General features: G+C 41.1%; 1 protein-coding gene and 1 long non-coding RNA gene across 8 annotated transcripts; one reads left to right on the top strand and one right to left on the bottom strand.

The window, feature by feature from the left end:
- Positions 1-2,403: 2,403 nt before the first annotated feature.
- Positions 2,404-5,325, bottom strand: LOC135416364 (uncharacterized). The gene is made up of 2 exons (XR_010431563.1): positions 5,043-5,325; positions 2,404-4,577 (listed from the first exon to the last, which is right to left on the bottom strand). It is a non-coding gene; the product is annotated as an uncharacterized LOC135416364 (long non-coding RNA).
- C6H14orf39 (chromosome 6 C14orf39 homolog) lies at positions 4,698-36,803 on the top strand. Of its 7 annotated transcripts, XM_064659454.1 has the most exons (19): positions 4,698-5,035; positions 6,910-6,977; positions 8,083-8,139; positions 8,488-8,544; positions 11,335-11,461; positions 15,762-15,851; positions 19,624-19,868; positions 20,268-20,310; positions 20,729-20,849; positions 22,005-22,099; positions 26,961-27,100; positions 27,549-27,628; positions 29,669-29,754; positions 29,843-29,907; positions 30,950-31,017; positions 32,650-32,789; positions 33,292-33,427; positions 34,839-34,896; positions 36,122-36,803. In XM_064659454.1, the coding sequence occupies exons 3-19, from the start codon at positions 8,091-8,093 to the stop codon at positions 36,322-36,324; spliced, it is 1,803 nt and encodes a 600-aa protein (XP_064515524.1). In that variant the 5' UTR covers positions 4,698-5,035; positions 6,910-6,977; positions 8,083-8,090; the 3' UTR covers positions 36,325-36,803. The 7 variants fall into 7 exon arrangements, with proteins under 7 accessions (XP_064515524.1, XP_064515523.1, XP_064515521.1 ...); XM_064659453.1 differs by lacking the exon at positions 6,910-6,977 and having other exon boundaries at positions 4,698-5,090; XM_064659451.1 differs by lacking the exon at positions 6,910-6,977.
- Positions 36,804-72,089: the final 35,286 nt, after the last annotated feature.

Raw genomic sequence — 72,089 nt, forward strand, 5'->3', positions numbered from 1 at the left:
TGGTTTTGCACCCTCTCCAGCTGAGAACGCTGGGGTCTGTATTTGGGAAATGGCACAGTGTGATGAGACTGGCTTGTCCCTGTCTGGAGAAGGTCCTGGGTGTCCTTGCTCTGCGCCACCAGCGCAGAGAGAGAGAGTGATCAGCTCCAACGGGGCCTTTCCATTCTTTTCCCACCCCTCTGGGAATTTTATCCATGGCCGGACCCCGACAGGTTCCCCGCCGCTCCGCTGCTCCGCAGGAGCTCTACGACCGGGCCGGGCTGGGATTTCCCGCTGGAGCGCGACCCGCAGCGACCCCCAGGAGCGACCCCATTCCCGTGGGACGCGGTGCCGCGTCCGGGAAAGCCGAGTCTCCTGCGGCGCCCAAGCTCCTGGCTCAGTCCCCGTGTCTTATTAGAGCTGCCTGTGAGCCTGGGGGTGCACTCAGGCGTGTCTGCTTAGTTTCGGCCTTTTCCCCCAGTTTATTCTTCCCCCCCCGCCCCATATAATGGAGACACTACTCGTGACATTAACAGCCGGCAATGACAACTACTTTAATTTAGGTCACGGCTCTGACCCTTGCTACAGGTAGAGTTTACCCTACGTAGATGAACCCACTGGAGAACAAGGAGGAGAACTGCACATGAAAAAAAATATATCTCAAAAATACGGCCAGCCATCCATAGGCTCCCGCTGGCCTGCATGGACGCAGTGTGCTCTCTGGCCTCAGGACAGGGCATATTCTCCCCTCCTTAAAGCAAAAATATGCTAAGCAACATACCTATACGCCTTCATATCAGCAGTTATCAGCTGTCTTGGGTCCAAGAATCTAGGTCTCTGGGGATTATTTATCTAGATGGAGCTTCCAAAGGCAGCAGAGGTGCGAATACATTTTTAAAACATTTTACTGGCGTTAAGTATTGCATTAAAAATTAGCCTCGGGAAGGAGAAGCCCCACTTTAAACTCTCGGTAGGATTGTCGGAGATTTGGGAGTTCATTAAGGGATGCTTGCTGGGAGAGCCGGAGCACACGCAGTCCCTCGGAGGAGTACCTGGAAAATCTGGGATTTTATGGCCTTGGATGTGTCTGGGCAGGACCCGGCCTGGTGCCGCGGAGCGCTGCGGGACGGGCAGGGTTGGAGCGGGCACCGGGAAGCGGCGCTGATCCCTGCTCTGCCCGCGGCTGGCTCTTACCCCGCTCCCCCGGAGCAGGCGGGAGGGATTGTCAGCCCGAGGACAGTGCCCGCTGTCTCCTATAGAAAAGGTTCCTGGAAATGTCAGCCCCTCCGGGGAGCGGGGACGAGGTTCTCGGGAGCGTTTCCCACCTAGTTATCCGGAAGCTTTGGTGGAGGGAGGACCTCAAGCTCAGGATGCTGTGCTGGGGGGTGCTTGGTAGGGAAACGACCCGTGTTTCGATGTGTTTCGCACACTTACCTTATTCTTTTTAAGGGTACCATGATTGTCAAAACAACAGCCATCAATCACTCATTTTCTTCCTGCGAATAAAGCTACATTTAAAGCTGTAATCTGCTTGACATTAGCAAGAGTGAGCGGGTTGTATCCTCGCTTGAGTTACTGATACCTGTTGAAAGCACCAAAGAGACCCTAAAATGCTGCCGGACAGAGAGAGATGCTCACCCACTTTCCACTCTCACACTGTATATTCATTAAATCTTTGTCCATTAGCGTATTATTTAGGGTACTTTTACTATGAAGTATCAGACCATGGCTGGTATATCTGATGTTAGAATAAAGATGCAATGAAAACTCAAAACCCTTGAATTATTTTGACATAGGTAAGGAAAGACCTTCCTTGTACAGGGCTCTGGTCAAGACCATGGCTGCAAACGGCAAAGATCTACTACCCAAAATTTATCTTTAGTTCTCTTTAGGGTGTAGCCATGAACCTGGTTTTAAAATCTAAAATCCATCGGGATTTGTTTGGCTGCTGCTTTTACCTGCAGGTAAATACACATGGCACCAAATCTCCTTTTACACTGACGTTTTCACATAAAATCTTCAATTTGTTTCTGTCAGTTTCTGTCTGGGTTTTCACTGACAATTTTGACAAAAGCAAGAAACAAATTCCCAAGGTATTTAAATAAACCTTTCCTTTCCTTTCCTTTCCTTTCCTTTCCTTTCCTTTCCTTTCCTTTCCTTTCCTTTCCTTTCCTTTCCTTTCCTTTCCTTTCCTTTCCTTTCCTTTCCTTTCCTTTCCTTTCCTTTCCTTTCCTTTCCTTTCCTTTCCTTTCCTCTCCTTTCCTCTCCTTTCCTCTCCTTTCCTCTCCTTTCCCTCTCCTTTCCCTCTCCTTTCCTCTCCTTTCCTTTCCTTTCCTTTCCTCTCCTTTTTTCCTTTCCCTTCCCTTTTTCTTTTACATTCAAGTCCTTCAAATATTACATCTTCTTCCAGGATGGAGACGAGGGTTGTCACGAAAACTTATTTAGCAGAGAGCAGGAATGGGGACAATTCGCGTGTTTGGGGGAGGTGAAGAACCAGGGTTAGACACCCTGAGGTAGTGTCGTGTCTAAATGCTCCCGGGGCTGAGTCCAGGACAAATATTGTGTCCCGGCTGGTCTGGGCGCTGGCACTGAGCTGGACTCCAGCCCTTCCTGGAGGTGACTCGCTGTGGATGAAGGCTGCGAGGGAAACAGGGTCCCTCCTTTCTTGTGAGTGAGCTCCTTCTTAGATTTGGGTACCATGTGGGAGTCAGGCACCACCCCGGGCTCGGAAACAGGACTGGGGCCATGGGTGAAGGTTGGCATTTGCTTGGGCTCCGGCATTACAGTGCTGCTTCAGGGAGCAAGTTTATGCCCGAGCAGCTTCATGAGGACAACAACTTTCCACTCCTTATCCCGATAAATTAGGCAGTGAAGGTTCCCTGCTTTCTTCTGGGGGGATTCGGTGGGGTGTCTCCAGAGACCTTCCCAAACTCGATAATATGTGCTGCTGGGTGCACGGGGGTGCCTTGTTCTCTCTGGGGGTTTCTTTGCCCTCTCCATCAGCTGGAGGAGCGGCAATCAGGACTCGGGGGAGCCACCAGAACCACAGGAGAGGGGCATGGAGCCCACCGAGATGCGGAGTGATGGGCCTGGGGGTCTGACAGCGAGAGGGAGTGGGTTTGGGAGCCCTTTTTGATCCCCGAATTGACCATATCTCTTTTCATAGTGCAACCCATTCATCATTGATTAGAGATAATACTATGAAAGAGTCCTTCCTGCTTGCCATCGGTAATGAAAATGTTTGTTTGTGGCTTTGGTTGAGGTTTTTTTCTGTAGGGAAGAAGGAAAAACCAAACACGGTGCAACCAGCGGGACACAGGAGGTGGGTGCAGAGCGATAACGTCGGATGGGAGTCCTTGTAATAAAGAAATGGGTAAAGGAGCTCCTGGGCCCTGACAAGTCCAGGTGGGGACAGTCCTTAGGGGGAATTAACCAGGAAGTCCCTGCCGGCTTTATCCAAAGCCTGTTGAACTGACTGACCACCTTCCGGGTGAACTGGGGTCTCTGAATCTATGGGAACCTCAGCCTCCCTCGGCACCACTACTTAAATTACCGGGACACCGGGAGGTGTTAATGACCATCAGTGAAGTTACCTGCTACTATGCTGTTAGATTCCCATTTCTAGAACGTTGGGGGGTCTCTAAGAGTCTTTAAGGCAGGACAAAGCTTTGAAGCAACTTCTCCTTGCAAGAACATTCAATTATTTGGGAAGACCAGTTGCAAAACAGCAGCTGCAGAGCCCAAGAGGCATCTAGGAATTAGAGTGTCTCCGGGGAGCAGGACAAGGAGGTGGCTCTCGCCACGGGCAAGGAGATAAGGTGGGAGATGGTCCTGGAAAGGACGGAGCCTCGCCACCAGCAGTGTGCACGGAGCAGAGGCCGCAGACATCTGACTTCCAAAAGAACATGCCTCTCTTTCTATTTCCCCCTCTCTCTCCCTCTTTTTTCTTTCCCCTCCTCATCTCTGCCCTGAAGCCGGGTAGGTCAGCTATTTGTCTTTGAAGCTGCATTTCTTGTTGGTTGAATTGACTGTTCTGAAAGCAGCATCGCATCTGACCAACACCGGGACTGCGGGTGGCAGAGACTTTTCTGTTCGTCTCTTCAGCCTTGTTCAATTTTCCTGTCCTCCCTTGTTTCATCAGTTCCATTGTTTTCCCTCCGCCTTGTACCCTCCCCTCCAATTTATTTTCTCTTGCTTATTGATAATCTTAAATCCATCCTCTGCCTCAGTAATCTCAACGGGGGGTGGGGGGCGAAAAACCCCCGTGGCTACCGCAGCGTGGAAGGAAGCATCGTGTTCTAGTTTCTTCCGTGCCCGGGCTCTGCATTTTTGCCTTGTAATACTGCACATCGATAAATAAATAAACGCGCACAATTTTGCGAGCGCAGGTTGTGCTGAGGTGAGCGGCGGCATTCCGCAGCATCCTCAGTGTGAAGCTGCTCCGGGAGGACAAGGGAGATGCCTTTAGTGCTCTTTAAACTGTTTTCTAATGGTTTTTAGCGCCCTTTTAAACTGTCCGAGGGCCGGGCCCGTGAGGGAAAGAGGGAAGGAAGATTTGGGCTCATCTTCCACAGCTGGGTCAGCAGCACGCCTGGGATCTGGAGGGTGGATAAAGCAAGTTACATTCTGCACCTTCTTTTTTTTGTGCCACATCCCGGAGTGCGTACGTGTGTAATTAACCCTCCCCAGTAGGTTTCCAGGCGATGCCCCGTTCCAGCGACGCTGCCTCCTCTCCCCGCCCGGCTCCCGCCCCTCCTGCGCGCTGCTCCCGGTAGATGGAGCATCCTCATCGCTTTTCGCCCGAAGCCCTCAGAAATGTTGGTCTTTCCCTCATAACTCCCGCTGTTAAAGCAAGAGGGCGGTTTCTGGGGGACAGGCTCCCCGCCGATGTGGCCCTGAGGGAGCGCAGCGCTGCGGCCCGGGAGCCCCTCCGGGAGCCGCCCGTTCACCTGCTGCGTGAACGGCCTCGGCCCCTTCTCCCGGCGGCTGAACCTTCTCCGGGCTTGCCCCACAGCCCTGGCTCCCACCACCTCCGGTACGGCGTGGAGGTGACAAGGTGATACCTGCCACCCTCTCCGCACCCTTTGACGGGGCTGAGGTGCCCCAGAGATGTGGGAAGTCCCCCCAGTTTTCCGAGAGGGGCAGCGGGGGGTGTTCCGACCCCTTCCTCTGGAGGCCTTTGAGTGAGTCTCTGGACGGCTCCTCGCCCTTTCCCTTGTGGCGAGGGAAGGGGCCACCACGTTCTGGTCACTTCCCCAGTGCTGTTGCCCCCCGAAATGCAGAGGGGACCCCTGACCCGTCCCCGTCCTCCCCCTTCGCCGTGAGGGACTCGCTCCCCGGTTCTCGCGCCGCCATTTTGTGGCGCTGCTCCTCAGCCCCCCTGGTATCCCACGGGATAGGGGTTTTCCCCCACTTTTTTTTTTTTTTTTGACAAAAAGTAGTTTTAATTTTTAAATCCCAGGACTTTAGAGAATAATCTGCAGCAATAGCCTTTTGTTTGGTATGTGCCGGACTAAGTGAAATGTGGCAATCCAGTGGATGTTCAGGTCTCCTCACAGGGTTCCGAAAACGGTGTGGCAAAAGAGGGGCAGAGGAGCACATACATTAAAATGAAGTATATTTCAATTTTTTTTTTTTTTTCAGTTGAGATGAAAAGTTAGTCTAGAAATGTGAACTCCACAAAATTTCATGAAGAATCAAATAACCAGTCTCTTTACAGTCGTAAACAGTAATGAATAGCACGGGAGAAATACGGTTTGCTCTCAAAAGAGCCTCGCCGGAATGAAAATTACTTGTATAAAGACAACAGGAATTAATACCGTTTCACAGCCTACAATTGGTAGAACTGAGCCTTGGATTTTAAGGAAGATATTTACCTCACAGATTATGGGCATTTTCCACCTTTTAATGAAGAACCCAGAAATGGCTGTTGCCAGATGGGTTTACTGAGAAGTGACATTAATGTTAGTGCTGTAATGGCTACAGACTCCACCAGCACTTTGCTTGTGGGTTCTTCACCCAGTACAGTCTTGTAATATACGAAACTTTATTGCCGCAATTGAATTCCCTATAATTACATTAATGCGGTGCAAAAACGCGAGGTGCAAAATAATATTTTTCACCTGGCAGCGTTCTGAATAGCCCCATTAGAAAGAACAGATGCGGTTTGAAGCTGTTTTACCCAGTCCTGTGGGTTACATGTTTATCTTCTACAAAAGTATCAGCCATATATGAAAATTTCCTCTGAATTTGTCATCCTGAGTTGAATAATGGTTTGATGCTACTTTTCTGCATTAGGTCCAAGGATCAGTCTTTGCTCCAGTCAAATCCTGGAAGACATCAGTTGTCCAAAAATTGTTTCAGGCTGGTATTAACTACTGTTTTTAAAACACCGTTTGTATTACCAGTGCCATTGAATCTCTCAGCCCTTTCTACTAGTGACACCTGTATCCTCTTAATTCACAGCACAGAATAGCATTTGTCATTTGCAGTTATGTTACTTCATTTTAGCAATAACAAGTTAATAATAGAATAAGAAGTATTTTACATATCCATGCTTTCAGAAGCACTATTTTCTTCAACTTCTTACACTTTTCATAAATTGTATTATAAAATTACAGTAAAAAATTTTGAAAAATCACTGTACTTCTGTTTCTCTCTTCTATGAAAATATGCAAAAGGTAAAATTATTTGTAATTGTTTAAGCAATGATATAATAGTCTCTATCTTAATAATACACAGCTATAGAGTCTGCTCTATTGATGAACTTTGTGTTCAGCTCATAAACCAATGAATAGAATTTCCTTGCCCCAATATCTTGCAGTTTTTATGGGAAGTGTCAGAAAAACAACTAGCAAACATTGTTAAACTGTTTCTAGAGAACAGATTTTTAATACATGCTCCAAACTATTTTTTCTTTTTAATCCAAAGGAATTACTTCAGATTTTCTTTCACATCGTGTAAAAGCAAAAATATTCTGCATTGACCTGTGGCTTGAGGTAGTATTTCTTAGTATTTTTCTTAGTATTTTCAGAAGATTTTTTTATTTTTTATCTCATGTGTTTCCAGGCACTAGGAACTAGGATTTCAATCTTCTAAATACATTTGGTAAAACTATTATCTGTTTCTCGGAGTTTTTATCGCAGCCTGTGCTAATCCGGTCACTTGGATTAGGTGTTCTGATCCTCCCTTAACTCTTAGACAAATTCATTTCTGTCAAACGTCCAGCATTTTAAACGCTCCCCCCGCCCCCTCCCGCTTCCACAGTCTCAGTGCTGCAGGATGTAGCCTTAATGCCACTTTAGTTAAATTCTGCAGTTGTTTTCTATTCTACTTTATCCTGGATTAGGATCTCATCCTCATCACCGATTTGTCGTGGCTTTACTTCTTTCACTGTGCTGTGGAGGCAGTTAAGTATCAGATAACTTGGCTAATGTTAATGTACCTGAGCTAACGAGCTGCATCCAGAGCGTTCTGATAAACCGTGTTTGCATCCTGTTTAGAAAACTCATTATTCCCCATCTGTTTAAAAACCCATCGCTGAATTTCTGCGCCCAGCAGCACTATGCAAACAGAACAGTGAATTTGTAAACAATCTGCTTTCTGTTGTATGAGAGTTCTGTCTTTAATCACACTGAACATATTTACACCTTCTGATTCAAATATTCTTTGCGATTATACGGGAGGAGTGTGCAGGAGGGTTAAGGAGCTTTTCCATCACCAACACTGCAGTCCATAGGCTTAGTAACCAGCTGGACTACAGGCTACACATTTTGCACACAAACATCTTTTCCTGCATCCTTCCTGCCTCTAAGAACATTAAGCCTCTCAAACGTAGAACTGCTCCAGGAGCAGCTCTTCACCTAAATTATAAACCTCCTTTTTTCCAAGCTGTGGTTTAGACTTTCATTGAGTCCCTAACTACTATCAGTGAGAAACTTGGTTCCACTAATATGGTTTAGACAGCAATTCAAATGCAGTTAAAACTATTTTTTCTCTCTTTTATGTTAAAATGTGTGGTATTGTCTTGCAATTTTGACTTGTTTATTGTATCAATAAGGCTTTTGACTGTGTAAATCCCTGAACTGCATTTTCCTTTTGTAGTTTACATAATGAGTGACGAACTTTTGACCAGCTTGGACAAACTTCTGGTCGAGCTTGGTAGGTCGTTATATCATATATTTTTAATTATTAATTACTAATGCAGTGCATGTAATGATGTTTTCTGCTTTAAACAGTTGTATTAACTTCAAGTAAATGTATAATATTAAGATTTTGATCTTTACCTACATAACGTTTTGCTAGCTTGGAGGTTATGGACAGGGGTAGTAACAGCTATTTAATAGTAAAATTGCTATTTAGATATTTTGTTAAAATAATTGTTAATCAGAGTTTGTGCAGTTAATGCTGCACAGCATATGTTTGTTTCACAGCTCAACTCACATATATATATACGTATATATATGTATATACATGCAAATATATATATGGGTTAATTTTCTTCTTAAGCTTTCCAGGTAGAACAAGGTTCTTTTGCTAAGGAACGTGTGAATCAACAGATAAACTGTGAGTAGTGATAAATTATCATTTTATTGCATTCTGAACACTGATTTTGTTTCACTAGTCTCGGGACATGTTCTGTGTCTCGGGGACGGAAGCAAGCTGAACAATGAGAGCTGTCCCGTGTCCTGCTCTCACCCTGCCTCATCTTTTGCCATCAATACTTGCTCATTCTCCCCAGCAGACTTTGCTTTTGCTCACGACTTTTAGCTGACGCCGTTCAGCTGCCTCATGGACAGCCAGTTTCACGCTGCGCCATTTCCTGCTCCGACTCTGCAGCTCCTCACAGTCACTGGCAGCTCTTTGATTCAGCTGTGCTTGCTCAATACATCTGCCACTTGCCTCCCTTTCTTTCTGCATGTTTTTTGTTCTTTCCAGATTTGGACCTCTGCCTCACTGCCTCTTCTCTCTTTCTGTTTGCTTAAAATAGTGAAAGTTCCCTCAGTTGCTACTACCTACTCAAGCCTGGTATTTCTTTTTTTTTTCTTTTTTGCAATTAAGCAGCTGGTTATTTTATTTGAAATTCAAAACAGTAAACCCAAAGAGAAAATCTTGCTCCACATCAAATTTCCACACACCCCCAGGACTTACACACTGGCTTTTTTTAACCGTGCTGCTATGTACTAACTTATAGGAATGTCTGGAGAATGGTTTCTCTACCACAACCAATGTGAGGACATCTGTCCTCACCACTGGTACTTCATAGGTAGATATTGAAGCTCATAACCTCCAAGAAAAAGAATAAGAGAGAATTCTGGTCTAATGGGTATTCTTTTTGATTATAACATTTCTAATGATCTTCGCTGATATGTCCGAGTAAGTAGTTATTCATTAAGAAGATTGTCATTATTAAATTGAAGCATCTTAAACATAAAAACACCTGTAACACTAAATCTGGCACATCTAGAGGTCTGGTTTAACTCTTCAGTCACATAATTGAACCGCAGGCTTGAGGTTTTTCTCAACATTTATGCAGGCTTAGGGTAAATGGTCCTGTTCTTAGGGAACATCCAAAGGCTGTGTAGTAGCATGGTATAGCTGCTTGTGTTCAGTTCAGAGATGCCTAAATATCTGTAAACTCACAGCCAGCACTCAGGCTTTTAACAGTTTGGGTTAAATCTTTCAAAAACTTACCAAAAAATAGTGACACTGATGTAATTTTGTCTCTGTGTGAGTATTACTTGGCAGAAGAACAGCTGTAGCATTCAGCCTCGGACTGTTGGTGTGAGATTCATCAGGCTAATTGGATACAGTCCCTTTCTTTCCAGTGGAGGGAAAAGGCACTTTTAGGGTGTGATTTATCTTATCCTGAAGAAAGAGTTTAAAGTAGGTTAGGTAAAGTAAGCTTTAAAAATATCAGCTTGTCTCTGCTGAATGTAGCTGCAGCCATGAGTGTCTAGTTCTGAAGTAGGTGCCTGCACTGTAAAGTTGGGAGAGATGGATCTCACCCACCAGGTCCTTGTGAAAGCAAAGGGTGAGTTGAACAAATCACAGAGGTGCTCATCTCTAGAAAATACTAAATGAAATGTTAGGTGCATATTTTGTTAATATAGTTATGTCTTGGTAAATCTCAAAAAGTCATCTACAGGATACTGCCACATACATGTGTGTGATTGAATTCCATCTAGGGTCACCTACTCTGGCATTTAGTGCTTCAGGGTGGCAGTGATAGCAAGGGATGACTTGTGAAAGCTTGTATGAACAAAAAAAAAAGAAATAAGAAACACAGAGAAAAATGAAGTGCACCAAGCTGTGCTCATTGCATTGCAAGGTGAGCAGGCATGATAGCTCTCACAGCTTTTACTTGTGAAAGAGAACTGATCATGTTCAACAACATGGGTTCTCTCCTAACCACTCACTCAGAAAGTGTTATCAGCTGTCTGCTCTCAGAAAAGGCAGAATTACGTGTTTGCCTTCAGCATCTCCACAAATATCAAAGTCCTTGAGAATTTGTCATTAGAAAGCTTTTTTTATTAATTAACCTGTGTCCTGTATTAATGTATCATACACATTGAGTAAAATTCCTTTTTATTTTATCTGTTTCTGTTTTCTGCTAATTGCTTATATGCCTTTAGTGATGTTTTTATTTTTCCTTTCTTGTAGTCAGCTTTCCCATTCAAAATGTTTGTGTTTCTGGACTTCTGTAAGAGAAAACAAATGTTTGGAAGAGTGTCCTGGTTCCAGCCAGGACAGGGTTAATTTTTGTCGTAGTCAGAAGGGGCATGGCCAGGATTCCAGGTTATTTTATACCTTTCTTTAGGGAGAACGAGGTGGTTTGAAGTGTTTCAGAGGGAACACTAAATTGGGGAATACCATTCCTAAAACACAACAAAGAGACATTTATCTTTAGCAACTTTTGCATTTCAATCAGTCTCCCCAGTTGGAAACATTCATGAGGGGAAAGTGCCTTTACCTTGGTTTCCCTGTTTGCTACTTACAGTGTCTGCAGATCCTGAGGGCTGCAAGAGCTCAGCTCTAACTGTCCAGAGTGCTTTGCTTTCTGCCACTAATTGTTACTTCGGTTTTCTACAGAGTGGGATTCAGAAGCAGCACAAATAATTACTTTTTCTTCCAAAGCCAATCTCATGATATTAGATGATAACAAAGGTACTCACCATGCAGCTGAAACTCCCTAAGTTTTGACTCCCTTTGTTGTTGCTTTGCTTAACTGCAGGCTGTCCACTCACCTGGTGCTATGGAGATTAAGTATTTTGGGAGAAATTTTTAATAATTCTGAGTGTAGGCTTTATATTCCGTGGATCTGTTGAATGTTTACTTTTTCATTTTTAATTTTAGCATATGCTGCAGAATTCGCAGTAAAAAAGGATAAAATTGCTAAGTTGGAGGAAAATATAAAGAATGGCAATGAGGAAATAGCTGATTTGAAAAAGCAACATGAGAGCAGTAAGAAGAACTGTAATGTGTAAGTACAGTTTAGGCTGGGCTCTGAGTTATGCCTGGCAATAAGGAAGTCAGTGGGGAAGTAATGGAAAAATATGTGTGTGTGTGTGTTCTGACAGGAGAGATGTTAAAGAAAACTTTAGGATTCTCCTATTTTTTTCAAGCTGTAAATCTTAAGTAAAAAAAATGGCAGTATTACCCATCCCCTGAGAAAGTTAATCATAGAAAATCAGACCACATTTAATTTCAGATTAGTTTTTTATTAGAATCAGCAGTTTTCAGAGATCATAAGTACTATCTTTGCAGCATGCTAAAGTATTTATGTAGTAAGGTAATAGAAACATATTTTTTCTATATTTGGATGCATCTGAGCTCTGTCAAATTTGAACAACACTAAGAATACTCTTAAAAAAAAAGTCTTCCTGACACATCTTTGTGTGCTTCTACTAGCAGATTTTAGTATAATTTTTGCTCCATGCTGCAGAATTGTTCTCCCAGGCACACTCTTTTGGTGAATGCAATGGGCTGCTGTTCACTCTTTACATAAATTTTTGTGTCAGATTATCAGTGCAAGTTTTAGATGCAGATCACTTTTGGATCTTAGTAATTAGAAGCTTTTCAAGAAGCAGTTTGGCTGCAAGGAGTTTTTTCTTCCTGGCACATAATGTTTTGTTTTCAGAAATGGAGATCTCAGGTGTTTGTAGGGGTAGCTAAAAAGGCAAATCTGTATTTGACTCTACAGAGGGTTTGGCCCAGGTGATAAAATCCACCACAGTGTTCATCTCTCCACAATCTTTCTAGTTCCTCAGCAGCTGAACTGATGATTTCTTGGCAAATTCTGTTTCGTTTTCTTGCAATTCTGTATCTAAAGGTAAGTATTCAATAAAAATATCTATAACATGCATTTGAATTTTTTTCTGGTTTTGGATGTGAATGGAGAGTGTGGGTGTTTCTGAAATAAAGAGGGAAGTAAATATGGCATTAGGGTCCTTTCTGGTTTTATTTTGAACCCTCAGAAAACAGAAGAAAGAATGAAATCATTAGTGAATGAAGTGGTTGTAGTGGCTGGCTGTTTGAATGGATAACCATACCATACTTGTTTGTAGCTTTATCATAAAAAGGGTTAGGAAAAAATTTGACCTTGGCAAGAAAATTCCATTTTTCCATCACATTCTTCCCCCCAATGCAGGATAAAATGAACACTTACGTAAGTTTATGGAACTACTCACACCACTTCCTTTGATATCTTTTTTGCAAATCACAAACTGTTAAATGATGGAAATGAAATAAAAAAAATGGATTAAAAAATTAAGGGTAGAACTAAGGATCTGATCTAAATTTTAATCGTTGAATTCACTGGGTTTTGGCTCAAGTCCTACAAAGAATAATTAATGGCATTAGTGTAAAGAGACTGAAAATGAGAAGTGACTCATTAATGAATACATGTATTCATAGAAGGACAATGCTTGCAGAAGAGTAGAGGCTTTGTGTCTTAAATTATTGGAAATGTCATTTAACAACACACTGAAAACTGCAATAAACAAGCCCTAGTTGTAAGATCAGACAATTAGAGCACTTACACAGTAGAATCATCCTAAACTTCTAAAATTTATTCTAGTTGACACTCCATCTATACTGGACATGATTCTAATGTTGGTTTTGCAAATTCAAATATTGTTTTGGAGTCACAATCACCCTCTCAGCTGACTAATTGCCAGTGATGCTCAATAGAACTCTCAAAGAAACAGTGTTTTGTCTGGGTTACTAGACATGATCATGAGTGTATTGAAGCAGATTTGAAGACTTTGAACAAAATAAAGGATTCTTATATTTAACAAGTCTACAGAAAATATGATATATGAGACAGATATATTGGAATAATACCGTGTTTTCTAAAAGAAATCCACGTTGGTCTATGTAACAAAGAACTGGCACAAAATGAGCCAAATCAAACATATGTTTTTAGACAAGTGGTGACATTTTGCTAATATTTAGTTTCTTGAATGATTCAAACTGTAAATGTTGATCCCAGAGCAGTAAGAAGTAGTGAAATACTGCTGGTGGAACCTATTCCAATTTTATTATTTTTCTTACAGTTTTTAAATTTGGGTGCAAGGATGGTGAGGTTTCATGGAAATAGAAAAAACATAAGAAAAAAAGCTGGATGAGCTCAAAATGTTGTTGGTTTGGAAAAGAAATCGTTGTCTTGTCCCTCCAGCCAAACTACCAAATGACAGGATAATTTTATTGCTCACAGATTAGTGTGGACAAAGATTTTTCTTTATACCCTGGCTGATGAAAGGAAGGACACCTAAATGTGATGTGATCCCTGAAACAGTGATGCATTTAGCAAACTGGTAGATGAGCTACTTGAATCCTTCATACCTTGTTGTGCTCACAAACCAGTGTCCTTGTACTATGTGTTTTTTCCATGTCCACAGAGTAGATGTGAACACATGTAAACATGGTTTGTACTCTGATTCATAAAAGCTTTTTGACTTTTATATCTCTTGGATATTTTTTCCTCCAAAGAAAGGGATGGGGGCTTCTGAGTAGAAGAAGATCACAGTGTTGGTGTGCCAGCACATTTTTATATAAGTATGTTGGTTTCTGCTTTTTAAAAAATCTGACCCTTTAGAAATTCAGCTTTCTGCTGCATTTGCAGTAGATATGACGAAGTAACATTTTTGTAGTTACATTTTTAATCACCAGTGGTGTCAAACAATTAGTGCCCACAGTGCTAAATTTCCTGAGAGAGGCTGTCATTCCTCAATGAGCTGTTTTGTTGACAAACTTTACTGCTGTTATAGATGTTGGTTGTGTCTTGTGTTGTCTCATCACCTGGAGTTCAAGATTATTTGACTTCAGCAAATTAATTGCCAGATCTTTGCTCGTTATTTATTTCCTTGATGGAAATTGCAGTAAGTCAGCTGTTACTGAAACCTCTGTTTTATTCTACCTTTGGAGTGATTGTTCAAATGGATGTTCATACTTTGTGTGATTGGATGTCACAAACCCTCCAGCTTTGAACCATGGGGCACATTCATATCCAAAAATGCCCTTTACTTACCCTACTCATGGCTATGCAGAGAAAGTGAGCTGTATGTCCTCAGCTGCTCTCTGAATTATTTGCTTTTTTCAATTGCAGCCTTGTTCTGTATTGCCATTTCTCCCCTCCTCTTTGTTCCTGTAACTGTATCTCTGCTGTTCCAGACTCACGGAGTCTCGTCAGTCCTAATGGATTTTTCCTTCTATTTCTTCAACATTTAGCTTTGATACTCTCGATGTACGTGTTCCTAAAGCTGGGGGTTCTGTGTGCATCTCCTAGGACAGATAGCTGCTCTCACACTTCCCTGTAGGTGTTAGTGCTGCCCAGGACAGCTTGTATTCTGGACTAAGGCTGAATATATAGATCCCTTTCAGTCCTGGCTGGAGAGAGGGTATGCTAATTTTTTCTACAGTAGATTCCACTGGAGGGAGCATGTAATTTCTTTTCATTGGCAGTAGGATCTCTGTCCCACTCCAGCCCAGCCTGTTCACATGCTCCTTACACTATTTTTTTTTTTTTTTTAGGCAGGATTCTTTCTTTTCAAAAACCTTTTTATATGCCTCTCCTTAAGTTCACATCTGAATTTTGCCTGAATCAGAAAGTCTATCTGTCTCTCTTTCTAATATTCCCACACCCAAGGACGAGGTATCTCTAGTACCTGGGTGTTGAGAAAGTACTGTTAGTTTAGTAGTTGTAAGTATTCCATGAAGCTGCTGTGCTTTCAGTACCTTCCACAGCATCCTGCTCTAGGAAAATCACTTTGGTGTTTTCTGAGCAGCACTGGCTTAGCAAATGGAGGAAATTCTGTTTGTGGCTGCTGCTTGTAATTAGGTATGGGATGGGTGTTGCTGATACTGATGAGAATGAAGTTCTGGGCATCTCCAACACGAAGATTGTGCATATCTAAAGGATGTACTCATGGTGCTCTGCTGAGTACCAAATAAGTGGATTTTGATGCCTCATTGCTTAGCACTAGGCTCCAAAAAACTGTGTGAAGCCCATTCCATTCATTCCTTAAAACCTGCTTTGTAACCTTAATTATTTTTATATATCTATTTTAATGAATTTGCAGCTTTAAAATCTTAACAAAATAAATGTATGCATGTGAAAGACTTCTGTACTAAACCCATTTATGTTTGACTTTCAAAACATTAATGAATTATTTGTTCTAATAAGCTACTGAAGTAACTTGACGTCTTATTTTTTGAATGGCTTTTTATTAGAAAAGACCCCTAATATGCTTTCTATTTTTTTTTTTTAACTTTCTCCACAGTTGGAAGCCCACCTATAAAATTCTTAGCAAACATGAAGAATATGTGAAAAATGAACTTGAAGCTTTAGAGGAAGCTACAGAAAATGAGAGGTATCTGTGGTCACGTGAGATGAGGTTTCTTATTAAGCTGACTAAACCCAGCAGTCTGCATCACAACTTGGTGTAAACTTTACAGGACAATATGAGTGACTGAATAACTAAAAGGATTTTTTGCCTTACATTATTATGAGGTCATATCTTATTTTGTAGCTACCAATGGAATAGGATAAAATATGGATTCTTCAGTTGCTTCCCAAATGCCTATTACAATTTTTCAGAACTTTGTTCAATTGCCTACTGTTTCAAGAAAAGCTCAAGAAGTAAAGATAATTTTTTCAGCTAACAATTAGAAGCATTCAGATAGTTTCATGCTTTTCTTTATTTTGGAATACTAATTGTATATGATTATTAGAATGTACAAAACCAAGTTTTTGTGTACTGCTGTATATTTTTCAAAATAAACACAAAGCATGCAAACACAGTTCTGTTCAGTAAGTGTCATCTCAGGTGTTTCATCTTCACTAATTATATTCTGCAGTCAAAAGAAATTATGAATTGTGCAATGTAGCTGCCTACATTCAGTGAGATCAAGAGCAGTCCCTGAAGATTTTCACTGAAAGGTTCCAAATGTGCTGTGCCAAAGTAGCCCTCCAAAGTTTTGTTTAAAAGAGTAAAACAGACCTTCCTTTCAGAGAGGCTGCTCACCTTCACTGATCTGCACGTGAGGGGGAAGAGGCTCCTTAGCCCTGCAGCACAAAAGCCACGGCAGACCCCTCTAGAGATCTAAATACCAGTTTAGAGCCCCAAATTTAGGTGATTTAAAATGTTGGCTTTGGGTCTTTTGTAACTGTTCTTTCTGCCAGTTGTCCAAGACAGCAGAAATAGCATGCCTGATAGCCTTTAATTAACTTGGTTAGTAGCTTATCTGTCTTCTTCCTGTTCAGAGCTCTAAATTTGGTGAAAAATAAGGCTAAATTGGCTTTCTATGAGTATATGATTAAGCCATTTTGGCTTTCACTAATTTGAGCTGACAAGCCAAAGAAGCATTACTTTTAAATTGCTTCTTTAGATAACTAGTTTCAATTCCAACATGAAAGTGTTTGATCTGTTTTCCAAAGCTTAATTATAAGACATCATAACTATAAATCATGAAATAAATTTAATTCATATATTTTTCAAAACTTTTCCTCAGAAACAATCCCTCTGCACTGAAGCATTTGATGATATGCTCGAGTCAGCTAAATGTGCATTCAGCAAATTCTAAATATTTAAATTAGGAAGAAAAATCAGTATATTTAGAACTTTATGAGCTGAATGTGCTTTTCAGCCTGGGAGTTGTGGGCACTCAGGACATGCTTCTTTAGATGGAAAGATGTTTTTAAAAGATGGGCAGATCAGTTTGTGTTTAATTAGGCACTTATGTAGGTTTTACAAACGTTCCACATTTTTTCATTGTTGTTGGTTTCAAGAACATAGAAGAATGCTCATATGAACTGGAAGTTTATCCTGAAAAAAGTGATCTGAAGAAGGAAAGAGAAATAAATTGCCATCTACATAATGTTTAGGGGGTTTGTGAGAACTGCCCCTTTCACACTGCAATTAGATTAAAACTTTTTCTAATGACTTTAATGTGAACAGTGCTGAATTCTAAATACTTCTGTGTTATCTGCACAAACTGTAAGATATAAATTACTTAGGAAAAATATTAAAAGCAGTGACAATTTCTTAGGACTACTACACTATATATGGCTGTAAACATTAATCTGAGAAAAATAGATTCTGGGAAAAGAATATAAAGTTTTAGGATTGTATTCAGAAGCCTGAAATGTTATCTGCTACAACAAATTATTTTACTTATTTGTATTGTTTAAATTTATTTGTAATGTATTCTAAATTTTATATTAGCAAATTTTTTTTTTCCTCAGCTAGTTTTGTAGCATTTATTTAATTAAATAGAATTGAATATTTTTCATCTTTCATACCTGGGAAATTTTGTACATTAAACAGAAATATCAAGTAAATCAAGAAACTTAGATTCCTGAGACCACTTGTGTAGAAAAACAGATAGATTAGTGTAATTTTCTATGTGAATTTTGGGAAGTGTCAATTCCTAGGTTTCACAGTGTTGACCTACCACTTCTTTTCCCTGAAGTGTATTGTACTTCAATCAGTTTAACAGGAACCAGTGCCTGGAGTGTAGTTTGATCTGAAAACTAAAATCTTCCTGTTTTTTGCCCCGTGACTTTTGTTTTCCTTTTGTAAGAGCAGGATTTTCTAGCCTTGAGTTTGGACACAAGTTTTTCTCTCTCCCATTGTCTGGGATTGCCAGCGGGCAGCCAGGGCTGACAAATGCAGCCTTTCAGTCCTGCTGCAATTAAGTGATTAGTAAAAGTTTGAGGTAAAATGTGTTCCTTAGAGAGAAATACTGTCTGCTTTGCAAGCAGAGAGAGCTGTTCCTTAATGCAGCCTCTATTCATGGGGCAGGTAAAGAGATGGCTCTCTGGCTTTAGTTGCTGTTATGAGTCATAATGTTTTCCATAAAGTAATTTCTTGCTAATCTATGGGTGTACTAATAACTTAATATTTTTAAATTTGTCCCTCTGTATTGCTCACCTAACCTTTTCCTACAGGATGACATTTCCTTTACCTCCTATGATTTTATATTGGCCTATTGTAATATCAAGGAACTCTGTGTATTATTTCTTTCCCAATTAAATGACTATTTAGTGTTAACAGTGTATGCTGGATGTCTGTAGCTGTGATACCTCTTTATTAACATACCTCATTTATTAACCTCTTTATTAACTTCATATTCTTTTCCCAAAATCTGTTTTTCACAGAGCAGTATTTATGGCCATCCATAGCATAGTGGTCTTAAGAAATTGTCACTACTTTAAACATTTTTCCTAAGTAATTTACACCCAGCTGTGATACCTCTTTATTAACATCTGCCATCTGCAGAAACACTCACCATCATGCTCTTATTATGTATTTTGCACATGCCTAAATTTTCTGCTTTATGTGATGAGTTGCATCCTGTTACTTCTGGTATTTGTTAGTTTTTACAGTACAATTTTTTAAAAAGCTGATTGAGAGTTTTAAGAGTGTCATGAACATTAATTGATGTTACCTACCTTAGTAACTCATAGCTGTGTGCTCACATGATGCCAGTGAAATTATATTAGTGTAACATTAATTTACAGGGCAGCCCTACAAGAAGCTGAGCATTCTGGCTCTTTGCCATTTAAACATTTAAGTGTTTGCTTAGCCTTAAGTGTGAATAGTCCTATTGTTTTAGTGTGACTCATATGTGTGTTTAAGGCTTCCCTGAGTCAGCCAGAGATTACTCAGCATCTCCTTGGAGGCAGCTCTTAGTCCAGTGGTGCATCAGGCTGCTCTAAATATGGGGTGTTTGGCCAAATTCTCTTTAACTGTAGGTTTGATACAATTCCACTGAAACTGAGGGAGTTGTGCCAATAAACACCAGTAGAGACTTTGGCCTGAAGTGAGTTTCATGATAATGACACAGGAAAAAATATGTTTGCCATCTGCCAGGCTGACTTTGAATGTGCTATGGTCTACATTCCTTTCAGAACAGTGAGGTTTGACTGGTTTTTACATCACAACTGTGTTCTTTTTTACATACAACATAGTATTCCTTGAAAATAGCTAGAAAATAAAAAATAAAACCAAAGAGTGGCATATTAAATGTAATCCAACTTTTTTTTTCCCATCAGAGCTGATGCCATAAACTAATAGTTTTTTTCCTTATGAACAATGAGTTCATGTGAAAAAAAATTAAATTATGTGTATATTTTTATAGGAAAATGTATGAGGATTGCATAACCCAGTATAAGGAGGTTTTGGAGGAACACCACAAAAAATATGCAGGGACTGCTTTTGCCCAGAGGCATTACAAAAAAAAGGAGGAAGTTGAAGAAATCCAAAAGAGAGTTTTGAAACACTGGAAAAAATACAAGTGGAAGGAAGATGCTCGCTTGGATCTGGGTACAGCTCTTATCAATGTTTTTACACTAAAGCCTATTGGCAGTGCACTGCACATTAAAGGTGCCATACAGAAGTTCTCTCATTTGCCACAGTTTCCTTTAAGCTAATAAAATATATTCTTTGTGTTACACTATTTTTAGGAAAAAAAATCTGTAGCAAAGAAAAATTTAGAGTATATATAGTAATATTCCTTTCTTCAACTCCTAAATGTAATGGGGAGAGGTTTGTCATTGGGTTTCTTGGGGTAAAAATGTTCTAAGAATCCTTTAGATCGAGGCTCTCAGACTTTTAAATTTAATTTTAGTATCTTTTTAGTGCAAGTTAATGGCATTACTGTTACACTGCAATTTCTGTTATCTATACTAAGTAACGTGCTCCTGATCTATTAATTTATCTTATATTTGTTAAGAAAATTAGGTTTGTTAATTAATGTTCTGAAATTAAATTTTATTTCTGCAGAGGCTGTTCCTTTTAAATCTGTAAATGATTGGTCTGTGCACATGTATCCTTTATTTGTAATGTTTGTGCAGTTAGCAGGGAAAAAAGTTTAAATTTACCTTTCACAACTTTCTATTAGAAAAGACTAATTATTTACATATTTATCTTTAGAGTGGCAGCATCAGCATTTCTCTGTGAGAAAATCAAAGGTCAAATAATACACTTCAGTTTAAATTTATGGGAGCATTTTCCAGAGAGAGAATAAAAAATTTAATTTAATAACATATCCACGAAAACTCTTTGTTTAGGAGAAGGTTAACTGAAGTTAGATTTGAAGATTTGGCAAAGAAATGTAGACTTGTCAGAGCTTTCTGCACCTCTGGCATTTGCACTTATGGCACAGAGGGGTCAGTGATCTGGTGGTATCCCTTGCCAGAAAAAAAAATGCATGTTGTTCAAATATATAGTCCATAACATGAAAGTGCATCTTCGAAGCAAAAAACACAGGAAATGTTACATCTTGCCACTGTTGCTGCACAAGAACTCGTCAAACTGAAAAAAGAAGCAGATGAATTAGAAATGAAGATTGGTTCTTTAGAAAAGGTAACTGTATTTTAATTTTATTTTCTAGAAATACACGTTATGCAGTTATACATGCTGCCATCATATTTTCTGAAACATAAAAAAAAGTGGTGTATTTTCAAGCACACAGGCCAAGAGGATGATTCCAGTCATATGTTTCTGTAGCATCACATATGTTTTCTTAGAGAAGAGGGGTCCATGAATGTAAAGGCTCTCAAAGCTTGCTTTCTGCCTATGCCAGAGTTCCTGTCAAGGCACTGTGTCACGAGGACTTTGGTGTTATCTCAAGAGAAGACACTTGAAAGCAGTGCAGGGACACTCCTTGGTGAGCCCCAGGGCTTGAGTGTACAGCTTTCACAGGCCCTACTGGTTTTTAAGGGTTTGTGTTTAACTAAATATGCTTTACAACAACAATAATGGAAATCCCCACTTTCCTTCTTTTTTTTCTTTTCTTTTTTTTTTTTTCCCCCCCAAATAAATGTGTGGGTATATAACCCTCAGAGGTAAAACTGGCTGATTTTAGGCAGGGGATCAATACAGTTCCACTGACTAGAAGAAGCACTGATTTCAAAGGGATGATCTTCAAAAAATAAAAGGGATTTTGTCAGTGCAGCAGTTGGACCCAGTCCTCTGTAAAAGGTCTGTTTTAAGCCTGAGTAGCCCAGTAGGCCAATCTTGTAAAGGTTTAGTAATTTTTTATAGCATTGCATCTGGGTGCTTTTACCTCTCTGAAACAGCTGATCAAGGACTCCATTTACTGCCCCGTGCTGATAGAAGCATGTTGTGCACAAGTGGTGTCCTCTGGTTTTATATTTAATATTTAGTGATCCTGTTTGACACACACAGTCCTAGACTAAAGTTCCTAAGGTGATGTGTGCTATATAAACATACAGTAGAGAAGGGATGAGGTGAATTTGCTTATGGCTTTGAAGGAAACCATGTAGGGAGCTCCAGGTTCTGAACAGAACAGTGCCCATGTTCCAAAACTGTAAGAACTGGAACAAACATGGAAGTTCCTCTCTTTAACCTTGTTCTGTTTATTTTTTCAGAATGTCTTGGCTGCAAAAACTCTATTACTGTGCAGTGATTTGTCAGGTTTAGAAAACTTTTGTAGCACATAGCTATAATATTTAAAATTTTGTCAATTTTTATGCTATTTGTTCTTCATCTTTTAAGAGACTTGAAGCGGCTACAGAAGATCAAGATAACTCTGAAATGATTGAAGGAAAAAATCAAAAAAGTCTCGAGAAACCAAAGGAGTTTAAAGAAAGGTGCACTTCAAAATTATTTTTTTCCTTGCTTTTATTCAGAGTGGTATCTCAGCATTACACAGAGAGTGCTACAAAACACAGATTGTTGCTAAAAATGAAGTGGCAAGCTTCTCTAACCCTGATCATGTCATTTAACTATGCAATTTTAAAAGTTTTATATTTCTGGGGATTAAGATGGTGGCAAATTTTGATTTTTGGAAGCTCAATGTATCAAAAAAAATACTATTCTAAAGTATTTTGTAGAAACCTTTGCTCCTCAGCTACTCTGAGAAATCTGTATGAGTAGTGTTACAAGTTTTGAATGCAACTACAGTGACTGTGCAGTCAGAGATAAAATACATAACAGAGATAAAATACATCAACTCTATTAAATGCATATTTGGGGAAAAGAGTCAGGGTTCCACAAGTCAGTTGTCTTCACCTCTGAACTACTTCAGAAATTCAACTCTTAATTTAGTTCTTAAAAACAAGCATGAGTGAAAGTTTCATAGACAGGATTAATGGCTTAGTAAATTAGTCAGCGATCATTTACAGCTGGGACTCACTTTAATTTGAGCTCAATTACAATGACTGAAAATCACCATCAGGACTATCTTGCACTTATCTGGAGTCCTTGTGAATGTTGAAACATCTCCCATTGAGCTGACACTTCTAGATCAAAATCCACTTTAAAGCAAAAATACGTCCAAAAGATTTTGTCTGAGTGATTTTATGTCATGGTGCACTTGAAAAAGAATATTTTTGGGGCTTTAAACAGGGATTTAGTGGAATATATCTGTAGAAATATGTCATCCCTAAGATCCTTTCCACAGGGATTTTTTAGTTCTTTAATATCTCCTTACCTACAAATCATACAGATGATTTTTTTTTAAGCCTTTACACCCGTTCTACCTCCTTATGTAAGCTTTTATAATTGGCAAGAACAGAAACACGGGGAAACAAGAAACCCCATTAGTTTTAAGACAAAGTGAAATAAAAGATGGGAAGCATTCCCTTTGAATTTTCAAAGAAACTCATGTGTGTTCAGTCTGCAGAGCAAAAAAAGCCAATTAGGGACTTATTATAAGAGGCAGAGGTCTGTGCTCTGGGTATGGAGGTGTAAGAATCCCTCAGACAGGCTCCTCGTGGAAAGGAATCCATGGGGTGCACTGCCAGACCTGCCATTTCTACATTTATCTCCCTGTCATGGAGCCTTCAGGTGCTTGTACCTCCACCTGTAGCTGTGTCTGCATTGCACACCAGCAGATCTTTTTGGAGCTCTAACTGCAGCAATAATTCCATGGGCTGCATCATGGATAGAAGGTGATGTAAGCCTTTTACACTACCCTAACTCACAGTGCCTTTTAACCTCCATGTGTGCACTTCTGTGATATAGCAAGTGTTATCAGACCAGAACCTGATTATTAATTAATAAGTTTTTCCTAGAGTAAATTTTAAAGGGTTTTGAAGTTTTTTTTATGTCAAAAATATCCACAACATAAAGGCCTGTAGAAAATGGCATAAAATGGTTTTTAAAACCCCTATTTGACATCAATTTATTAAAAGAAGTCTTCACTAGAAAGCATTGAAGTAACTGTTTAAATAACTACTGATGTTAAAAATGAGCGTATTATGAAGCTGTGAGCATAAACACTGTAAGGAAAAAAAAAACAAATAGAAAATATATTGAGAAAATGAGACGTGAAATAAAACTTTTGCAGACTCAAGGCAATGTACAAAAATACAACAGCAGAATGTGGGTGCCAAAGGCTGTAGTTTCTTGAGCTGTCCTGCAGTCACTACAAAGATACTACTGAGCAAAGAAATCTTTGTGAAGAGGAGATATCTTCATCTGCCACAAAATAAGCAGAAAAAAAGGGAATTGTACTGTGAATCTCCATGAACTGATCCAGACCAGCATGAAACCAGCAGCATCAGGGGAAAGAACTAAAGAGAGCAATGAAAGCACTGAGCAGAACAATGTACAAATTAATACCCATGAAATGCTTTAGAGGGCTACAAGACAAGAAACCAACTTGCAAGTCAATGAATAGGTGCTGATTTATATGTTCTCCTTTGGGCAGGAGAATGGAAGTGGTAAATGTTCTTTTAAAAGGCCTGGAACATTTTAGTTGGAATTGTTTACTGCTGGCTGGTCAGTTATTGATAAGGCTGAGTGCCAAACACAGGTGCCTCTGCTCATACCAGCTGTTCTCTCTGATTTGTGGGCTTTCATAGTTCACCAGTTACACTGACAGTCATCATAGGTAAAATCTGCAAATCAAGAGTTCTCATCAGCCACCAAATAGGACCCAACTCTTTTGAAGCCCTAGTCTTGATTTCTCAATTAGAGATTATATTTATTACGTAGAAAGGCTGATATCTTGAACTGTGCTACAGCACATATCATGTCCATTCTCTCTGCTTTTCTAAAATGTTTGAGGGAGCTTTAATTTCATTATTCTGTAATTCTGTATTTATTCTTTTTCCAATTTGGTCATATATTAATTCCACTTCTTATGTTCCAAGAGAGAGCTTTTTGCAAAAACTTCACATAAAAGATATCCCATGGCAGATTATTGCTGCTCTTTCAGTACCTTTGCGTTGCAAGAGATTAACTTTTACTGATCAAAGAAAAAACTTGGTAATATAATTCTTGGAAAAGTACTTAAAAAGTTGTTTCAGGGCTTCCAGTGTAAACATATATGAAGAGGCAACCCTGTGCTCACCAAACCTCCTAGGCAGTTATTAGCTACTAGTGATTTAAAGTCCTGCTTCCCAAAGGAATTGCTGGCATTCTCCTCATGAGAATACTGAACATGACTTCAGGAGAGTCTTGTAAATACCACAGGAATCAGGTGTGATTCTTCATATGTCTGATCAAATACACTTGATTCCTATAGTGAAAATGAAGTAATATTAATCTTTGGGCTTTGTTATGCCACAATGAAGAAACTATTACTAAGAAAATGCCACTTTATTTTGATTTAAGAATATCTATTTTTTTCTTCACACTTTAAAAAACGTTCCCTGTTTTGCAGTATGGATCAAGATAAAGATTTTTTTATCTACTCAGATGTCTACTAACAATGAAGCAGAGAAAGAAGACAAATGCTCTTTCTTGCTACTGCAATTTGGACTGTTTTGAGCTTCAGTTTGCAGTTTGATTTTTCTTCCAGTGGTTATTAATTATGTCAGAGAAGATGCCCATGGTTTATTTTTCAACAGTGTTTTTGGGGAGGGAAGGGAACAGCTGTATTGCATATGCATGAAGTTTAACTGCGAGCTCTGTTACTCAAAAAGTGCATATTTAAGAGCTTCTGAGTCTGGTTTGTAACTGCCTTTGATACATTCTTCTGAATAGATATGTGTTGTGAAAGAATATTTTTTATGGAGAATATGGGGAATATATTTAATGGAGACTAAATCTTTAGAAAGGTAGAGTTGTCTGCTAGGCTTTACAGGAGCACATGGAAAGTGACTGCAAGAACTTTTAAAAACATAACTTAGCATCCTAAATTCTGTGAAAAAAAAATCCAAAACAAAAGAAAAAAAAAACCCAAACAACAAAAACCCCCACCCTTATTAGACTGTCTATGGCTGTCTAGCTGATGACCTTAACCACTGCAGCCTTGTTCCATTGATCTTTGAATGATGATTGTGGTAAAGTGGTCGAATAAACCACTTTGAACAAAGTGAGGCAGTTTTAGCCAGAGTTCTGTGCTTAGCTGTGTTTTGATTTCTCCTTGTCTTTATGCTCCCTGCATCTGAATTTAAAGATGCACCAGCTGTACACACATCTTATTTCCTGTAATATTCAGTCTTGACACAAGTTTATCTATAATCAGTGTAACTAAAAGATACAATTGTTTAAAAAATCTCTAATATTCGTAGGGTTCTTTTGATTGCTGTGTTAGGTGGTATATGGTTTGTATGGTTTGTTAGCTCTCAGTCCAGCACAGCACCAGGTGTATATGTAACTACATGTGAAAATGGTCCTTTTCATCAGTTACTTGTCTGAGGTGCATTCACAGTTTTATGTGAGCACAGGTATGGGTATGAATTTAATGTGTTAGGCCCATGTATCTTAACCAGTGCTTCTAGTTGGTATTTTTTATTAGTATCACTAATTTTACTCCACATTGTCTTACAAAAACATCCTACATTTTATCTTATTTTTGTTTATGGAACATTTCAGGAAGAACCAACAGACTGACTCAGTTCTTTATTTGTTCTGACCAGCATTGTTCAGTCAGTAACAGACCAGATGTTGTAGCTAGAAGCACAGAGGCACTAAGCAAGAATGCCAGAGAGAAAATAGAATAGAACTCATTATTTTAAAAAATGGTAAACGTTCCTGTGCCAAATAGCCACTTTACCCTTCATTGTTCTGCTAACCTCTGTCTTTCTCCACTGTAAAGAGCTATTTACCCTACACAGATAATTACCCCACAAGTGAAAACACTTGCTGCAGTTTTCTCTTTTGTGTATGTGTAGTGTGAGTATTCCAGACAATCTCAGAGAGAGAGAAAAAGTGTTTTTAAATGTGAAAATGTGATTTCAGAACTACAATAATGATGTACTTTATTCAAAGTGTCAAATTTCAAACTACTAATTCTTTTCTTTGATACTGACAAAATTTAAGTCATCAGTGTTCTTATGATTGGCTTGTTACTACTTGGTGGTTTCTTTTTTTCAGTGATATTCTCTGTCTGATATTATTTAAAGAAAACGTCAATTTTTATCAACTACTGGTGCTGGAAGTGGTAGAACCTCACTGACAACATCCAACTCCCTTGAAAACTACACTTATTTGAAGCAGTTATATTTTATGGTTTCTTTTCTCTTGCAACTTAATGATTTTAAATTTAATTCTGTTTAGGGTGTTTGAAGAACCTGAACACTCACCTTTGCCAAAAGAGAAACACCAGTGGTGTAAACCATTACCTGTCCTACACATTCCTCAGAAATTGGTCCAGTCTGTACAGAGTATTAGATTCTCAAATCAACAACCAGAAACAGGTGCAGTGTGTTTAATGATTTCTCAGTGAGGATTTTGGATTATTTTTGTGTAAATGAATGGATAATGCACAACAACAAATCTAGTGAACTGCTCCTACTGTGACAGTTGAAGCCAAGTTTTCAGTGGAAGTTGGGTGCTTACCCATCTTTATGTTCAGGAAATCTTCTGTCTGGCTCCTCTCATACCTATGCAATGAGTAAAGTAACATGACAGACACACCTGATGCATGCTGCCAGAAAAATCTGAAACATGCCTTTAGCACTGTTTGCATTAGTACAGCAAATATTAACTATTATTTGATTAATACTTTCATATTTTGTGATAATTTTCTTTTCGCTCTGTATTGAAAGGAAAATTTATAATCGTTGTTCCCAAGTTTAGTTTAACAATGCCATGCTTTGGATACTTAATCCTATTGATAATATTACATGATATTTATTAATTTAGGGAGAGAAGACGAAGAAAAAACAATGGAACTTTCAGTTGCCACTAGCAGTTCCTCCAATCTTGCAGAAAATTTGTCAGAGGTATGTAGCTCTCCCACTGGTAAAAACATGAGATTATATAATCTGTTTTATGTGATGGTTTAAATTTAAAACACTTCAAACATGCCTTGTGCTATAATATCTTACATGAAACCTGCCAACCCTGTAATCTTGGTAATCTGCTATTATTTGGTAATGACAACAGAAATCTTTCTTTGGTGCCTTTTCATTCTGAAAATATGTTTGCTCTTGCAAAGCATTCTCATGTCAAACTTGAGGTGCTCCACCTTTCCAACTAATTTTGTGTAATAGTTTTTAAAATTTAGAATAACCTTTGTAGATTCACTTGGTTTTGTGTAGCAAATTTTTGGAGTTTTAAAGGAGGAGCATAATCTTCTCTTCCTGATGACTTGTCAGCCATCTACTCCATAATGAAGGATTTCATAAAGGACTAAGTGTGCAGGATGCTGTACAGGTGTGCCTACAGTTAACAGCTCAGTTCTGAGGTTTAACCAGAGACAAAAATCTGGGCTGACAGGAATAAAACCATGAACAACCCTGCTTTGTACACTGCAGGAGTCCACAAGTCCATTTTCTGTCTCTCACCCGTAAGCACAGATTTCATATGGCATTTTTATGAAATGGTGAAGTGTATTTGTATCTTAAATATTCAAACACAATCAACCAACCTCGAAACAAGTTGGAGGAACAGCTTGCACAGTTGTGAAAACCACTAGTAGTCTCATAGAGAGCAAGGACACTGATAGGAACAATAGATTGTTAAGGTATTGAAGGAGTACTCAGATAAGGGAAGGCCATAGGAGACAAAGTAAATAGTTTGTGATTGTGTTTGCTGTGCAGAAGCTCAGGGAAGCTTCCATATCAAAACCTTCTTTCTAAGGGGCACCTCACTCGTTCTATTTAAACCCAAATGTTATTGAACAATAAAAATCAAGCTAAAATTAAACAGAACCAGTTGTGATTTTCTTAAGAATTTCAAAGGAACTGAAGGACTAAACGAGGGAATCACTAAATGGTGTAGAGTGGAGCTTGTGGGAGAAGACAGTGTCTTCATAATATAAGACAACATGAAGGGCAGTGGCCAGGCTGAGTGGAACGAGGCCAGAAGAAATTTCAAGCAATTCTCATTTGTGACTGGCTGAGGGAGTTGGACATGACAAGGATGATGGAAGGGGCTGTTGCCAGGGTAATCTAGAGATGAGGCTGGAAATCTAGGACTTAGAATTGCACTTAGACAATACTGAGAAGCAGTAAGTCAAGGTTAAGAGAACTTTCAGAAAGGATGATGACAACAAGGAAAAGAAGATGGAGTCTGAGGCAAAATAAGATTGGAAGAAAGGTTGCTATGCTTCAGAGAAGGTGTGCTGTAAACTTCAGGAGTTGAGTGGCAGACAGATAATGCAGAACCAGCCCTTTAGTCCCCTATCCTGAACTGAATTCAGATTGGTACATTTTGTAAATTAAAAATAAACCAGAACTAGATGCTCCCTGTGAAATAATGTGTTATCTGATGCAGAGGTATAGAACCCTGGTGCCACTCTGCCCTTAAGGCACAAAGACACCCTAGATATAAGAGTTAGGGCTTTTGATCTGATAAAAATCTGTGAGGTGGGAGTACTTCCATGTTTTCTGCAGTTTTTCAATCCACACATGAGATCTGTGCTGACTGAGACTGATGTACATGCTCACATCAGCCTTCAGTGGCAGAGGCAGGCCTGGCCCAGCCCTTTTTGTGTTGAGAAGCAGCAGCAGCAAACCTGGATAAAGTTCATAAATTACATAACATTATTTGTGTCACAGAGGAGTTAATTATTCACATCTAGTTATCAGTGTTGTGACTAAGACTTTATAAAAAATTATAGAAGTGATTTTGGGTATCATGCTGTCAAAATGTAGATAATGGAAATACAGGCAAAAAGGTAGGGGTTTTTTTTACATTGCCTGATCCTTAATTCCTGGTTAAAAGAAGGCATTTCCACAGTGTAAGAAGAAATTAAAGTGATACTGTTGAAGTGACAATTTCATTTGCTGCTTCATTTGAATTTTTCTTCTGCCTTTTAGATGGTTATTGACACCGCAGGGACCAATAACCCACGAATTGCCCAAGTTCCATCAATAGCAAGCATACAAACCCCTATGAAATTCAGGTAACTTTAATAAAGTAGTTTTCATTCTTAAGGCTGAGGTTTTTGGAAGTAATTCATATTTAGACAAACAATAATTTTTGTCTTTTAGAGTGACAAATCCTCCAAAGCAGTTGACTTCCAGTCAGCAGTTTGAGAGTAAAAAGGCAGTAATGGGTAAGGTACCACTGCAATTTTTTTTATAAGGCTGGATCATATAATTCTATGGACCAAATTTTCATTCTGGTGTTAAGAGGGCCACCATTTGTATTCCTTTCCCACTTTGATTACTTAGTTCAAACTGTGAGTATAGCAGACAGGCAGATTCATTCTGCATTGACCATTGCCAATGAATGGAAGCTTCCAACAGCTCCTGTAAGTTCTTACTCTAGTCTCAAATTAATTGTGTAAAATGAAATCCAGTCTCAAAATCTGCCCAGGAGGCAGGAGAAAATGCAAAGAAAAGGGGTATAATAAACCCAGTCATTTAGGAATCTGGAATCATCACATTAAGATTGTTAATGACAAAAATTAACTGGAGAAAAACATACAGAATGTTTACAGAAACAAAACAGGGTAGTTAGAAACACACCTACAGTTTTTGAGATTACAAGGTACTGAACTTCAGTTTAAATTTTTTTTTTCTAATTCCACTGCCAATTTACATGCATGTAAAAGGTTATAGTCTATATTTTTTTATAAATAGGACACTACTTCTGTGTCCTGAAACACAGTGTCCTTAACCCACAGTGCCTGAGATGTTGCATGACCTGAAGCTTAGAGCAGAAAGTCTGATAACATTCCCTCTCGTTTCTCATCCTCCTTTAAACACTTCATCGCTGTCACACGGATGTGCTTTTTATATTGTCCCCACCCGGTTTCTATTGACTGGTATTTAGCACTCTCAGAGGGCAATGGCTGGATTAGACAAACACAGCACTCTCAGGGAACAATGGGTAGGTTTAGAGAACACACCAAAACACGTGAAGCAGCCCGAGTAATGCTCTGACAATAGTGAGTAAGTGGCAGAACAAGAGGTAATTATTATGGATGTAGCCACAGAGTGGGTTGTTATGAAAACCACAGTCAGAACACTTCCTCAGCAATAGCAATGCCAACTTAGTAAACCCTCCTCAGGGATTCTTTCCCACAATGTAATTTTTATGTACCTGTTTAAAAGGCTGCTGTAATACAGACAGTGCTGTCTTTTTTTGTGCAGCAAACCAAGAGGCCAAACGTGGTGATAAAGAAGCAGATGAGCCAAAGGAATCTTCGCACATACCTCAAGTAAGCAAAGCATTTCTTATGTCATAAGTAATTAATTTATTTACAATAGTCAAAATATTTAGACATGTTTGAGTCGGTTGGCAAGAAGTGAGTCTCAGAAATTGGCAAAGTGACTCAATATAAGGCACACAACAGGTGAGGAGCCAACCAATACCCTCTGGTTGGTAATATAGTGATCATTGCTCTTGATCACATCAGTGTCCTGAGGGTTTTTTTGCTGCTTTAACAACAGACCATTTAGGATGACTATCCTATGCACATCATATTTTTTGTATCAATTGGTGCATAACATTTTCATCAGTGTGAGCTGATGAAACACTAAAAAAAAAAGACTGCTTCTGAAACTTCTTTCTCACAAAGAACTGTGATAAATAGGCTCAGTGCTGGCTCCATTGCCACTGCTTTTACCAGGCGTGCCTGGATGTGAGATCAAGCACACATAATATTCAAGTAATATTCAAGCCAGTTGTGTTGCACATGTAGGTGGTATCCACATGTGGTTTAACACCCACCAGCAGCTGAGCACCACACAGCCACTTGCTCCCTGCCCCCCACAGTGGAAAGGGGAACAGAGTCAGAAGGGTAAAAATGCAAAACCCTGTGGGTTGAGATAGAGACAATTTAACAGGTAAAGCAAAAGCTGTGCATGTAGTGAAACAGAATAAGGAATTCAGTCATTATGTCCTATCTATGGGCAGTTGTTTAGCCATTTCCAGGAACAGAGGGCTCCATCACTCATAACAGTTGCTTGGGAAGGCAGATGTCATGACTCCAAACATTCCCCTCTTCCTCTTTCTTCCCCACAACTTTTATTGCTGAGCATGACATTACATGGTGTGCAGTACCTCTGTGGTCAGTTGGGGTCAGCTGTCCCAGCTTGTCCCCTCACAATTCCTTGTGCACCTCCAGCCCACTCAGCAGTGGGAGAGAAACAGAAAAGACCTTGATGTTGTGTGAGCAGTAACTGAAACATCCCTGAATAATTATCACTGTATCTCCTCTGCCATCCACTGTGAAGAACACAATCTCTACCCCAACCCAAAGCAGCACACAGCTACAACGAGTAGACAAGATCAAGTCTGAGATGCTCTTCATCCTCTGGTTGATTCACTACAGAATGGTGCCTGAAACCAACTGATGGAGAAGAAATATTTAAAACAATATTGAGTCTGGTGGAAACTGCTGCACAGAATCCAAGTGTACATTCTCATTTATTATTATTCTCATCTTCTGAGGAAGATGAAATATCTCAGTCAACCAAAATATATTCTGCTGGTGGTGTTCCTTTATCTCACCAGGGAGCATCAAGAGGATTCCAGTGTGACCTTAAACATTATGCTAAGACATACTTTAGAATTACATCTTGTGTTGAAAATGTTAGTTCACAAGTTTCTTTATTTTTTGGATGAAAATTTTAACTCACAGGAAGTCCATTTTAATTGGGTAAATTAAGGTTACAGTTTTAAGGATGGTGAATATGTCACTGTGAGCATTTTATTAAAATCCTTTTATTTTTCATGAGACATAACTAAACCTAAAGCATATCATGAATGTATTTATAGGTAAATGGGCTAATGATATTTTGGGAAATTTTATACATTATAAACATTGTTGTATATTTCTTTTTAATAGGATGTACACACGTGTTTTAATCCAAATGAAGATAATCCTGACATAGTGGAAGAAAGTGCAGAACCATTTTTAAGAACACCTAAAACACCTGACTTAAAGGGGAAGAAGATGCAGTTCTCTGAAACACCTCCCTTTGACTTGTATGATTTCAGCTTTTATTTGGTCTTGAGCAAAAAGCTGTATTGATGTTTATTGTATAAGCCTTTCTGCTGTTCTTGGAAGATACTATAGAAAGAATTTTCTAGAAAACTCGTCTGAAAATATTCAGATTTTTTTTTCCAATTTATTCTAGGCATTTATTAGGTTTTCTTCTTATAATATCCTTTCCACTTGAAGCTGTTTGAAAGAACAAGACTCTGCTTAGAAATATGAGACACATTGTCTTTTCCTGCAGTGATATTTGTACCCCTGATTTCTATCTTTAAATAGGTTGTTTTTATTAGAAGGGTAGAGAATTGGTAAGAATACCACTTTTGCTTTAAAGAATTGTGTTACCTGTGCTGTGATGCAAAAAGAAATTATTGATGGAAGCTATGGGGATTTAAAAAGGTGAAAAAACAGAAAAAAGAAAAAAATAGAACAAAAAAAGCCATCATTACTTAGAAAACTATTAATATGGTTTATTCCTTTCTGTATTTACAGCATTCAAAATTTAGGTTGTGAAGAAGGAACATCAAAATCTCCTGCTTTCTTTTCTCTCATGAACTTCTCCCAGAAGTCACCTGGCTTTAACTTCTTTGGTTCTTCTGTGTTTGGGGCACAAAACTCATCTGATGAGGTAAAAATGATTACTTGTGAGTGCCACATTTCCACAAAGCAAAATAAGTGAAGAAAACAGCATTGACAGTGAATGAGATTTTTCAGACTAGTTATCTTGTAGTAAATTTTTTTTTTTAATATCTTGCTTAATTTTACTTTGTTGTCCTTTGAAAATGTTTAACTCCTTTCCTGGCAATTCCCCCTGTGATGACTTCTGACCAAGTATGAATCTGTCTCAGATGGATCTTGTGCAAATGTAGTGGTGACTTGATTTACCACAAGGTTCAGTGTTGCAGTGCAAAATTTAGGTTCTCCAGCAGAATTCCCAGCTCACATGCACATCCTCTGTGGTCTTGATGAGGTGAAGAACAGTGAGAAAGGAAGAAAGCACAACCTACTAAGGGCATTGAACAGCAAATATGGAGTAGTTATACTTAAATGGAGGAGCTATGTAGACAACTATTTGGAACAAGGAACGGAATCCAGGTCTTCCTTTTCCTTGCAGATTCCCCAACTGCAGCGCTGCCGAGTCAATTTTCCTCTCCTGGGTTAACAGGGAGATAATTGGGGCTCCAGGATGGATGTGTGTCAGTGCCTAGGACAGGAGTTAGGTACCACTTGGCAATGGAGATCCAGACCCCATTTCCAAATAAGGGATTTGAGCTCAGGTATCTCCTGTTTCAGTGGACAGAAGCTGAAACAGGGGTGAGGGAAAGCACCATTTCATTTTGTGTTTGGCAAGATACATGTTATTGGTATCTTGTAGCATGAGCTGTGTAGGAGAGAACACACTGGTGAGTGGTTTGTGAATTGTTGAGGAATGAGTTGGATAGTAAGTCGTGCAGTGCTGTCAGAACCCACATTATTTTGTGCCTGTTCAGTGACAGAAACTAAGAATTATCAGACTGTACCAGAGGTGGGATTCTCTGCCGTTAGATTGGAGTTTTGAAGGACTTCAGCATCTATTTTAAATGTAGTGTAAGAACTCTCCTCAAGAGTGACAAGTGATTACCCTGCTACTCTTTCTGGCAATGGCAGGTCCTACTCAGTAGGAACTAATTGTGTTGTTGCTTAGAGGTTTTCTAAAATGTCACAGAATGAAATAATTTTGGGTTTTTTTCAGTTTAAACAACAGCAGTTAGCCAGATCAGCTTTTGGACAGCTACCAGTCTGATGTGGGTTTTTTTCTAGGAGAACGGAGGGAGTGTGTTTGCAGATATCTGCAACTGTAATGAAATCTATCTGATCAAAGAGTTTCCTTTGCAACTTTAGGGACTGATATACACCTTTGAATACAGATTTTGTGAAGGCTGCTGACACTGAGACAGTGTCTTTCTCACCAAAAGCAAAAGAGCATATTACATACCTGCATTAGAGCTTATCTGTTGCCTTTCTCATTTGTTAAATAGAATATTTGTTTACATTTTCAGGCAGAAGAAAATTTTCCTGTGGGAAACCTGAACACTCAGTCCCCACACAAAGATATTGGTAAGTCTGAAACTCAGACGTGCTTGTGTAGACCAGCTGTCTTCTGCTTGTGTTTATATGACTGACAAGCTCATGATCCTGCTTAGCAGAGCACCTTTGTTTGTCTTGAAAGGACAGTCAGGTGTGATAATGTAGCTCAGTGGTTTATTGTGCTCATTTGTGTTTAGATGAGCTTAAATCTTTCCTTGCACGTTTGGCTTCAAATGTCTGAGACACCATGGGAAGAAAAAGAGGTATGAGAAAGAAAGAAATAGCAGTAGTGGCAGGTGTGTTTGAAGCAAATTGAGAGGACCTGCAAGGGAGAAGAAAAATTCAGCTCTCAAAGCTTTTTCACAGATAAAAAGAACAGTTATTTTAATGTAAAAAGCTGTAGTACTTGGTAAATACTACTTTAACTTAAAGGTACCAGCTTAGAGTTGGAAAGAGTACATCTGCTTGGGTTTTGTTTCCTCCCTCAACTAAAATGAAAATAAAGTTTCCATTTGATTAAAGAAATCTCAATAGTAAACTAACTTTCATCGATGTAAACTGTTGAAAGTACACAATGTAAAAATGGCACAAAAGAGCAGAATCAGACTTAATACACAGTATCTTTCCCTCAGTATGAGTGAGCCACAGACATTTGCATGATCTGTGTGAAGTCCTGGATTTTCTGAAAGGAAAAGCCAATTTTTTGTATATCAATAGGATCAAAACTTCTGATCAAGCACTTCCCTGAAGGAAACTGTAATCTAATCTTTTTCTTTTGAGGTGCTGCAAGTGCAAAGCTACTTTTTTTTAAATTGGATGAGTATAGAATATAAGGGTTTATGCATATGTAGCTGTTGTTAAGTGTGTGAATTCTGTGCTACTAAATAAAAATTCAAGTGTTTTTCTGTCAGCAGCTTTGTTTTTCCAAGTATTTCAGTGATTGATCACATTGTTCTCTAAAGAAACACTTTTGTAGATTCTGTTTACAAAGACCTCTGTTGCTCTGTTGCAAAATATATCATGCACAAGTGTTTTGTTGTTCTGAATCATTCAAGCACTTCACACTTCCTTCGATGTAGATTCTAATAATGACCTCCTGGAAATACCATTTCTAGTGCAGAAATAAACACACAACTGTACGTGGGTGCTCAGCAGGACGTTGGGCATAATGTGTTTTTAAAGGAACATATGCTGAATGCAGTATTCTCTCAGTAAGATTTAATCTAATAATAAATATAATGTGTATTCCATACAGGGAGCTTCTTTGGGAAACCTGAAAGTGAGGATGCATTTGCCTTTCCCTTCGCCTCAGAATCAACTTCTCATGCATTTGGAGATGGAAAAGATGACTTCAGTTTTCCATTTGCATTTGGACAGGATCAGAGATCATCACAATCTCCTTCTATGAAAGGTTTTCATTCTTCCTTACAAAATACAAAGCAATTTACACTCTTTTGAATGCCTTTGACTTCCTTTTAAATTCTTTTCCTACTTAGCCTTGACAAATGTTTTCAGTTTCTGAAGTTAAAGTACAAAGCATTTCATCTTCTCCTTTCATTTCTGTAAGAAATAATGTAAGAATACATTACTGTAGTTACTGCAAGAACATGTGTGTGTTGATGCAGATTTATTTTTCTTATTTATTTTTTAAAGGTGTTTTTTTCATAAAATGTTATGATATGCTCTTGCCAAATTGGCACTTAGAAGCAGCAGAAATATCATTTTACAGTAGTGAGTTAATTCAATATCTGTGTGAGAGCATCTAAACATCTAGATGACTACTTTCAGCCTCTGATATAAACTAAATTACTTGTGTTAGTAAGAGTGACTGTTTATTGTAGCAGTAAAAGCTGAATTTGAGTTAAAGACACTGTTTTAAGCATTCTGTGTGTAACAGCTGATTTATAATTTTGAAATAAACATTTTTGTTAATTTTATGTAAAGTTTTGTAGGTATTTCTTAATATCTGGAGTGAAACAATGTTGCAATTCTAATACTTAACATTTCAAATTCGGTCTTTCCACCTGACATACTGAAAGCAAATTTTTTCCTCTTTATCTAGTGTCTTTCAAAAAAAGGCAGAGACAGTTCCCAAAGTCTAACTGTGGTCAGCACAAGTGTATCCCTCAGCTCTCCACAGATGCCTTTTCTTATGGAAAGAATGGCTTTTAAGACAATATCAGGGTTACTCAGCAAGGAATTCTGACTGTTCTGAGCCAGCACAGCCCTGTGCATCCCTCAGAACCATCTTCTCTAGCACCACAACTTTCACATTTATGGCCTTTGAAGGAAACACCAGATCACTTTGGAGATATTTTTTTTTCTGTTACATATGAAGCATAGGTTACTGATTTTGGATGCTCTTTATGAATTTATGACAGAATTGGGTTTCTCGGTCATTTACTATGAAGCAAACACCCTTCCTGACAGCAGGCAAGCAAAATAGAAGATCACATCATTCAGCAGATTTCACAGAGACATTGCAAATGCACAAACTAGTTAGGGGGGCACATAGACTGAGTGGAACAAGTGGACTAAAAGCATCCTGTCCATAGAATCTGCACAGTCTGCCAAAAAATGTCAACAATGTCAGAAGGGAAGTAGAGTCCCTTTTCCTTCTGCTCACCTGCAAAGCCCTAAATGAGCAGAAGCTTGGTTATCTATGCCACTATTTCTTTTCTGCCAAACTCCTAAATGTCTCAGGACCATTTTTGTAACACCCAGATTTTCTTAAGTACTAGTGCCTAGAGATTTGTGAAAGTTGGATTTTTTTTTTTAAATGAAGATGAATCAGAAAGTTTTAGTGAAGTCCTGCTGAACTTCAGCTAATAAGAGGTGAGACTCAGCTTTTCTAATCTGCTGCATACCTGGCAATGTGAAAAACATAAGGGAGAGGCAAGTTTGAGGCTGTGTTATTTAGGGCTGAAGCTTTCTTTCCCCTCTCCTGATGGATTCTGTCATCCATGTCTCTGACATTAAAGTCCATAAGCCAAGGCTGCAGGTTGGAGTGGCAGAAACCATGGTTCTAGGTCTTGGGGGATGTTTACTGACCGAAATTGGATAGGGTGATTAATAACATAAAAGAGAAAGCTGCTGAAAAAGAGCTCTGAAAGAGGCAACCACTCAGCATCTGGGATACTTTACTGAGATCTAAGGGCATGAACTGCTAATAAACACACACTGAGTTTTTTTCATTAGTATCAGTCAAATTCTGTCTTAAAATGGTCCCTTGTTGGCCTATAGAATCATAGCAGTCATGTTGCTGGATTGCTGACACAGAACGTATCTCACTGACCAACATCATTTTAGTTTGTCCTTTACACACACACCTGACTGCATCCACCTCTGGTCTGAAAGCTGTGTAGACAGAGATTCTCTTGTCAGTGTAGTGAGAGCTGCTTGAGAGCAAAATTCCAGGTATTCCAGGTATTACACCTGTTACTCCAGCTGAGCTGGAGACCAGGAACCTCCATCAGCGCCGTGGCAGTGGCAGCTGGGAGCTGTAATCTCCTAAAAGCAGTGCAGCTGTCAGCAAGGTGGCAATGGGGTTATGCTGTGCCCTTGTGCTGGGAATCCTTGGAGTGGGGGTTGCCTTTTTGTTCTGTCCTTGTATTGCACCTCATGAAACAGAGCTCAGGTTCACAACCGAGCCCTAAGGTACTAACAGCAAAAAGCCTCTCTTAAATAAGCAGAGAAGGGGTTTGGCTTTGACTCTTATATGAGTATCCTCCTCAGAAGGCAAATGTTTGTTCAGAGCCCTGATATATCTACTGTTCCACTTAAGTTTTTAATGAAGTTTTTGACAGAAGACGACTTCACTTGAAAAATTCCTCGTAAAAGGTAGTGTACCACCCTGCATTAGGTTAAATAAATATTTATAACAAATATTTTATGTCACCAAATTGTGAGGAAATAAAATGGTGTTTGAAGAAATCAGTTTTCGAATTTCTTGAGTAAAATGTTTGAAGAGTGACTACTGACATTCACACTCCTACCTGCTGCTGTGACGAGACAGACACTGATGCCTCAGTTTTGTTTCTCCCTCAGACATAATATCTATATGGAGATGATATTTTTCTGCTCAGAAATAACACAGACAGCATGTCTCCACATATGCCTTGTTGTGCAAAGTGGTCTTCCAGTAAAAAAACCCACAACATTATAATTTGTAAAGTAACATAACACCTTGTCTGGAGCACCATCTACTATTTTACTGTTAGTTTTACTGATGCATAAATGTAAAGCATGTTTATAAGCAGTTGGGGGTATTGGGCTAACAAATAAGCAACAGCTGGATAAATTTGGTGCTCAAAAATCCATGTAGCAACTATGAGGTAAAGACTGATGTAACGACTTCCAGCAGTTTTGGGATACAAGACTTATCGTCATGGAATGCTGTTTTATGGCTTCACACACCACTTTTGGCAGGAAATTAGACTTTCAGCAAACTGTTCACACTCAAAAATCAAATTTTATGTTAAGAGCAATTTATGAATTTTCTGTAACTTCAGTCCAAGTCTATCAGTATAAAGTGCATATGCTCAGCATAACACTCTGTAGGACAAATTTTGTTGTGCTGTTATATGTAATACTTAGGTGATAAAATCACAGGAGTTATTTATATTTTATGTCAGAAACACTGCTCAGTATTTGAGTATGAGTAGGGCATCTGAGAGTGTTAAAATTGGCTTTTTGCCATATTAAATTGTCAGTGATACCTTGTCTGAATACTTTGAGAGGAAAAAAGCATATGGCATGGCACTGTAGACTCATCTAATTGCTCAATGATTTTATGTGTAATATAGCAAGAGCAACCAGAATTCTGGATTGGAAAAACTGCAGTGACAAAAGTGCTACAAAACTGGAGTTACAACCCACAGGGTTGGTTAGATAACATTAACAGTAAGTAATGGCTCTGTTTCTATGTTCATATTATTAATAGGATGCAAAAAATATCACCTGTATTCTAAACATCTAACAATTAATGAAAAGTCAATTAAAAAAAAGTGTCAGTGGTTTGCAGCCCTAGTTGCAGCCTTTCCACACAGTACAAGGTAATTAGTTCATAACCTCATTGTCCATTGTGCCTCCCCAGTCTGGGCCCTATGTGAAGAAAAAATATCTATTTAATTTTTCATTTCAAGCCTATGAACATAATTAAAACTTCACGTTGGAAGTGCAGGGGCACCTCTGGCTGTGCATGGGCAACATGCAGGCTTTGGGGGCAGGGGTAGAAGAATCCCTGCATCCCAAGAAAACAACCTTGCACTATGGCATTAGTACGTTTAAGCATTTCAAGGAAATAAGCTTTAAGTGCTACATATTGTAACAGATTGGAATGTGTAGACTTACAGTATTAGATGGTTGTAATCCCCCCAGTGCAAGGCTGATTGCAAGGGTAGCAAGAGTTGGCTAATCCTTTTCGGCCAATGGCATAAAACAAGGATTAGTTTTTCATTTACTGCAACTGAGTGGGTCATTAGGATCCAAAGACACTAATGAGCCTGAACAGGCAATTGGATTCTGGTTTCAAAGTTATGGGCTAGTTTCAAAGGGGATTGACTGTGTCTTTTAATGATTTAAAACATGATGTTTCGGTGACCTTTTGCCTGAAAAAAATGAATGAAGGATATAACCATGGAACACAAACCTGGAATGTTGACTTTTTTTTCTCCTGAAACTTGAGTTGTTGCCAGATTCATTGCCTTAGAGGCTGAATGGCTCATTTAGAAATATCTCTGTTGCCTTGCTTTTATGTTCTGCTCTTGATGTCTCCAGAGTTGACACAAGTCACATGCAATCAAGTCTGTATTCCTGGTGGACAGGCACTGTCCTAATATCCTCTGACTCACACCCAGGTTGTTTGCAGCTCAGCAGTTCTGCTTCCAGACACATCACTTTGTGTTCTGATGCCAACATCTTGCTGAGAAATTGCCTCTTGGCACGTTGTTTCTTGAATCCTGTACCTTGCTTGATTTGATGTGAAGATGATGCTCTTTTTAGCACTTGCAACACGTTACTGTTGGAAAGGTAAATATTTTCCCCCCACCTTGCTACATCCCAGATTTTCTTCTTTCCAGGAATCACTTGAATTCAGCAATAATACATAGCTTGCATTTTGTTTCATTCAAATCAAGCAATACAGCCAGAAGGGTATGAAGGAAATATCAAAGGATGGACATTCCCATGTTAATAAAATGTTTAGACACATGCAAAAGGCAAATACTTTGACTGTTATAACTCCCCAGGAGAAACAGTGTCAAATGTTTTAATAGCACAAACTTAATTTTCTGTATCACACCACAGTCCACAAAGAAGCCACCAAATTATTTCACACAGCAGAGTACTTACTCAATAATCCTTTGAGACTCGGGCTGGGGAAAATCAGGGAAAGAAGAACTAATGTGAAAAAAAAGTTCTTGCTAGTGGGGAACCAGCTGTTCCAACCGGTGGGAAGCTTGGAAGCTGACAGTCCACGCTGAAACTCAGTTTGGAGCTTGCAGTTCTTGTCTGCTCCCTTCTGCCAGAGCAGGACTGCCTCGAGCTGAGCTCTTGCTGCTCTTCTCTTTTTCTCCAGGCACATGTGTGGCACGTTTTAGCTGTTTCCACAAAATGCATGATGCTGTGGTCAGGGATAGTGCTCACTGCCACAGCTGCAAAGGGCTTATGTCCCGAAGTTACGGGTACCAGAAGTGGTTTTAAATGTTTCTTAGCAATCACAGAATTACCAAGCCTCTGAAGCACTCCAGGTGTTACCCAGGCAGGACTGATGTGCATCACAATTTTAAATCATGTCTCGTGTGTTTGCAAGTGTCACTGGACACAGTACTGCAAGGTGATTTTTTTTTCCTTGGGAATCTTTCCCTGAATACTTCACCAGTCATGTATCTCACTGTTACATACACTGAAGGAGTTATCAGAGGCAGCTGCCTGTATATTTTTCTCCCTCACAGTTAGAAGAGGCTCTTGGATAATCTGCCAGTTGTTACTGACATGATCTGAGTGGTGAGAAGTTAAACCAAAGCCCTGATCACCTCTGCTCATTGCACACCCACTGCTGCCACTGCTGCTGTTTTGTTTTCATCTTGACCTAATACTTGTGACTCATCATCAGAGACCAAAGAGCAGCAGAGTTCTGCCAAAAAAAAAAAGATGTAAATTATAAATTATGTGGAAACTAACGCTGAACTTCAGAAGTGCTTTTAAACCCAGGTTGGCCATCCAGCCAGAGCACTTAAAAGAAGCTGGTTCTTTGAAGTAGGTCATGACTTCATGTAAACTTCCACTTTACCTTGGATTGTGCTCTTCCCAGGTATCCAAAATATAGACTTTTTTTTTTTTTTTTTTCTTTTTGCTAGCACAGGAGAAGCATTCTGACAGCAAAACCAGGGAAATAAGTGTTGGGTATATTTTTCTGCTTTAGGCAAACTTCATAGACCTGAGAGCTTTGAGAGTGGTCCTCTCCTAGGGGGCCTGGATGTTGCTGAATAAGTTTGTAATTCCTGTTGGCCAAATGAGAATTGACAAATATTTGGTGCCACGTATGGTAAGGGTGTAGTGTTGTTATCATTTGTATGCAGTGGGGTATAAAAATTACCTATTGTACTGACAATTTTTAGAAGAATTGTTAAAGCAAATAATTTGATGGTCAGGAGAGGTCAATTTTCCAGATTTTTGTTTTAAACAACCCTGAGATGTTCTTTTAGCTTATCAATAGGACACTTGGATCACTTGTTGCACTGGAATTATAGACTAGCCTTGGGTGAGTGTTGCCACATTATCAGAGTCATTAAGTATCTCACAATCCTCAGTAATGTAACAAGGAACTGAGTTTGGGGTCAGATTGTTGAGGGACATAGGATTATTGTAGACTTCCCACAGGTCTACAAGCAGGAATATTAGCTCAGATCTTCTGAAGCTCTTGCTGTTGCCTGAACCATCTCTGGGTGTGTAAAGCACATTTATCTTCGAGACTGTCAATAGCAATATTTCCATCATCTATCTGTGCATTCACATAAAAGACTTAAAAGTATTAATGGTAGTCAAGAGGTTTTTTGTGGTAGCATCGAGGGACCATAAGGGTTTATTTTCTGAAGAATTGGAAATATTGCATCAGAATGATGAGGTACAGATAAAATCTCCTTGTACATGAAGCATCTGTGGGTTTGGCCTGAAGTCCATGCACTGCCAGTGTCACTGTCCTAACCAGGATTTGCTGGGTGTGCAAGACCCACACACGCTGTCTGCTCATGTCCCTGCACTGACCGGGGAAGGAGGCACAGATGATACAAAGCCGAAAAATTCCCGTGTTGCCAAAATTTCCCGGGCATTTGTGCATCTCTGTGATCCACAGCAGAAGCAGAGGGTTGAGACACAAGGCTTTTTTTGGTCTGCAAATGCCACGTTCAGAGCAGTGCAAGGCTGGCAGCAGCATATGCCACCCCGTACGTTTGTCACAGCTCACTCACATATTGCAGTGTCAATGTTTTAACAGAGAACATCACAAACCCAAACCAAAACAAACAAAAAAAGGGTGCTCCAGTGGATACTGTATGTGTTTCAGCTTCCTCTGCTGAGTTTTATCTGAGCTGACACTACTGGAACAAAGTAGATTGTCAAAGGCTGGGCAGAGTGGTTTTATCTTTTGCAAGTATTGGCATAAAGTAAAATAATGATTCGAATTTCTGCTTTCTGTCTTTTGTGGCTTACTCTGTCAGCTATGGTGATGCTTTTGACAAGGGAGTGCTGCTGGGTTAGTGATTTCTTCCAGAGCTTCAGAAATAGTTAAGTTATCTGTTATTATCATCATATCAAGGCTGACAGTTGACGATCAACGCTTATATATTGTCTTTGTAAATTACAAAACAAAGGAGCAGAAAAATGCATCTCTCCACTTTTATAAAGTTAATTCTGTGAGACTATTTTTTTATCTGCTTATGTTCAGACTTAGTAAAATTCTCAGTACTAGTTCAGTTGTGGGGAAAAACTTCAGATAAGGTTTTGTTTGGGCTTGGTGGGGTTTTTTGTTTTGCCTTGGTTTTGGGTTTTTTTGTTGTGGTCTTTTTTTTTTAAGTAGGGAAGATAAAAGTTTTATGCTGAGCGTGCCTCTTGAAGGCTTGTAGTGTTATGGGAATATTTAGATCTCTGCAAGTTCCTGAGTGGAAGTCTCTTTATTAGAACAGGTGTGTGCTTCTATTACCTGGTTTTGTCATGTGTAACAGTACAGTGGCTCTATTACTAGTGTAGTTTTATAACCTAATGATCTACACAGGTAACTTTTCCATTGAATTTTCCTCACTGAAACTCTAGTCCTTATATAGAAAGTTCTGTTATTGAAGGTTGTAATATGAATACAATTTAATTAATGCACTGGGATATTGCAAGGATATTTAATGATAGGACAAGGAGGGATGGCCTTAAGATGAAGGAGGGTAGATTTAGATTAGATATTAGAATATTAGCACTGGCACAGGCTGCCCAGAGCAGCTGTGGAATCCACATCCTTGGAGGTGTTCAAGGCCAGATGGGATAGGGCTTGGAGAAACTTGGTCCAGTGGAAGGTGTCCCTGCCTGTGCCAGGGGGTTGGAACTGGATGATCTTTAAGGTCCCTTCCAACCCAAAGCATTCCATAAATATTCCCAGTGGGGCAAACATCGCTGCTGTTATGACTTCAAAGATTGTTTGGGGAGCAATCATTCCCAATCCCCATCAGTGATAGCAAGGATGTGTCTGAATTATTTTGTAGTTACAGCTGGGAGATCTACAAGGCAATTTTCATTTATATTACAGTGCCCACAGGGTGCAGCTTCATTTATGGACTCATTGGTTATGCACAGTAAGAGAGTACAGCCCTTAAAGATTTTATACTTTAAAGACTGGGCAGACAATGATTGTCTGGATAATAAAATGTTGAGTGTTTCCCAGAGGTGTTAAGCAACTTGACTGAAAAGCAAATGAAATCAGCACCTCTCAGTACCAGTCAGTCCGAGCCATCAAGCCTGTAGGACTCATTAAAAAGAAAGTATCAACTAAAATAATGAAGAATAAACAATTCCCAATGGTTTCATAGCCACTGCAGAAGAAGCCTTAAAATAAATCCCAGGGCTTTGGAAAATGTGGTAGTTGGAAATATAATGGAATTTCTCTCCTTGGCCAGGTTTTATTAAGATATCTCAGGAAAGCATCGTGCACCAGACTCAAAGCAGGCCATTCCCAATCAATGTTCCTGACAAGCTGTGCTCTAAGCAGAATTGTCATCAGGAACTTAAGCTGGGAGAAATTTATAAAATCTGAAAAACAGCAGCTTTCAAAGTGTTGAATGTCCTTTCAAGTGCTTGTCAGTCTAGAAAGATGATGAAAGAACAAATCTGATGAGGGATAGAGAGGCAAATGGCAAGAAGGAAGAAGTCACGGGGGAAGAAGAGACAACTGACAATTAGTGCCTGAGATGTAACACTTTTACTCCTGCTTACCCCGAGACTGTAGTGAGACTATCAATACATTAACCAATGCAACTTTCAGAGGTGGATTCAAGCAGAGTAAGGTGGGCCTGCAGCACAGGTGAACATCCCCAGCCTTTGGAACGTTCTCTTATATCACAGGGAGCATCAGTAGCCCCTGTGCAGGGCAGTGACGTTCGGGGTAAAGGACTCCAGTCAGCAGCAAGATGCCAGGTCAGTGGCCTGGGAAACTGGCCTTTTTATTTCCTGTACTGAACACTGACTCTGCTGGGGCTGTTTTTGTTGTCATTGCTCCAGTCGGCATCGCAGCTTCTGGCAGCTGCTGCGGGAGGCAGAAAGGAGGCCAAACATATGGTGCTGCACATCCTACCAAAGGTGCCCCACGTTTGGGAAGATCCTTACAGATGTCAGTGGAGGGTCACTTAAGGCCTGATTTTATTTCAGCAGAGGCAGTGGGGATTTTGGCGTTTATTAGTAGGAGCAGAAACAAAACCTTAATCCCTGGTAATTCTGTTTGTATTACATTATACACGGAGTGTCACAGATGTGTGCAGTACCCTGTGGAAAACACGGGGTCATATGCTGTTGTCACCTGCTCTCCCAAAACAATGGGACTGAGGCCAGAGTGGACCTGCAGACAGGCAGGATTGGGCCACTGTTTCAGGTCACCAGTTTCAATTTTTCCATCCCCTGTGAGAGAAAACAAGTTTTGGGGAAGTAGATGTAACTCACTAAACTGACTGATGCCACCTCCAGTCTCACTGCTGGTGAGCTCTCAAGATGCTGAGAGTATCACTTGGCCAGATGCAACGTTAGTTACTGCCTGTGTTGTAAGATCTGGAGCAGAATGACAGACACAAAGTGAAAGGGAGGGCATTGAGACAGAGGTTCAAGCAGGGGAGGACAAGTGGGAAAACAGAAAAAAAGCAAAAAAGCAGGATATGAGAAAAAGAACAGGATCATGAAGCGTAAAGAAGGAACACTGTCTGGGAAAATAGATGCCCAAATGGGTCCTGTTAATTCCAGCTGAGTCACTGTTCTTTGACCCAAATGCTTTATCTCCTCAGTGTCTCCTCCCTGCTGTGTGCTGGCTCCAGAGAGCGCTGGGCTCTACTCTGAGGACGTGGCCAACTCCTGCCAGGCAGGGACCTCTGCTTTCTTCCCGCTTTTATAGCTCATTGTGAGGACCTCAATGGCTGATTACATCAACTTAGATGGGCAGTGATCTGAGGAGACGCTGAGGTAAAGGCACAGCTAGTAAAACCATTGCTGAGACGGCCAGCAGCAGAGAAGTTTGGAGATCCTGATGCAGAGATGCCCGAGTGTCCGTGTGCTCCCACTTACGTAACTGCCCCACTGCACAAAGTGCCAGCCCTGGCACCGGGCGCTGCCACACTGGCCTGGCCTGACCACGGCATGAAGCATCTGTTCACGTGGTGCTTGCTCACAACGCGCCCCGTTGTTCTGCAGTGCTGACCTGGGCACGCCAAGGCGGCCGCTCCTCGTTTGTGAAGTGGGCTGCACTTAATCCAGGCACTGCTCCAGCCCCGCAGGCTCCGGGAAAATTGATGGCTGCGGCCGAGCTGCTTGCACGCTGCTAGAGCAGGAGTTGGGTCTGGCCAGCTTCTTGCATATGCTCTCAGGAATGCAAGGACACTTGGAGCATCACAAATGGAGGATGCCAGTGTCACTGGCGTGGGATTCTTGTGATGGATGCAGCCAAACCCGTGAACTCGGAGCTCACTCCCTTCTCCATATCCTTGTGTCACCTACAGGCACCAGCTGAACTCAGCAAATTACTTTGTTGACAGACTTGTCCACAAGTGGCAATATTTATCATATGATAAATTTGTTTCATATGAAGAGTTTGTTTCATGTCAAGTACTTTCTGAGTCTGGTTGCATTCCTGATACCCCAGAGCCCAGGAAAGCAGTGCAAGGACAAAGCACATTGCTTTTCAGCTTTGCTCCTCTTGCTGGTACTTCAGGATGGTAAAAGCACCACCCACACACTCCTGTGCTGTCTGTTTGTGCCTTCAGGTTTAGCAGGAACTTTGTCTCCATAAACTGAATATGTGCAAGCAGAGGTGTGTGCACACAGACAACAGCAGGGTCCCTGTTCCACATCCACTTCAGTTGTCAGCCTCTTGGTTCCCAGAGCACATGTGAGTACAGGAAGGTGTGGTATCAGTGCAGAGTCTAAATAAACTGCTGATGAATGCAAGCCACTAATGTAGAATCACGGAATGGTTTGGATTGGAAGGGACCTTGAAGATCATCTACTTCCAACCCCCTTGTCATGGGCAGAGACACCTTCCACTAGACCAGGTGGCTCAAAACCCTGTCCAACCTGGCCTTGAACACTTCCAGAGATGGGGCATCAGCATCCTGGGGTGTTAGTGCCATTAAAGAAATGCCTAATTAGAACAGATATAAATAGCATGTCACCATTACTGGGGCCAGTCTTATTTTATTTAGGTCAATGGCAAAGCTGTAAATTTATTTGTTTTATGTAGCCTCTGGAGAGCTGGGCCTCTCTCTGGACGTGCACTAGTCTTCCTGTATCTCTCTTTTCAATGGATGTAAAAATTAACATGTTAAGAATGGCTTTCTCTTGTTGTAATTTCTGTGTGCTACAAAGTCTGCAAGAAGAGACAATCATAGAATCATCAAATTGTTAAGGTTGGAAAGGCCTTTTAAGATCATAAAATCCAACCGTCAACCCAGCACCATCACCGTGTTCACCACTAAACCATGTCCTCAAGTGCCACATCCACACGATTTTTGAACGTTTCCGGGGATGGTGATTCCACCACTTCCCTGGGAAGCCTGTTCCAATGCCTTTATTAGACTGAACAAGTGGGGAATAAAGCTAAGTTGGTTCATTGGGCTTAAATTCAGATATGATGGTGCATCCTAAGGTTGTTTAGGCTGCAAACCGAGCAGGGCATGATTAATCTCTTCCTGGAAGCGAGCTGAGTGTCTCTTACATGGAGGCTTTAGCCTCTGTCCATGCAGTCATGATTCTGCTAAAGCTGAATTATGATCTTGGTAATACATAAGCACGACTCATCCAAGGATTCCCACTGAAAACAGACCCATTCACCACCGAAATGTCACATTCATAAGACCTTTATTGGGAATAAATGCAGTGAAGCTGTGCTGAACTTTTAGCTCTGAGAATTTTAGGTTAAAGCAATTCTAAGCTTTGGTTGAGAAAATATTTCTTGGGGGGTTTCTCATTCACCAGGAGCATAGTCTTTCTTTCCCAGAGAAAGACACGGTCTCTCTAAAGGTATTGTCAGGAAAAGCCAACACTGTTCACTTGGCTGTTTAATCAAAGCTGTGTACTCGTGCTGGAGCTCCAACCTTTCTGAGCACAACTGCTGCTTCTGCCATGCACTTGGAGCTGCTGTGGGCATGATCCTGGTCACATCAGCCTTTTGTTACGGCACCAGACTGACAGAAAGGGTCCCCTCTCTCCCCAATAAACAAACTTTGAACCATAGAATATATGAGAGGCATTAATGTGCTCTTAGACACCTCTGTGTCTTTATTTCCTGCCTTGTTGGGTCAGGGAAGGTATTTTGCTAACGCTGGGGGTGTATTTGACCCACTCACCTTCCCATGCTGTGGTGAAGGGCTGATCACTCAGCATTCAAGCCTCACCTGGGGAAGCAGGAAAAAAACCAGTTCCCAGCACTTCCACTAGTCAAGATACAAGATTTATTGACTGTCTCCTATCCTGACAATCATCCCTTCTGCCAGAACAGCTGAGACTATCTTTTCTTAGCCCCATTGATGCTGTTCCCAAGACCAGCTCACCTCATGCGTGTGCAAAACAAACCAGATTTTTCTCTACTTTCATTGTGTTTTGTGTGTGTGTGTGCTTGTGACATCATTTAAATAAGCTTATCCTGCTCAGAAAGAAAAAAAACATTCCTACCACAGTTTAGGTAAACCAAGCAATTATTCTGTTACTAAGTGTAATTAATGCCTAATGATTTGCTTTGATTAATAGGACAATCAGCATCTGCTCCTAGAAATAGGGATTAGTAACCCAAGCCATCCCTAGTATTAGAAGGTAGGGGGTCCTTTTGTACTAAAACCTATTTTTCCATGTTCATCTCAAAGCAGAAAGCCCTGTGCTATATTCTAAAAGCAGAATAAAGGGAAAAGTAGATTTTTGAAAGAATATAGGGAAAGTTTTATGATGTCCTCATGAGTTCGTGGTTTTGAGTGAAACCTTTGCATCTCCATCCTTCAAGAAAGAAATCACTCTGATCTAATTCTCCGATATTTTTACAGGCAAAATTACAGCCAAAATATTTAAGGTTTTGCATCTTCTAGGCACTAGATGCACCTCCTGGGACAGCAAGCTGAACTAAATAAGAATCTCTCTTTGATATTTCTGTGTGGCTGACTACTGCTAAATATTCCCAGCCTAGGAAATAATAGAAGGTATTTTTTAGACACAATACTAATTTTTCTAAATCCCCTGATTAGTTTATCTTTTCTTTTTTTTTTTTCCCCCTGTATGGCTGAAGAATTACAACATACAATGCAGCCACAAGGCTAATCATTCTTTAGCATCTTCTATTGATCCTAGAGATAGAGCTGGAGTGGGGTTAGATCCAAACACTAATCCAATCGTATAACAGACATCCCCATATGGTTAGTCCCCAGCTTTGCCTTAAGCCAATCAATAATCACTTTGACAAAGAAAAATAAACTTGGATTTTTATTTTTTTTCTTGTTGTTGTTGAAAGGTTGGATTTCATTCATTTGGGCTCTGAATGCTGCACCTGCCAAGGTGTTACAGAACTTCTCAGTCACCTCAGTGACCCCTCAAAAATAACCCTTGCAGTGGCTGGTAGATAACCAAGGAAATGGTCTCACTACTGGGATTAGTACAGAGCCAAGGAAAGAATTAACTTGAGCTACACATCTTGTTTCTAAAAGCCTCTAAAGGAGACTGAACACCTCGTAAATGAGTTGGGCTTTCGTTGTAATATGAACAAAAATGCCCCTGAAGAAGCACTGTCAGTAAGGGCCATTGGTCAGGGACAGGGTGTGATGTGGACTCACCTGGAGGCCTTTCCTCTCCTGTTTGGGGTTGAACATTACAAGACTGGAGAAAGGGTACCTGGTAGACACCTGGGAAGCACTTGGTTTATTCTGTTCATGGATGTTTTCACAGGAATGTTCATCTGCTGTGGCAAGTGCAGTGCTGAATGCAGTGAAGAGACACCACAAATGCCAGCATTTCACTTGACTCTACTCTATGAGTTTAGTTGGTTGAGGGCTGATTCCTGTGCTTGGTCTCAGGCCACACATGTCCCCTCTGTACCAGTTCCTCTGTGTCCAGAAACTGTATTTCCAATTCTCCTGCTTAGGAATTCACGCCACAATTGCAGAGGGATTCCAGCAGGTCAGGAATGGTGAAGGATGGTGACTGATGATCAAACATTCACTGAAGGTTCAGTTTAATCCAGTGAATAATTCCCTGATACCAAAACCTGAATATCCACAGTGAACTGCCTTTGACCAGATGAGAGCTGAAACAAAATCATTGCAATAAGCTTGAAAAAATAACATCAAATACCTGAACACATAAAGTAAGACATGTTGAGAGATTCCACACTTACCACGTGTTAATTAAATACACCATACACTGAAAATTCTCTTCTCTTGACTTGATTTCCTCTTGGCTTGTATCTTTACTCAAAGGGACTATCCTATGTTATAAACCTGCATTATATTTCCAATTACCTTCATATCCTTATCTATTGTGGCTTAGCCGTGCTTTTAAGATGTGCATTCCCCCCTGTTGCTTATCAAAGCCTGAGACTCAGGGGTTTATTTCGCCTTCTGGAAGCAAATCTCCCTTGTCTTCTTCTTTTTTCCTTATTAAGGCCCAGAGACATGATGACTTCAGCAGGACATTTTACTCTCATATCCTCCATTAGAACCAAATTCTCCCTTCATGGTCTGTCTGTAATATTTTAAAACTAGTGGGTGAGTAACCAAATCCCAGTTTGAAGGATTACTCATCATAGTGTAAATTGTGGACACACCTGGGAACCTCCAGCAGGATGAATTGTGTGGCCAGGTCTGCTCATTATCAGCCTTCTTCACATGAGCTGCCTTACAGTACACAGTCAGCTCTGAACTGAGTGGTGTGAAGAAACTCAAGCAGCTCGGGAAGAGTGGAACATCATTATTGTGACTGCACTAGACCAGACCATCTCCATCTCTATTTATTTTTTGCCCAGTGCCCATACTCAGAAGTGATTTATCTGCCAGGGGATGTCACAATTGTCGGGGTATGTAACAACGTATCAACATTTGTAGGTACTTTAAAGCAGAGAATCTAAATGCCAGCAGGTACCAAGCACTGAAAATGCCAGAATTTATTGGTGAAAGCTATTTGTAAGCCAGAATACACACTGCACACAAAGTAGGAACCCAGCAAAAATAACCTGCCTAAAAGCTGCTCAAAAATCCAGCTTCTGGGCAAAGTCTTTCCTGGTATGTATTCTCCAGCTGGAGGATGGGGACTGTTTAGGTATATGTCCTCCAACAGGCCCCTGCATTCCTCATTGCACTGTGGTGCATCTTTTTACCTTTGCCTGTAATTAGAGCTGCTTTCAGATTGGTCCTGAGAGTTTGAAGTGGGTTTTTTTGTTGAGCAATGTCACCAGGAAGTACATTAATGGAGAGACACTAAAGGCATTAAAAGCTATGGAGTCCCACGTTTCAATGGGGAGATATTCTTGTGTATATTCCAGTGAAATCTTTGCAACATAAAAGCAGAGACAAAACATCTCCTGTGTTTTTTTTCCTCCCTTGAATTTCCTCTTTCACCAGCCTATTCCCTTTACAGGTTGGTGAGTGGCTGCTGCTAAATATATGCATAAATAGTGAAAACCACTACATAATACACTGCATTGAAAAAGAGTCCTGCCAGGCTTCTAGGTCAAGGGAAGGAATATCTCTTTCTTTCCTAGTTAGCTTATTTTCCCATTTGTTTCCTTCTGCTTTATGTAAGAGCTGATGGGGAAGGTCTCCAGTTGACGGAGCTATTCAGAAAAAGACCTGACATTCTGAATCAAAATTCAAGCTGCCTCCAAACGTCGTGTCCCCTGTGCTACTAAACAATAATAAAATACAATTAAATTCATATTTGCTCAGAAAACAGAAGGCATGCAGGTATTTGATTCGAGAAAACCCAGATAATTGCCTCAGAAATGAAATACGTGACAAATGGGTGCGAAATGGATGATTTGGAGGATTTACAAGAAAAAAGGTAATGCTTAAACCTGCAGGGGGAAGAGACCGAGAGCCAACAGATGTTTGCATTCTTATTCTATAGAGAAATGCATAGATACATGGGGACAATGGTGTGGAAAGGGAACTCCACTGCACCAAAGTCCACCCCTGGCATCACGCGCAGTTTGGTGACAAGTGTCAGGCTCAGAGAGACTCCCAGCACAGCTCATGTGCCATCGTGACATGTCCCTGCCCGCCTCTCTGCCATCAATAGCAATTTTAACACCTCCAGTGTGTTAAATTTGCACCCCCAGTGTGTTTAGCACCTTTATTGCGTGTCAGTGAAAACTTGGGTGACACTGGGGAGAGTATTTCACCCTGTGCTGCGGGGAAAAGTTAAAAGTTGTAGCCCCAAAACAATGGCACAAATTCCTTCTTGACCCCAAGCCTGTCATCAGTTTTACCCCAGCTTTGTGATAAATCACCCACTTCTTGAGAGGTTTCTTGGAATCAGCAGAAACACCAACTTAACCTGCACGAAAATCCATCCACATGTGGATGTTTCAGAAGAAGCTGGAGAAAAGCAACACCAAACACCAAAACCGGCAATAAACAATGAAAAGAAAATCCTCTCAAAGTATTTCAGATGGTCAAAATTAGTCTCAAAGAGTGTTCAAAACAGAGAAGTACCTTGGTTTCTTTTTGGTTTGGATTTTGACTTTGCTTATCCTGCTAGTCATGGGGATGTCATCCCAGAGGATAATGAAAGATCATAAAACCAAGCAGGTGATGAAGGTCTCTGTCTGTACTGTTTGTCACCCTTTAACGTGTCAGTAACCAGACAGTCACTCTGCAGTTATCAGGAACTCTAAATGAGCTGGAACACCACGAGGGCTGGGAGGGAAGCATTAAGGTGAAGATCCACAGTCTACAAAAGCCTGTATGTGTCCCACACAAGTTCACTCAGTTTGCCACAACCAGTGGCCTCGTGTCTTACTGATATAATGCATCTCCAAGCAGAGTAATCCAGCAGTGGTGGCCACATCCAGGGGTAGAGCAGTTTGGAGATGCTTCCTGGGCCCCACCTAACAGCATCCCTGAGACTGGAGCCCTGGAGTGGGATGAGCAGAGTAACTCAAAAGGGAATTATTGCCATGCACATGAGATCTCCAGACTGATGCTGAGAGGGGTGAATCCCAGAGCAGTGGCAGCTTGTGTGTGACCAGAGTGGATTCTGCAGATTGCTGCTCCAAAATGGTGATCTTCTGGATTTCTACTGTTAAAATCCTCGTGTAAGGGTTTTGCTGAACACCCCAACCTGAAGGCTGTGTTCTGCTCTCAGGGATGTGCACACACAGCTCCCACCAACACCCATTCAAGCTGAATGCATCTGCCTGGTGCCTGACATAGGACATCCCAAGGTGACAGAGCACCACGGGAAGGTTCAGGTACCTTCAGAGGCTGGATAAGAAATGTTATTGAGCTAAAGAAAACATCAGCCAGCATCATTACAACTACCCACCACCCTTCACAAGAGAGCTGACTCCATCAGCTCTTGCCTCTGCCCTGCCTTCCCTGCCCCCCAGCTACAGGTTTAAATAGACTCCAGTGATACACATCTTCAAAGCTTCCAGGGGCAAAACTTCCCTCTGTAGCCTTCATCACATCCCTCAGTCTCATATTCATAAGCACAGAATTCAATGTACAATCAACACCTACTCAGCAGCACAAAGATCATTCTTGACACCAGAGGAAAAGTTAATGTATGAAGAAATAAAAGAATACGTAATTGAGATTTTCCCAGAGCAGAAAGGAGTGGAGAAATCTGCCACTGCACATCATGCATCTCTCTAGCAGATCCATATTCATTATGCTTAAATGTATTCTGGTAGTTCTTATGTATTCCTTGTGGTTCCCAACAATTATATCTGATCTCTTTGTTAGGGACAGAAAATGTAGACTTAATAGGATGTCAACAGACAAGGAGTATAAAGTAATTGCCCATTACCCTATAAATGTGTTATAATCATTTGCCAGAGGGAGAAAAAGTCTAATTGAATGAAAACTCTTGATGGTTTCATTATGCTTCTATTAAAAGGCAGTCAGCCCTCCTGATCCAAATACAAGGCTTGATGCTTCTTGCTTTTACATCCATAAAAAACTGGAGGCAAGTGCAACATTACTGATGGATTTGCAGCAATGCAGAGCTGGGGTAAAAGAGCTCAGAGTGGGTCCTGAGCATTTCTGAGCCAGGATGAAATGGAAACATTTACCACGCATGTGGCTGAGGAAGAAAAATTCAATATAAATGACAGTAAGGCTGAATAAAACGCCAGAGCTGTTGCCAGCAATGGCAGGAATCAAAGGCTGCGTGTCTGGAGAAAGCAAAGGAAAGGGCTAAATTCTGCCTTTCAAATTGCACTGCTAAAACCCCAGGGTAATTATTTGCTTATTAGTTACTAAATTAAACTTCCTTTTCTCCATCCTCTCTGAGACCCAGTCAGAACAGAGCTGTTGAAATCCTTTTCTGCCTTTGCCAAGATCAGCCCAGCCTTTTACAACCACTCACTAACTCACCTTTCTCTACTGCATGTTGTTCAAGCTCCTTGTCCTTGTCTCTGTGCCCTGCATAATCCCAGCTCTCCCCCACTTCTCCTGCCACCCCCCGCGCATCCTCCGTGCCCCCCACACCAACTTCTCTGCACCTTCCCCTCCTGCCACTCTTCACAGCTCTCCTGAGGTGCTTCACAAAGTTATCCCCTTGCTGGCTTCCAGTACTTTTTGAAGACCCTTTTCTTCCGTGACCTTAAATAAACGCAACCCCTGGTGCCTCCATCCACTTACCCCATGACAACAGGGGCTATCGCTCCTCCTCTGCATCACCCTCTCCAAACCTGTAACTTCAGTGCTGGTTCTGCTTCCCCAGCCCATCCATCTCAGTGGCTGCTGTGAAGTGGGTTTTGAGCTCCATGGGACAGGACCAGTGACTGGCAGTGGGGTGCCCCCTGTGCCGTGAGGAACAGCACAGGGATTTGGGTGCCTCTGACTCCAGCTGTGGCTCCTGCAGCAGTGAAGGATCTGTGAAAGGCAGTGGGGCTGGGAAAGGGTGAAGGGTTGCTGTGATTTGGGATGCAGGAAGAAATTGTTTATGTGAGGGTTGTGAGGCACAGGTTGCCCAGAGAAACTGTGAATGACCCATCCCTGGACATGTTCAAGTCCAGGCTGGACGAGGCTTGGAGCAACCTGGTCTAGTGGAAGGTATCCCTGCCTATGGCAGGGAGTGGAACGAGATGGTATTTGAGGTCCCTTCCAGCCTAAACCATCCTATGATTCCATGATTCTATGTTCTTGGGTCAGCCTGGGATGGTTGCTGGTCCCCTGCCTGCAGCTGGAAGCCCTTGATGTCTCATCAGCTGCCCACAGACCTCTATGGGACAGGATCTGTGCCTGGAGAGTCCTGGACACAGAAGAGTTTTGGGATGTGGATTATAAGGTCAGATAGAACGCACTCCCCTAAGCTAAGCCGTCTCAGCAAAAACACTTGTAGCTGGTTTTGATTGATAAATGTCTTTTTTCCAGCAACAGCAAGCACCAATACACAATGCCTTTTAGAGTCTGACTTTTCTTAATTGCCCTCTGTGGGTCTCTGAAGCATCACACACGACTCCCTGAGGACCTGCCGACCACCTTTGGGAAAGAGTTTACCACTCACTCGTTGGCCTCCTCTGATCAGGCAAATTACTGAAGCTGCCTGAGCAGAGGTATTTGTGGGAGCTGAGGGCCTCCCTCAGCAGCGAGGATGTGCTCTGGAGGTAGCAATGAGCAGAGATCTCCTCTGCACGGGGAGTTTAAAGTGGTTATAAAGCCAGACAGCTGCTTCTCATGCTCCCTTGCACACATGCAAGATACCGTGTAAGTTATAAGACAACAAAAAGAAATCTCACTGGCCATTATATATGTTGCACGGATGATGCTCTAACTAGGATCATCACCCAAAATAGAAAGTAGATGTCTATATGCTCAGCAGTACATTTGGCCCCTGGCTTTCTTGCTGTGTATCTGCCTACCCAGCCAGTCTGTTGCATACTGAGTCTTCTGCAGACTGGGAATGAAGCAAAGTCTGCCTCCCCTCTTCCTCTCTGCCAGTCTGGTTCTCTCCTTAGCAGACTTCCATGCTCCCGGTGTGAATTTGTGCCATTATCACCATCATTTTCAAAGCTCATGTTCAAGGCTTAGCACAATAAACACCTGAGTTGTTTATGTAAAGAAAGGACTCAGCAGTGAAGCTGGTCTTTGGGCATGTTCAACCCCTCACTGTCACTTTATTGAGGAAAATATCCTACCTTTTCATTGGATTTGTTTTTGAGGGAACCACACTGTGTTTTTCCAACCCTCTGAACTCACCAGCTGTTTTCAATCACGCTTGACAGTCAATTTCCTGACAGTTTTGATGAGAAGGAATAGGAGAGGCAGGTTAGTCCCTCACTGAAGGAAGGAGAGGCAGGATACAGCTGTTATCCCATGTCCAGATGTGAGCGTTCGGCCAGGAAGCATCACTGCCCCCCTCAGAGTGGGAAGGCAGCTGGGGCACTGCAGTGGGCAGAAATCTGTGGGACAAAGAGCACGTAACATCCCATAACACTGCAACTGAGGCATCACTACTTCATGTTGCAGTGTCACTTCGTTACCCTGGTTTACATTTTTATCTGCATTTGATTGGCTCATGCATTTGCATGAGCAAACCATTGCATAATTCTGTAATCGTGAATCACAGAATCATTCAGGTTGGAAAAGCCCTCTGAGATCACTGAGTCCAGCCATTCCCCCAGCACTGCCAAGCCCCCAGTAAACCATAACCCCAAGTGCCATATTCACACGTCTTCTAAATATCTCCAGGTGACTTCAACACCGCCCTGTTCCAGGGCTTGACAACCCCTTCAGTGAAGAAATTTTCCCTAATATCCCATCTAAACCTCCCCTGGCACGATTTGAGGCCATTTCCTCTTGTCCTATCACTTGTTACCTGGGAGAAGAAACCACCTTCCATCTCACTGCAACCTCTTTTCAGGGCTGTAGGGAGCAACTAACTGAATATTTCAGTCACTTTTCTGTCTCTTTTTGGTCGGGGCACAGACACAGTTTTGTCCTGCCTCCTTGGAGAGGGTTATCTGTGAATCTCCTTGGATGGGCTCAATGACTCCTCTCTGAAAGCTGCTTGCTTGTGCTTGCTGGTGCAAAGGTGTCTGGTACCTGTTGTAGGGTTTTACTTTCATTGACACCACTCTCCTGAACTCATAGTAAGACAATATTTTGAAGTATTTGCTTTCAAAATATTTACTGAGAAACGACTCTCTCATCACAGATCGGTGTTGGGAGTCGTGTCCTCCTTGATTTCAGTTTTGTTGTGCACCATGGTCAGGCTCTGAAAGGAAAATTGCTGCTGGAGCTGTGTTTGCAAGGGGGAATGTTTCCCTTCAGGCAGAGCCTGGTCCAAAGCTACCTGGAATTAATGGCATTTTTTCCCCTAAGGTTTCCAAACACTGTGAGTTAAATCTAACTGTGATGAGCTGGTTTATAAACAAAAGGAATCTTCTCTATTCTTAGACTACCTCTCCCTGAGCAGACTATTGGAAATAAATGAACAGATCCTTGTGCATAGCAGTGGGATTATTCCTATCTCTGCTGTTTTATATAAATATAGATACTCTCAGTTCAGGAAAGCCCAGAGGAAGAAATGTAGCTAAAATGCTGCACTGTGAGCTGCTCCCTGTGCTATCAGACACGGAGCTGCTTTATTTTACAGTATTTGGAGTAAAAATCACATGGAATGAGGTGATGAACAAAACCTGGTGTAAAAGATAAACAAGGATCACTAAACCCATGTTGTTTATATATCACTGTGGCTTTTAACGTTACGAAACCAAATCCATTCTAAAGTACCAGAACTGTTTTATCACTTTTGGCCTGTTTTACAAAACTCACTGGTTTTGAAATTTTCTTTTGGTTTAATACAGCCAAGCAAGGGATATAAAGATGTTAGTAGAAATTAGAAGCGATTCTGCTGAAATATTTAAACAAAATTTTCAGCTTGGAGGTGGAAAAATAGGACCTCTGTATTTTTCTTCAGAAAATCTGACTTTGAGAATTGAACCACTGTATTTCCTGGTCTTGCAAATGCCCTTCACATGTGTAGTTATGTTGTGACTTCAAAAGCATCCTGTATTTTAAATATGTTTCTCCTGCTGCCTTGAAATTGCAGTTGTTCTGAGAGGAGAAAATCCAATTCTGTTTTGGAGACATGTCAAACTATAGATTTAGGAGACTAATTTTAGGCACCCAGGCTTGAAGTTTTGAGCGATGGGATTACATTGGTAGAAACAACAGCAAAGCCCCAAATCTGGGGAAAATAACAAAGCAGAAATATCTTCTGAAGGAAGGACAATCCAACTCCTACAAAACCTGCCAAGGATTACTGTAAAGCAATAATTAATGACCATTTCTGCTGAGTCTCTAACTGATGCAGGGGGAATATTGATATAATCCTATTAGTGTGTTGCTCTCATTAATGTACTTATGTCAATTAGCTGAGCATTTTAGCAGAAAGGTGAATTTATGATTTTATTTTCTCCATCCAACATAGATTTCCAGTGCAAAAATCAATTTTGAACAATCACCAAAGATCAAGGTCCATTAATGAATCTTATCTGACACTAATGTTGTCTAATTACATTAAAATGTCACAACTAATTTAATGGCAGCAGAGCTCCCTGCTCCACAAACAAACACAAGTTTGGCTACACTTCTAAAGAATTTAATGTTTGAACAAAAAATAATGAATGGAAATTCCAGTTTTGATAATTTTATGCATTTCTGTCATTCTTCAGTGTTTTGAAATAAAGAGTAAGAAAAACCTGGTCTCAACAGAACATTCCAGGCTCTGAGGAGACCTTAGAGCACCTTCCAGTACCTAAAGGGGCTCCAGTAGATCTGGAGAAGGACTTTTGACAAGGGCATGGAGTGACAGGACAAGGGGGCTTTAAACTGACAGAGGGCAGGTTTTCTTCATCAGAAATGATGAAGAAATCCTTGGCTGTGAGGGTGGTGAGGCACTGGACCAGGTTGCCCAGGGAAGCTGTGGGTGCTCCATCCCTTGAAGTGTTCAGGGCCAGGCTGGATAAGACTTTGAGCAACCTGGTTGCTCAAAAAGAGGGACCAGAGACTGCAGAGAAGGTGCAGTGAGGGCTTTAATCACTCTGACATCAGCCTTGAAAAGGAGTTAAAATAAGACACTGAACCAACAACTCCTCACATGACTGAGAAATGGGGCAAAGAGAGCAGATCTTCACCTAATTCCCACTGGTTTTTTTTCCTTCAACAAAACAAAACAGCAGACTCTTTCACAGTTCCCAGAGCTGGGGCCTCAGTAAGAGATTATGAGAGATGCAGCCAGTGACTAAGTTCGGATACAAAAGCATTTCTGATTGGTTTCCTGCAAGATGAAATTCTGTTATAAAACCTGCTACTCATTTTCCATTGAAAGAGTAATTTGGGAAACTGTCTCTCTTTGTGCTCTAACTAGGCAGCAGATGGCTCCAGATATGTTTTACTTGGTCCTATTGATTTCACTGCAGGATTTAATTTTACCTCTCAGCAGACCAGATTGAAATATGTGAGATGCTTTATAGGCTTCTGATATGACAGAAACCTGCCCCGAAGAAGCTACAGCATCACCAGGAGCACTTCTTTCCCTTGGGTCACCCACTTCCTTCCCACCATCTCCAGTAGCATCGTTTGGGTCCAGGGAATGTTGTTTGCAAACCCAGTCCAAAACACAGACAATGAAGAGACAAAGGAGAAACAAGTGACTCTGAGGAAAAGAGGTGTGATGTGGTGGGGTTTTTTTTTGAAAGCCCGTCCCCAGTGTGTGCTTAATAAATAATTAATTGCTGTTATTTCCAAGCTCAGACCCATTTTCACACAAATGCACTTTTAACTCCAGTGATAAAAAAAAAAAAAAAAGGAAGGGATGCTTTTTTGTTGATTCTTCTTCAGTGCAGCCCTGAAGCAATAAACCAAATTGACTGCTAAATTTAGACAAGAATACAGTCTGGCCGAGTCATCTCAGAGTCCATAAATTTATTAATAAGTGAGATCAAGACGAGTCAGGAGAGAATCCTTGAGTTGCAGAGCTGCTGCTTCTTTTACTGGGTCAAGGATAGTTTGGGTTATGAAGCAGATATTGTGCTCTCCAATTTACATGTCTAAGTCTAGATTTATTCTCTTAACTGTGAAAAAACTACACTGAGGAAGAGCAACTCAGTGGACAGCCCTGAGCAGGACTTCCCATGCTGAGGGGCTGCTCGTTCCAGATCTACAACTCCACACTTTTCCCTCTACCCTGAGGATTCCTGCCTTTTCCAATGGTGTGTGGGTAACATCCTCTTTTATAAGTAATATTTCCTTTGTGTTCCCTAGCAAAGGAGTTTCTGGGAGTGTATTTGAATCCTTTGCTGACACCTGCATTTTTGTGCAGAGCAGGTGTGATGACTGATGCTCAGTCGTGTTCCCCACACAGTTCCAGACTTTTTTATCTCAGACATGGTATGGGGGTATTTTGCATGTTTTTCTGGGTAGGAAAACAAATCCATAGCAAGGAAAAGTGATCTGTCTCCAGTACTGCATAAATAAAGATATAACCCAGCAGAAGATCCACTGTATGGCACGGTGGGAAAAGAGAGAGGTGGGATATGAATAGGGAATTTATTCCCTTCACCACAGAAGGGAACTGAATCTCATCTTCCCTGGGGAGGAGAGCAGGAAGCAGGTGTCACCTTGAAGTAGTTAATGGCATGGTCTGTCCTACTACTCTTCATGATGTCCTTGTACTTCACAGGCACATCATGGCATGGCAAGAACCTTCCCTAAGAGCCTGAAAGTTTCTCCAGGCGCTAGACACTACACTTGGCCTTGAGAGATGTCTTCCATCTCTCTCATGATCTTTCTGCCCCCTACAATGCACTGCTCCTGCAATGGCAACACAGGTACAGCCAGCAGGGTCATAGATTTTATCACAGTTTTATGTGTAATGCTTGGGACAACAACCCCATGTGGGGCAAACTTTATGTCCAGAGACTGGTCAGTGTCAGATGAGGGACAAAGGCATTTGCCTGTTGTCTCCTCCTCCTGTCCATGATGTTTCCTCCTCTCCCACCATCTCCTTTCATCTTCTCTTCTCCCTCTCATGCCAAGGGATTGGTGCCTGCAAAGGGCTCAGCTTTGCAGAGACAGATTCTGGCGATAGCTACGCCTGTAACAAGGAGTGCATTAAAAACTAAGAAAGCTAAGAGGAAGATTGGAAGCCAAGGATGTGAGGGAGGAAAGGCTTCAGATGAGAATGGAGGTTGTCTATATTACCTCTCTAGGCTGGAGAGCCTGTTTTCCTGTAGTAATGCACTCCTGCAGGAGTTGGTAAAGGCAAACGTGAATGGGTTGTGTGATGCTGCTGTTGCTTTCTCTGGTGTTAGAGCTCGCACTCAAGAAAATTACAGCCTTTTAGTTACTTCACAGGAACATCCCACTTTCATCTACTTTGCCATAACACTTGTGTGTCCATCACTTTTGGAGCTGGGGAGAGAAAGGCAAGAACTTGCTTCTGTGCTCAGAGCACGAGCCCGATGCTGTGGTGGTGCCATGACCCTGTCACTAACAGACTGTAATTTAACTACTAACTTTTCAATATCAAACAATGACTGTGAAGATTTCAACTCAGACTAATGCAACCACTTGAATTCATAGCCAGGCCCCCAAGCAGCAGCATGAGTCTGACTCTCCTTCTCCAGGTGGCTTCAAAGAGACTCTTTAGCTGAGTAAAGGGAGCAGGACTTGACCCCCAACACCACACGAAAGGATTGGTGTTTGCTTCTACCTGGAGAAAATTCCCTGTAAAATGTGTCAGCACCAATGTGGGTGACACACCACTGTGTGAAGACATTGGGACACACTAAACAGCACTCTAACAAAACCCTGTTACCACCACACACTGCAGTTGAGAGCCAGCTCTTCAGATCCTGCAGCCCCAGATTTGAACTCCTGTCCCAGCACACTGGACCTCTCACCAAGCCTGAGGGATAAGGTCTTTATCTCATTTTTCTGGCTTCAAGAAGCAAATAAGAGCGTGACTAGATTTATGCCCAGTTTGGGATGGAAAGCCTCCTTTGAACAGGTGGATCATTTATGGATGTTTGGCACTTCTTGATCAGCCCCCGCAGTTCTCCCCTGGTGCATCTCAAGGCCTGGATGCCAACACAGCCCCACGCTGATGTCTTCTCACTGCTTGCCCACTCTTTGTCCTCCCTATCACTGCCTGTGCTGCTCCTCCACACATTGCCTTCTTTTCCTCTCCTCTGTTGTGAAGCAGGGTTTCCTCAGGTGGGATTTTGCCCTTGGCTAACTGGAAGAAGAAACACCACCACAGTTATGGACAAAAGTGACTCCACTCACATTCCCAGACTACAGAACTGAAGTCAAACTCACGCAATCAGAAAACCATAGAATGGTTTTGTTGGAAGGGACCTTAGAGATCATCTAGTTCCAAAAGGAGGGTTGGAACTAGATGATCTAAATGGATCCTCTAGATGGATGGTTAGATCTACCTGATCCCTGCCAGATTATCCCTGCAACTTTCCACTAGACCAGGTTGTTCCAAGCCCCACCCAAGTTGGCCTTGAACACTTCCAGGGATGGGGCAGCCACAGCTTCCCTGGGCAACCTGTGCCAGGGCCTCACCATCCTCACAGACAAGAATTTCTTCCTTATATCCAATCTAACCCTGCCCTCTGTCAGTTTAAAGCCATTCCCCCTTGTCCTATCACTCCATGCCCTTTTAAAACCGTCTTCCTCATGGACATTAATTGGGTAGTGCTCATTAAGCCACCTGCTCCCAGTGACTGAGGCTGCCCTCAGTGACCTGTTCCACAGAAACTGATAGAGACTGATATAATTTACAGCTCCTGGTGTCAGTGATACCTTTTGCACTGGTGAGGAAAGAGTTTCTGTGCAGAAACAGCTACTCAACAGTCTGAGGGATTTTTTTTCCCTTTCCTTTAAATTGCTCAAGTCCAGCGCTCTACTGAGCAAGGAGGGGACAGTCCCCCAGAAGCAACAACTGCCACCTATTTTCACCAGGAGCACTTCTCCCATCTGCTTGGCTATTCTTCTCAAATTGCTGTCTAATTTTCAGCATAAAGAGTGTCTAAGGTACACGCTTCCCATGATCGCAGCTTTATTACAAACCTGCCAGAAGAAAAAAGAGCTTTTGTTGTTTTAATTCCTTGGAACTTCTGAATTCAGCTTCCCCAAAAAGACATGCACATAAAATGAAGGAAAAAAAGTGCTATTTTAAAGAGTGCCCAGAATAAGCCTTGGCACACATCTTGTTGTAATTTTTTAAAATAAAACCTCAAGAAAATAATCACATTCCTGCAATTAGGACAATCATCAAATACCCTGTATTTTGGACTTGCTGTTGGAATAAAAACTGAAATTAAAATAAATATATTTCTAGAGTGTAAACCAGGGATGTAATTCTCAAACACAGATCCTTCCTCAGAACAACACAGAGCTTCACAAATAAGACTAATGGTTGATGAGCAACTGAAAAATAAGGATAAAAATAGGACCAAAAATAAGCAGGGTAAACACTGCTGTTTGGTTGACTTCTGCCACTACAAATCTAGGCCAGATGCAGCCCTGGATTTCCAGTCATTGAAGAAAGAGCCTCATATAAAGAAAATCTATTTTGCAAAATGCACAAGCGAAAGAGCTTGGAAGGTCACCAAACCTAAACAGTTAAAAGCAATCGCGTTTCAATTAAGTTGAATTGAAACAAACAGGCTTTAGAGAGGATGGTAAACACAGAAATGTTTCACTGAGCATTAAGTTGAACAAAGAGCACATATCTTCTGAAATGCCTTTTAAGGGCCATCTCATCCCAGCGCCGACACGAGACGTTGTGCCGCCCAAACCTCCCAACTTCTCCCCACCAAGCGAAGCACAAAAAATCAAATAGTTTTATCCTCTCCATCCGAGGTTAAATAACAGCGAGAGAACTATGTGAAGCAAAAGGGAGAGAAATGGCTGCACGGTATTAAGGGAGTTAATTATAGATGCAGATTAAAAGGCAAGACTGAGTGGTGGAAGAAAAGGGAAGAGTAACCTCCGGCGCAGAGATAGTGACATGCAGCAGTTGTCAGTCACCTAGCAACAAGTTTCCTATCCCTGCTGTGCTCTTTAATTCAGCAAATCTGCTCAGGATGTTGGGCTGTTCTCCTGACAAAACGCATTATGTAGTAGACTAAAGGATACAAAAATCCACTGTACACAACACTCTGCTCCCTATTGACCACTGATCCTTTCTCTCAACCCACAAAAGAGCCTTGCATAATGCTCTGAAAGGAGAAAAGTCTCAACAGAGAAAACATTTGCTTGTAATTGAGATTGACTACATAACGAAAATGATGTTCTTTTTTAAATTCAGCTTGTTGAGGCCATGCTTTTTGTCTCCTGGCTCTCAAAACCCATCCCTGCTGGGAAAAGGGGCAAACATTGTACAAACTCAAACCTGTGGGTTTTTTCCCTTCTTTTCACTGGAAGCACACACGCGCACGCATGCACGCACATGCATTTTGTGGCTAAATGGGCAAGACGGGCTCCTGAAGACTTAAACAAGTTCGAAAAAAAGGCAAGACAAATAAGAAAATCACGGAGTGTTTCTGTGTTGGAGGGAAGCTGCCTTCTCCTGAAGGGAGGCTGGGGAGTGGAGGGCGGAAAACATTTTACAATTATTTGGCTAAGAAGTACCGTTGTCTGGGAAAAGGAGTTGTTTTATTACCAAATCCATGCAATAAGTTATAAGCAAGCTCAAGTATCACAGGATCACAGAATGGCCTGGGTTGGAAGAGACTTTAAAGACTATCTTGTTTCAACCTCTCTGCCATGGGCAGGGACGTCACCCACTAGATCAGATTGCTCCAAGCCCCATCCAACCCGGCCTGGAACAATCCCTGGGATGGGGCATCTACAGCTTCTCTGGGCAACTCTGGCCAGTGCTTCACCACCCTCACAGGCAAGACTTTCTTCCTGGTATCTATTCTAAACCTACTCTGACCCCCAGAGTGCACCCCCAGACACACACATCCCTACCTCTGCCCTGAAGTCAGCACTGTGCTCTGACATAATGATTATCTGAATATGAAGAATAAACAATGGGGTGAATTTTAAAAGACCTAAATTTTCACACTGTGGTCCGTGTCAGAAGTTTGGGTGAGTGCTTCTCACAGAGTCACTGCTGCCACCACGGGGAGGGCTGAAGCTGCTGACCAGGAGTGCTGACTGTCTCCCTAAGACTTATTGTTTGGTCTCAAGTCCACAAGGTAGTAGAAGGAGAGAAGGTAATGGCAGAGAAATTACAGCCCCACCCAGCTCAGGCAAAAGCTCACAGCAAACTCAGAAGAAGGAAACAAGCCCTATGAAAAAGAGTTTGAGCCCAGGTGACACAGTCAACTCTTTGAGATGGAAGTGGTTTGTTTGCCCCATTTGTAGAGCAGTGAAGGATCAGCATCCTGGCAGCTCCACAAGTGCAGATAATGGCAATAACTCATGACAAGCTTTTCCATCGGCATCAACCAGTTAACTTTGCAACTGTGCAGCTCCAGGTAAACCAGAGGTAATGGCCAAAATTATCTGGAGTTCCTTGTGGAGTAAGACTAATGAGGCATGTTGGTGTGGGTCACATCCTTACATCCAACACTGAGACTGCAGAGGAGAGGGGTCTGATCCCAGTGAGTCCCAGAAGACAGCACAGATAGGGAACATCAGGAAAACCCAGCTGCCCTGGATAGCAAAGCAGGCTGCACTGACAGAAGACCCATCACTTCACTGACTAAAGCACTGGTGGTGCAGGGGGAACAGCACTTTCCTTCCTGGACGTCAGAACCACCTTCTCATAGAATCACAGAATGGTTTGGGTTGGAAGGGGCTTTTAAAGGCCATCTAGTTCCAACCTCCCTGCCATAGGCAGGGACACCTTCCACTAGACCAGGCTGCTCAAAGCTACATCCAACCTGGCCTTGAACACTTCCAGGAGTGGAGCAGCCACAGCTTCTCTGGGCAACCCGTGCCAGTGTTTTACTATCCTCATTGCAAAAACCTCTTCCTTATATTTAATTTCAGATGATCCTCTTTCTGGTTAAAACCATCACCTCTTGTTGTATCACGACAGGTCCTGCTAAAAATTTGTCCCCATCTTATGCTCCACAGTGTTAAAAAAACAGACATGTGCCTGTGCACAAGGAAATGCAGCAGTGGGTTTTCTCTCCCAAAAAGCTACATGAAACACCGAAAAAACACCTTGGGGCCCCAAATAAGAGAAGATGGGAAAGGTGATTGCATGATTTCTAATATGATGCTCACAGAACAACATCACTCGGAGACTGTGACAGGCCAGGGCTTGTCATACCAGGCTGCTCTGAGCCACAGAAAGTTGGGGGAAAAACTTGTCAGTGGACATATCTCAGCTGATAACTTACACCCAGATTTTGGGGTGCGTTTTTGTGCTCAGTATGGCAGAGCCAGTGGCAAACAGGGTGAGCTTTCCTTTGGGAACACCTCACAGAATAAAGATAATAGTGGAATAAAGCTTTGCTAATAAGAAATGGATAATGATGAATTTATTCTCTGAAATGTGTTTAACAATTTCTCTTCCATACCAACGCTTTTGCCAGTCTTTTGCATTGTTTTTTTTTGTAACAAGTAACAAGTTGTGTTCTTTATTTCCTTTATTATAGTAGCTATGGCTCTGAAGATCAGGAGGGTTAGTGTAAGCCATAATATAACAAGAATAAAACACAACCTGGTAAAATTATGGGCCATTCACTTAAGACTTGGACTCGATGATCCTTGTGGGTCCCTTCCAACTCAGAATATTCTGTGATTTTGTGGAAATTAAAAGACTGGGAAGGGTTGACATGAGTGTGTTGTGCACCCACAACCAAGAAAAAACAGACTTTTATTTTTAAAGTTTTCCCCCCTAAAAAGGTTTGTTTGTTTGAAAACAATAAAGTAATTTACAATTTTTCCTCCCCTTCTTAAACAAAACAAAAAATTATTTTATATCGGAAAATAAAAACTGTACAAAAATTTTGAAGATATTTCAACATATGAACTTAAGGGACAGCTTCAGAAGCTGGGAATGATCAGGAGGTAATGTGCAGCAGTAGTAAAGAGAGTTATGTGAACTCCCCCAAAGAGATGCTAAAACCCAGAAATAATAGAAGGTTTAGAGGAATGCAATGGGGGGGGGGAGGAGAAGATGTGAATAATTGCTGTGTGGGTGAAACACATCTTGTTTTCTCCAGAAACAGTGTAGTGTTGGTTACTATAGAATTTAAGACCCTCTGTCACTCAAAGAGTGCCAACAGATTTTGTAGGACTGACAAAGAAAATACTCTGTGAAGGAGTCGGTTCGATCATAGAATATGCAGGAGTAAAAACTCCTGAAAGAAAAGAAAAAAAAAAAGCCAAGTAGTAACTCCCAGTACTATTTAATAAAAAGAACATACAAAAAAAAATATTTACACCCGTTTCTGGAACTTTGTAAGTATGGTTTGCAGGGATATTTGTTTAAATTTACCAACAATAACAAGTGGTCTAAATCCTGCCCTGGTTTAGCCCCGGCTAGCCCCTGCACACGAGCTGTGAAGTGGACCTTCTCTCCTAAAAGCAGAATTTCTTCTAAGCAGAATATTAATTTTCAGGTATGGCTTTTGGGAAAGTTTTCTCTCAGAAAAGCTAAAATTAAAGTAGACACCGGGGTCAGCCCGGAATAGTTGGATCACGTCCCACCAAAAATAGGAATCGCGAGGGATTCTCCTGTTGATATTTTAAACTTTTGTTCACGCGAGTTTTAATCAATTAAAATGCATTATCTACCCTCTTAACTTTCTCAGAGAGGATTATCTGACATTTACTATTCACCAGTTTTGCTGAAAAGGTTAATAGTTCACGGGCTGAAGTTAGAAGTAAACAGAATTGATCATTCCTAATGCCTTGGCTGAAACGGAGGGGCTTTGTGTTGACAGGCTGGGAGATGTAATGAGCCTCTAGTACATTCTTAGGGCTTGTTTCATTTGCTCTGTGAATGGGGAAAGTAAAATTATAGTCTATAGGTGTTTTCCATGGCCCTTTCATAAGCAGGCCTCCTGACACCAATTAAAGAGATTATGTCATCAACTGAAAAGAAAGCTATAACCTTGTATGTTAATGCCGTGATTACTTAAGACAGGGTCACTGGACCCAATAGAACAGGGAATGACCTTGGTGAAATTAACTTCGGAGCTCAATTCCTAATTAACTGTTTTCAATGAAAGAATGTGTGATTTCAGGCTATTGGTTAAAATATTCACTTTTTTCTGTACACGGACTTTGCCACCAGAAGTTAGTCTCCAGCAGCATAAAAAAAAAAACCAAACCAACCGGGAATAAGATTAGGAAACGGCAAACAGCATTTTAAGAGCTTTTGGAAAGCAGATATTGTCCCCTGGATATTTTGCCTGAAAAATTCTTTTGAGTCTTCTTTGCCCAGAGTGTAAAAATTACAATCCTCGGGATGAAATGGCAGACATTTGAGCACACATCCAGGACAGACCAAATTGAAAAGAAATGTGTTGAAAATACAGCTCTACTAGAAAGTAGCTATGTATAAAATATAAGCATTTATTTATAAATATTATAAAATTTTAAAAAGGAATTGCAGCATATACAAAAATCTGGCTGGAGAAGCTGTATTTTGCAACATTGGAGGAATGTAGAAAGAAGACAGGGAAGGATTTTTAAGCAGCTGTGTCTCAGGTAAGGGTAGTAGTTATTTTCCAAAAGGACTGCAGATTGCCAGAGCACTCCTTGAGTTTGTCTGATCTGAGCACAGATCTGGTAGTGAAAAAAGACAATTTAACCTGTCAGCCTTTTTCTATTTTCTTAAGTAACTTTTTTAGGTGTAGTCCAGGTCACATTCAGACTGGGTGTGCAAGTCCTGAGGGTGTTGCTAATCCAACACTCCAGCAAACAGCAAATTCCCCTTCAAAAGTGTTAAAAAGTTAATGGCAACTTCCTTCCACATGTAGAAAAACTTCAGACCTGAGCTACCCCTATGAACAGGTTCCACTCCCATAGGGATTTCATGGAATCATAGACGGGTTTGGGTTGGAAGGGACCCTTGAAGGTCCAAACCCCATCCTCAGCTGTGAGGGTTTACAGGGTTAAATGTTTTACAGGTTTAAATATTATGCCTGTGCCAGCTCTGAGCAGCATTTCTTCCTCTGAGGGCTGTGAGCAAGGCAAGCATGGTGGCTCTCCAGGGTGTTACACTGTCCCCAGCACAGGACAAGCTGTGGGGCTCTGGATCTGCTTCTGCTGCAGAATTGGGAGGTGGAGCCAATTTCCCTCTGTGATGGGGTGAACATCAAAGTAGGTCAAGAGGGGGAAGCAGGTACCTCTCCCATCTGCCCACATCTAACTCTGAAGAAGAAGTGATTAGACAAAATGCCCCAGGGAAAGCCCAGGGTACCTGGCGCTCAGAGACAGCAGAGGTATCCATGTGCCACGGGCAAAACCCCAAAGGGAACCTGTAGCAAAGCCAAGGATGAGCCAGCTTCCTGGAACTCCATCTCTGTTCACAATCCATATCTGTGCCAACCATAGAGCACTGCTGGTTGACCACTGGGCCAGCTGCTCCTCTCCTCACGTGCAACGAAAATCTGCCTGGGGTTGGACACAGACATTCACTGTTCATGGGAACACTCTGAAACACCAGAGCGCAGAGAAGTCTTTTCCCACGGTCACCAGGTAGGTACAGCAGCGTGTTCCAATGGGGATCCTGCTCTAGGGGACAGCTAAAGGGATTGGCACTGGGAATTAAACTGGTGAGATCTGTCAAACACTGCTGATACCTTCCTGGAGACACGGCATGCGGATGGTAAGGCATCAGTTAAACACCAAGATCTGTGAACCTGTGACCATGTATTACATGTGACACAAAACACACTATTCACTTCAAATCCAACCAAATGTGGGCAGCTGCTTTCCCTAAGAATCAAGAAAACAAAATCTCCTTTGACTTCCTGGCTTTATTTTTATTCCAGGGCTAAAACATCCCTCTTAGGCAGGGTAAGAATGTAATCAAACAAGCCCCAGGGCTGGATATCACCAACCTCCCAGAGCACACTTTGCATAACCACCTTTCATGCTTCAGCCCCTGGCAAATAAATGGCAAAGGAGCAGTTGGTAAATTTGCTGAAAGGTGCAATTAAAAGTGATAGGGACATTCTGCCTGCTGAAAGTCGCGTATTCTTTACCTCTTGTTTGTGGAGGAGGGAAAAGAAAAGGAAAAGGAAAGATTTCTCCCTTCCCTGTGGACCACCCATGGAACTTTTTTGTCCCCTAATTCTGACGCCAGGAAGAAAAGAGATACTTGTTGCTCACAGCCATGCCTCGAGTTCTCACGCACATTCCTCCCCATACAGTAAGTTAATTGCAGTAATGTGTTGACTGAGTAAAAACAGGTGTTGCCACACCTGCATGCTTTAAAGCTGAATTTCGTCAGGAATCTGCATTTTCAGAGGGTTGTAACGTGGTTTGTACAGAGGTGTTACTGAAGGGGTTGGAGCTGCACAGAACCACTAAATTGGGAAGGTTCATATCTTATGCTATGAAATCTTGCAAATTATTGACAACCAGAGCTAAGCCTGGACATTGCCAGGAATTTGGCATGGAAGTGATTTTCAGAGTGGCAGTGGAGCCAGTGTGTGTGATTCCCCTTTTGGCCCACGCTTTAGCCTCTGCCTGGACCTGAAAACGATGCTCAGCACTTTAAGGATGCAGCTCCTTAGATAAGGCCCTGAGTCTGCGGGACCGAAGCCAGCAGGCTCTGTGCCACCACCTTCATTGAAGAGCCAGGTCAGAGTGAATGAGGCAGCTTTTAGAGAATAAATATTATAATTGCAAAGAACATGACAGCAACAACACTGAGGCTGGAAAGCCTCCTGGCACTGAGGATTTTCTAGGAACAGGGAGCAGCTTACAGGCTACAAGGGCTGAAGTGGAAGATCTGCTTACTCACATGAGTAAGGGCTACTAGCAGTAGGAGGGATTGCAAGATTAAGCTCTTAAGGAATGAAGTGCTAATGGCCCTGACGGTGAAGTGGCTCTGCAGTTGCTTACACAGTTGAGGAGATGGCCCATGACATAACACACTCAGCCATGCAAGCTTCATGTGTACGTGTCCATGTCATAATAACCAGCAACTTGCTAAGTGCACATAATCCCTCCCACCGGAGACATGAGAGTTACCTCCTTGTAAAAAGCACGTTTAAATCCCGAGAATATACACTGCCTCGTGCCAACACTCATTTGTACATTGAATCATATCAGGGGGGATGA

The sequence above is a fragment of the Pseudopipra pipra genome, chromosome 6 (assembly GCF_036250125.1).
Source record: "Pseudopipra pipra isolate bDixPip1 chromosome 6, bDixPip1.hap1, whole genome shotgun sequence".
NCBI classification, from domain to species: Eukaryota; Metazoa; Chordata; class Aves; order Passeriformes; family Pipridae; genus Pseudopipra; species Pseudopipra pipra.

What these genes read in the sequence shown, in the direction of transcription:
- C6H14orf39 (XM_064659453.1), top strand. Translation starts at nt 8,091, where the DNA reads ATGAGTGACGAACTTTTGACCAGCTTGGACAAACTTCTGGTCGAGCTT. An exon ending in AATGATTGGTCTGTGCACAT is followed by an intron (nt 20,311 to 20,728) that starts GTATCCTTTATT and finishes ATAACATGAAAG; the next exon opens with TGCATCTTCGAAGCAAAAAA. An exon ending in TTGCAGAAAATTTGTCAGAG is followed by an intron (nt 27,629 to 29,668) that starts GTATGTAGCTCT and finishes TCTGCCTTTTAG; the next exon opens with ATGGTTATTGACACCGCAGG.